Genomic DNA, 52,500 nt, shown 5'->3' on the forward strand with positions numbered 1-52,500 from the left:
GCCCAAGAACATTAATTTGACAAGGCTTTCGTAGGTGTTGTGGGCATTTCCAGGGGTAGTTCTATGACCCTGGTGGTAGTGTGACCCTTCTTCTGTACTGTTAACCTAGAAACACATATTTGACAATGCTTTCGTAGGAGTTGTGGGCATTTCCAGGGGTAGTTCTATGACCCTGGTGTTAGTTTGACCCTTCCTCTGTACCATGAACCTAAGGAAACACTCATTAGAACCCGACTGACCCCCTGTTTGACCTTTAGAAATAGGTGATGTGGGACGCGAGAATGTCTAATAATACCAAACTATACCCTATGCCCCTGTCCACCCAGCAGTGTACCAGGTATTAATCGGGGGTTGTGTCCCGTCTCCTGGGGTCTGTTCCCTTCTCCTATAATTCCTTCCCCTTCTGTCTCTCTCCGGCATATGACCACAGATGTTGCGCCCACTAAACCAAACTTTCCAACTGTTCCCTTCTCCTATAATTCCTTCCCCTTCTGTCTCTCTCTCCGGCATATGACCACAGATGTTGCGCCGACTAAACCAAACTTTCCAACTGTTCCCTTCTCCTATAATTCCTTCCCCTTCTGTCTCTCTCCGGCATATGACCACAGATGTTGCGCCGACTAAACCAAACTTTCCAACTGTTCCCTTCTCCTATAATTCCTTCCCCTTCTGTCTCTCTCCGGCATATGACCACAGATGTTGCGCCGACTAAACCAAACTTTCCAACTGTTCCCTTCTCCTATAATTCCTCCCCCTTCTGTCTCTCTCCGGCATATGACCACAGATGTTGCGCCCACTAAACCAAACTTTCCAACTTTTTAATACCAAACTGATGAGTCCTTTTCCCCCCAGTGAGACAGCGTTCCTGGGTATACAGTCTGTAGAGATTGACTTTCGGTCCAACCAGCTTCACACGCTCCAGGAAACCATCTTCTCTCCCATCATCCAAGACAGCCACTACTTCGTATATTTTCATTTCATGGGTGAGTTTGGTGGCAAGTGTTTGTCCAGTGTACCATATTATTGAGTCATATAGTGGGATTTTTGTTATTATTGTTATTGTTTACTTTTTTGTGCCCTTGAGCTGTCTCCTTTGTTGTAGAAAAAAGATTACACCTGGCTGGTTCATCCTAAAAAAAAAATATACTGATGTTGTTCCACCGATGTGTGTGTGTGTGTGTGTGTGTGTGTGTGTGTGTGTGTGTGTGTGTGTGTGTGTGTGTGTCATTACCCCTTTGGTTCAAGTTGCATCATGCTTCGTGGTGCAGTGGTTAGCACACTCGGCTCACAACCGAGAGAGCCCGGGTTCGATTCCCGGGCGGAGTGGAAAAATTTGGGCGGCTTTTCCGATACCCTACGCCCCTGTCCACCCAGCAGTGTACCAGGTATTAATCGGGGGTTGTGTCCCGTCTCCTGGGGTCTGTTCCCTTCTCCTATAATTCCTTCCCCTTCTGTCTCTCTCCGGCATATGACCACAGATGTTGCGCCGACTAAACCAAACTTTCCAACTGTTCCCTTCTCCTATAATTCCTTCCCCTTCTGTCTCTCTCCGGCATATGACCACAGATGTTGCGCCGACTAAACCAAACTTTCCAACTGTTCCCTTCTCCTATAATTCCTTCCCCTTCTGTCTCTCTCCGGCATATGACCACAGATGTTGCGCCCACTAAACCAAACTTTCCAACTGTTCCCTTCTCCTATAATTCCTTCCCCTTCTGTCTCTCTCCGGCATATGACCACAGATGTTGCGCCCACTAAACCAAACTTTCCAACTGTTACCTTCTCATATCATTCCTTCCCCTTCTGTCTCTCTCCGGCATATGACCACAGATGTTGCGCCCACTAAACCAAACTTTCCAACTGTTCCCTTCTCCTATAATTCCTTCCCCTCCTGTCTCTCTCCGGCATATGACCACAGATGTTGCGCCCACTAAACCAAACTTTCCAACTTTTTTTTCTTCTTCAGATAATCAAATGATCTGCGACTGTGGGCTGATGTGGGTTGTGGCGGACGGGAACAATCTCTTCTGCTTCGACAATTTCCAGTGTACCAATAACAACCAGACTCTCTACACGCTGGAGCCTTCGGACCTCGGCAACTGTTCCGGCCGCGCGCGACTCCTGTAACTATAGTCTGGCATATCTCACTACCACCAACGGACCCAGGTGTGGTTAGTGAAATGACGCAATAGTTGGCACCTTGGGAAGTCTCGTTGAAGCCTTCCACTACCACGAGTTCCTTATCCCCGATCACACGAACACTGCAACCAAGGACTGTATACGATAAGGATAACTCACTAAGCTTTTGTTTTACCCACAATGCACTGCCGATGACGTCACACATGTAAACAAATGGTGCTCGGCGGCAAACTGGTTCACTTCAATGTGTTCTCACCGTAGCGTGCTCAGTGGAAATGGTGACTTCTGGTGTACATGGGTGTTTCAGTGGCTCAACTGCGGAAAATCGTCAAGATGTTAAGTTCTTTATGTTTCCTAGAGACAAACACACCTTGAAGAAGTGGGCTTTGGCCTGCAAACGAAAAGATTAATAGCCTTTTCCATTTAGCGTAACCTGTTTCTGGGTCGCGATCTGTAGAGTCCCTTAATAGATAGAGTCCCGACAACCTGAGATTTGGACGACATTATTGGTCCAGTTGTCCCCGCGAGAGCGTGTGATAGCGTTTGAAAAGCACGGCGAAAACTGGCACAATAATGGCGTCCAAATCTTAGGTAGTCGGGACTCTATAAGGGACGCTACAGATCACGACCCCAAAACAGGTGATTGATTGATTGATTGATAGTTTATTGCTGCAGGTAAACAACAAGGGAGAAGGTTACGCTAAATGAAAGACGGAATTATACAGACAAACTCGGGAAAGGCAAATATATACCTATCTCAGTTCAACTAAGAATACAAAACTTGATTTACAGAAACTAAATGAAATTGATTATAGTGAAGGAAAACAATGGATTCAGTAATTTCAGCTTAAACTTCTGGATTTATAAAAATATGTGGAGTAATTAAAGAAACTGTACTTTCATGGGAAACTTAAATAACTTCTTCACTAACTTCATAGGTCTGCGCGGGTGAGGTCCAAACATTTTCCAAGAAAGTGATTATATTAAAGAAACGCCAATAAAGCTCTAGAGTGAAAGTTTGGTAAGGGTAAATTCACTTAGTTAAAAATTTGCGTAAACATTGTACAATATATATGTATGTATACAAAAAATTACTTTCATTATATATGACAGGATGAGTTACCCCTGAAAATTAAGTCGTAGAAAACTAATGTTACTAAATGTTAAGAAAACGTAAGCATCGATGGTAAACTGAGCAATATTTCTGCAGCTTGTTGACCATATTTATCACATTATTTATACTATTGGATACTATTAACCAACACAACAGCTGCTTAATTTAATGACTTATCCTTAGCGATCAAAAAACTGCAAAACCTGACCATGAATAAGGATAAATAAGGGTTTTCTAGTACATTTTATACCGTGAGAGCAGGCTGAGAGTGAACCAGATGACGCACCGCAGTTATGACGTCATCGATGGCGTTTCAGTGAGCAATCCTTATCGTATATAATCCTTTAATGCAACTACCTACGAGCGAGTGCGGGGAGCGGGGAGCCGTCTGTGTGCCCGGCCATCCAGCCCACGTATGCAGAAGGCGAGGCAACCTGCACACTCCCCGCGACGCCCGCTGCTCTTTGTGTACAGGAATTATTATTAAAAGTTTATAGTAGACGACGGGAGCTGAGCGCTTTGTTGAGCAAGGTTATCAGAATGCCTCTTCGTTAGTAAAGGGTCATTACACACACACACACACACACACACACACACACACACACACACACACACACACACACACAGGGTATATGACAAAAAATATGATGAGGAGGCTACTTAGTATTTAAAATATAGGTAATTAAATGGCGCCTCCGTGGTGTAGTGATTAACTCGCCTAGCTACGAACCCGAGGACCCCAGACCCGGTGTGCAGCCCAACCAGCTGTTCATCATCATTTTCGATAACTTGGTACCTAGATAACCTGAAGAAGGTGAACTGTGGTATCCTGTGGTAAGGAGGCGGTGGCTGAATGGATAGCGTGACGGCGCCGCGTTCAGGACGACGCGAGTTCAATCCCCGCCCGGTCCCACCAAGCTGGGATTTTTCAGCCGCCGCCGAGTGGCTTAAAACTACCCACATGCTGTCCAGAAGACCACCCATCAACCCGGACTCTAGATTCTAGGATTAAAGATGAGCTCCGGGAAGGCAGCATGAGCCAATGCAAGATGGCGCCACTATAAACACTCGCCTGGCCCAGAACGGGCTGGGCCGACCATCAGGCCCCACCAGGAAGAAGCCTTGGGCCGACCATCAAGATCCACCGGGAAGAAGCCTTGGGCCGACCATCAGGATCCACCGGGAAGAAGCCTTGGACCGACCATTTTGATCCACCGGGAAGAAGCCTTGGGCCGACCATCAGGATCCACCGGGAAGAAGCCTTGGGCCGACCATCAGGATCCACCGGGAAGAAGCCTTGGGCCGACCATCAGGATCCACCGGGAAGAAGCCTTGGACCGACCATCAGGATCCACCTGGAAGAAGCCTTGGGCCGACCATCAGGATCCACCGGGAAGAAGCCTTGGGCCGACCATCAGGATCCACCGGGAAGAAGCCTTGGGCCGACCATCAGGATCCACCGGGAAGAAGCCTTGGACCGACCATCAGGATCCACCGGGAAGAAGCCTTGGGCCGACCATCAGGATCCACCGGGAAGAAGCCTTGGGCCGACCATCAGGATCCACCGGGAAGAAGCCTACCATCAGGATTTACCGGGAGAAGCCTTGGGCCGACCATCAGGATCCACCGGGTAATGGATTTTCCCCCCCCACAGGTTCACGGGAAGAAGCCTTGAGACGCAGGATCCACCGGAAAGAGCTACCGGATGTTATATTTTTGTGCCCCCAGGTAATGGATTTTCCCACCCACACACAGGGTTCGGAAGGGCGGAGTTGAACACCGAGGCCACGCGCAGCCATAGCGAATGCCCCCACCTCAGCGTTGTCAAGTTATCGTACTCAAAACATCGCGATTGTCAGTTCCAGGGCCTGAAACTTTCCTACCCACACAGATAACGAGATTCTAGTTAAAGTTATCGTTAAAATCATTGGTGTTGGTTTGCGATAGCTGTACGACATAAACCGGAAAGTACGATGTGCTGAGTGGGTGAGCACGATAATTTGATAACCCTGCTTTAAGGGGCTATCACACTGGGCAAACTCTCCGTGGATCTTCAGTCAAACCACGATTTCCGCTGGCGTGGTTTTCATATTTCCGTGGTTTTCTGACGCGTCCACGATCTTCCAAAGCTACGGTAGATTTCACTGAAGGACGGCGGTATCACTCACCATCATCAGCAGCAATAACAAGAAACAAATGAGAACCACACTAGCGGAAATCGTGGTTTGACTGAAGATCCACGGAAAATTTGCCCAGAGTGAAATAGCCCCTTTTCCTTCCCTTTTTGGTACTGCGAGTGTATGGAAATATAAATACTACCGATATAGCTTCTTGGTTTCTCATTTATACCCTCTAAAGAACAATTTTCTGGCTATGGTGATTATGGGTGAGATGGGTGAGGGTATGGATAGCAACTGTGTGGGGGACAAGAACTGGCGGAAACGAGACAGGGCGCCCAACCTCGAGGAAGCTGATTTACCGAGAGAGGAGATATGTATTTTTTCTGTATTTTTCTGAGCTTTTTTTCCCATTAAAATACGCTTTCTTTTCCCCATTGAGATGTTTCGGTTGCTGTAGAAAACCCTCGAGATTTTGAGTTAGCCCCTTGACTGCGGATTTCCTACAGTCAGACCTCACCAAGCTACAGGAATGGAACAAAAAGTGGCTGCTACAATTCAGTGAAGAAAAATGTAAAGTTCTGCACCTTGGGAGGGGATATCCAGCACACCAATACCACATGGGAAACACTCCACTATCCACCACAGAGGCAGAGAAAGACCTGGGAGTATGTGTTTCCAGACTACCAGTGAAGGGATATCCAGCACACCAATACCACATGGAAAACACTCCACTATCCACCACAGAGGCAGAGAAAGACCTGGGAGTGTATGTTACCAGGCTACCAGTGAAGGGATATCCAGCACACCAATACCACATGGGAAACACTCCACTATCCACCACAGAGGCAGAGAAAGACCTGGGAGTGTATGTTACCAGGCTACCAGTGAAGGGATATCCAGCACACCAATACCACATGGGAAACACTCCACTATCCACCACAGAGGCAGAGAAAGACCTGGGAGTATGTGTTTCCAGACTACCAGTGAAGGGATATCCAGCACACCAATACCACATGGGAAACACTCCACTATCCACCACAGAGGCAGAGAAAGACCTGGGAGTGTATGTTTCCAGACTACCAGTGAAGGCTAAATCCGTGACATTCGCAGCGGACGGGTTAAGGATAAACCGAGAATGTTTAGTGTAGAAGGGGCCAGCTGAGTGTTATCGAAGAATAGGGAATAGGTGTTTGGAAGATTGTGTCCAGCTGACTGATGAACCAGTATCTAAACTCTTTCATCCCTGTTCTGTCCAAATCCCTTATGCGAGAGTTAACCAGTATCTACACTCTTTCATCCCCGTGCTGTCCAAATCCCTTATGCAAGAGTTAACCAGCATCTTCACTCTTTCATCCCTATACTGTTCAAACCCCTTATGCAAGAGTTAACCAGCATCTTCACTCTTTCATCCCTGTGCTGTCCAAACCCCTTATGCAAGAGTTAACCAGTATCTACACTCTTTCATCCCTGTGCTGTCCAAACCCCTTATGCAAGAGTTAACCAGTAGCTACACTCTTTCATCCCTGTGCTGTCCAAATCCCTTATGCAAGAGTTAACCAGTGTCTTCACTCTTTCATCCCTATACTGTCCAAACCCCTTATGCAAGAGTTAACCAGCATCTTCACTCTTTCATCCCTATACTGTCCAAATCCCTTATGCAAGAGTTAACCAGCATCTTCACTCTTTCATCCCTATACTGTCCAAATCCCTTATGCAAGAGTTAACCAGTATCTACACTCTTTCATCCCTGTGCTGTCCAAATCCCTTATGCAAGAGTTAACCAGCATCTTCACTCTTTCATCCCTATACTGTCCAAACCCCTTATGCAAGAGTTAACCAGCATCTTCACTCTTTCATCCTTATACTGTCCAAATCCCTTATGCAAGAGTTAACCAGCATCTTCACTCTTTCATCCCTGTGCTGTCCAAATCCCTTATGCAAGAGGAGAAATTGAGTTTTTGAGGCATTGAAGGACACCAAGTTCCTCCTGCTACTTGGAAAACGATAGCAAGGTCAGAGTTTAGGCTTTCTGTAGTGACAAGCTTTGAGTCCTGTAATTCTTATTCGGAAAGTCTTCTATTGAAAGATGATGAGTATTCCAGAGTCATGATTTTTTTTTTTTACGTGTACGCCTATAACGCCGGTAGGCTTGCACTAGGGGCCTGCATGGTATTCGACCCCAGCCCGTCATGGCGCAGGCAAGTGTTTATAGTGGCGCCATCTTCTCTTGGCTCATGCTGCCCCCCGGAACTCCTCCTTGATTCACTTGGACGGTTTCCTCTAGAGTCCGGGTTGATGGGTGGTCTTCAGGGCAGCATGTGGGTAGTTTTAAGCCACTCGGCGGTGACTGAAAAATCCCAGGTGGTAGCGTGGGGATTCGAACCCACCCGCGTCGTCCATCATCTGGTGAATGTGGGCCCAGCACGCTACCACTCAGCCACCGCATGGAGGGGTTTGTTTTGGAAAGATCGATAATGAACAAGAGAGAGAGAGAGAGAGAGAGAGAGAGAGAGAGAGAGAGAGAGAGAGAGAGAGAGAGAGAGAGAGAGAGAGAGAGAGAGAGAGAGAGAGAGAGAGAGAGAACAAAGCCCTACGGAGAACCACTTTTCATAGGCCTAGGGGCAGAACACGGGACCTTCTTCTGCAGCGGAGATGGATTGGCTGGAAAGGAAACAGGATATGAAAACGATGTCTGAGGCCAGCATAAAAAGACTTCGATTGTATGATTTATTTGCTCCATCCCAGCTATACACCCACCGTGACAGCCACATAACAATTGACTAATATACAGGGGTGTGGAGTCGGAGTCGGAGTCGGTGGAGTCGGCTACATTTGGCCGGAGTCGGAGTCGGAGTCGCAACTTTAAAATTTCTCGGAGTGGGAGTCGGAAAATTATAACTCCGACTCCACACCCCTGCTAATATACTACCACCACATTGACGGGGCACATGTACAGCATTTCTGCATGTGTGACTTCGTGTCCTGCATATCATGAACCAATCGCACATAGCTCATTGTTCCTTAGTTGATGATTTCTGGGATAATTTATGAAAACAGATACACAGACTGGAGGGAACACCTACTCGTCAGCGCTAAGAATTGCCGGTCGGTATAGCTCACGGCTCTCCTTTGGCATGGATGTTGTCACCAAAGTCTATATATACCGAGTCATGTCACGCGCAGGAGGCGGTTTTGGGGTGGAGCATTAGGATGACGTCACTTGGAGCCCAAAAGAAATACCCGTCAGTTCAGGGGTGACTAAAGTTGGGGCCGTGTGTGCACTCTGGATGTACATTCTCGCCTTCTTTCACAGCGCGTTCAGGCAAGCCACTGACGGAAAAATATGTCTTTTTATTGTGCTATTGCGTGACTGTAATTCCAATGCCTACAAACGGCGGTGTGGGGTGTGAGGGAGGGCATGTTGAAGTGATTGATTCAAATTAGTCCGCCTTTCCTCGTTTTCTCTAAATCCCTGTTTCTACATTCTCTAGTTTGGCTCCAAGCAACGTCACGCATAAACCACGCCTCCTCGGCCGTGTCTCCTCCCACAAACCTGCGCGTGGCTTGACTTGGTGTATATAGATTAAGGTGTTGTCTTTCACTGTACGAGGGTTACAGTAAGAGACAAGGCCGGTCATTGTTAATCTTTCTGACTAAACACTCCTCCCCTCTCCACTTAACATGCTTTCCCGCATCGGTACATTGGCGTCAAACATACTGCAATACTCTCTCTCTCTCTCTCTCTCTCTCTCTCTCTCTCTCTCTCTACCACTACTACTTTTTTTATATATATTTTTTATTTTACGTGTACGCCTATAGCGCCCGTAGGCTCTCTTGAAAGGCTTGGATGGTAGTCGGCCCCAGCTCGTCATGGCGCAGGCAAGTTTTTATAGTGGCGCCATCTCCTCTTCTACTACTACTACTACTACTACTACTACTACTACTACTACTACTACTACTGCTAAAACTACTATTTAGCCTAAGATGAGAATGCGTCAGAGTAGAAGCCCCGTCTGCTGTTCTTCAACCGAGTACCTGAAGACAGATTTTGGCCCAGCCTCCCTCGGATCACCTGTCCACCAATTAGCAGCACCAGAGAGCCGCAATGCCCTTCCTTCACCCGGTAGCAGCGACGGGCCAAATTTGTGGCTTTACCGTGTAGCAGCGACGGGCCAAATTTGTGGCTTTACCGTGTAGCAGCGATGGGCCAAATTTGTGCCATGATTTAAACCCCCCAAAACAGATGATACTTAACTGATCACAAATGCTTTGATATATATTATGAAATGGTTTGTGTGAGGGGTGATTTTTTCTCATTTTTCTCGCTTGGAGGGACCATTAAGAAACACGATCCCCCTGATACCGGGTTCAGCACCAACGGGAGGAGGTATTTCCCTGACGTGTTCTAACCTTGGGCTGAACAGACAAGACAACAGGTCACTTCACTATACGAGGAGCAAACGGTGGTGGTGGTGGTGGTGGTGGCTAGAGAATGATAGCCCGGCAGTTTGAGCAGCGCCTCCTCCTCATCATGAAGCAGCATATGAGGCCGAGGGGGAAGAAGCAGATGGCCAGGCAGATTCCACACATGGTGAACTCCTCATGGACGAACCCCATTTGCTGTAGGGGGAAGCAATATATAGTCCTTATATTGACATTGGGGGGAGAGGCTGTTAATACCGATGACTATATGTACACGAAGAAGAAGAAGAGGAAGAAGAAGAAGAAGAAGAAGAAAAAGAAGAAGGAGAAGCAGAAGAAGAAGCAGATGAAGGAAGATTGTCCCAGTGTTTACCAGCGTGAGGGATGAAAGAGTGAAGATGCTGGTTAACTCTTGCATAAGGGGTTTGGACAGTATAGGGATGAAAGAGTGAAGATGCTGGTTAACTCTTGCATAAGGGGTTTGGACAGTATAGGGATGAAAGAGTGAAGATGCTGGTTAACTCTTGCATAAGGGGTTTGGACAGTATAGGGATGAAAGAGTGAAGATGCTGGTTAACTCTTGCATAAGGGGTTTGGACAGTATAGGGATGAAAGAGTGAAGATGCTGGTTAACTCTTGCATAAGGGGTTTGGACAGTATAGGGCTGAGCATGAGTAGAAAGTCGCGTGCTGCGGGGTGTTTGAGGTGTCTTGACGCTCCTCTCCTGCAAGTATTAGCTACACCTGCACCGACTTGTCATACCTTACAGGCTGGGCAGGACCATGTCGACTGGACCAGAACCACTTGAGTTGGGGGAGGCGGAGCGCTCACGACGGTGGTAGTGGTGACGGTCGCCTGTGGGCTGGACACCTGGAAGCCCACTGGAGGGGGCGGTGTTGAGAGTCCCGGGGCCCCTGACTCTGGGCTGTACGGCGGGGGCTTGGACGGGGCATCTGGGTGTGTGAAGCAACGTTTGTGCATGGTATCAGTGAAGGAACGTTTGTGCATGGTATCAGTGAAGCAACGTTTGTGCATGGTATCAGTGAAGGAACGTTTGTGCATGATATCAGTGAAGGAACGTTTGTACATGATATCAGAGTCTCAATTTCAGACGTTTTTATATACAGTCACTGGAGTTGGTCCAAAATTAGGGTAGGCGGTGGCTGAGTGGTAGCGTGCTGGGCCCACATTCACCGCGTGATGGACGACGCGGGTTCGAATCCCCACGCTACCACCCCGGAAGAAGAAGAAGAAGGAGGAGGAGGAGGAGGAGGAGGAGGGAACAACGAGAGAGAGAGAGAGAGAGAGAATTAAATATAATTACATAGATAACCAGACCAAACAGGCCCTAAGACCCAAACTAGGTGGTCTGAGAGAGAGAGAGAGAGAGAGAGAGAGAGAGAGAGAGAGAGAGAGAGAGAGAGAGAAACACCTCAACAGTCCAATCTATCCCCTAACCAAACACTGCCTTACCGAACCAACCAAAACACACTCACCACTGTAGGGGGGCGGCGAGGTGTCCATGGCAAACAGAGACACGATTCCTCTCAGCGGGGGAGGACTGAATCAACACGGTGGAGACAGCTCTGATGACGGTCACTCTTCCCCGTCCTTACACACGGACTTATGGCTGAAGTTCTCCACACAACGCCCTTAAAGCAATGACTGGTCGGTAACTGGGTCGCCTCACTGTTCACGGGAAGGGTCATCGTTAAGGGAGCAAGGCATTCGCGTCACAGAGAACAACAAAGGAATCTCCGGTTAACTTTTTTATGAATGTCTCAGAGAAGAGGAAGAGGAAGATAAGGAAGAAGATAAGGAAGAAGAAGAAGAAGAAGGAAAAATGCCCAACTATCTTCCTGGAATGCCAAAATCAGCCTTCAGACACAACCCAAATACATTACCATTCCTTATATATGGACCAGGATGTCTCTGTGCTGAACCAACTAGAAAAACTATCGATACCACTCAGCCTCTTGCAGTTTCCCTATGATCTTATGTACTTATAAATGCGACGTTCACATATACCGGAAATCTGTAAGCTGAGAAATAAGCTGTGGGTTATCGATAGTGCCTGCAATATCTACACTCATCATCGGGTTCTACATAATAACATCAGGCGGTTAGCACGAAGAACAGGCTGGCTCCCCCTTCACCTCCACCCCTTCCGTTTGTGTGGGATAGACTGTGGCTGGAGCCTTGATAATATAGACTATACTACTGTTTCTGCCACTACTTCTACTACTACTACTACTACTACTACTACTATTATTGCATTATATTAGAATTGTATACGTAGATAGGATTGACAGTGTAATCTTTTTTAAACTTATATATATTTATCTCTTATATACTATAGCAAACACTAGTCAAATTCTCTATACGAACAAAACATTATTATTATTATTATTATTATTATTATTATCATTATTACTACTGCAATGTCATCACTCGCAGTAATAACAGAAAACCCACATCATCAACTGCATTATCGAACCCGTCCTCGTCTTCCTCAACCTCCTCAGCAACAACACAAGCGCAGCGTCCACAACACAGTGTCACCGGGGTCTAGGCGAGTGAAGGGCACACAAAGCTTGAAACACAGGCTACACTTAAGGGGCTATCACACTGGGCAAAGTTTCCGTGGATCTTCAGTCAAACCACGATTTCCGCTGGCGTGGTTTTCTGACAGGTCCACGATCTTCCAAAGCTACGGTAGATTTCACTGAAGGATGACGGTATTACTCATCATCATCAACAGCAATAACAAGATACAAATGAGAGTCGCTATCAATCGTGGTTTGACTGAAGATCCACGGAAAATTTGCCCAGTGTATTAGCCCCTTAAATTACCTACCTGTATGAGTGCTGGGAGGCAAGCGTCTGGGTGCACGGCGAATAGGCGAGGGAGGAAGGCCGGCCCACATAGAGCGATACTTCCTGATAGCGTTTGCCCCTTATCGCTTGTCAGCCATCAGGAAGAGTGCGCCAATCTAATCAGTCCCCGAGTGTGAGTTGAGAGACTAAGTTTTCTTCGTCATCGTTTCTGGGTTCTGTGTTCTGGGTTCCACAAAGGTACACCCAAGTCTATATATACCAAGTCAAGTCACGCGCAGGAGGCGGTTTTGGGGCGGAGCAGCGGGATGACGTCACTTGGAGCCAAAAAATAAAAAATACCCGGCAGTTCAGGGGTGACTAAAGTTGGGGCCGTGTGTGCACTCTGGATGTACATTCTCGCCTTCTTTCACAGCGCGTTCAGGCAAGCCACTGACGAGAAAATATGTCTTTTTATTGTGCTATTGCGTGACTGTAATTCCAATGACTACAAACGGCGGTGTGGGGTGTGAGGGAGGGCATGTTGAAGTGATTGATTTAAATTAGTCCGCCTTTCCTCGTTTTCTCTACATCCCTGTTTCTACATTCTCTAGTTTGGCTCCAAGCAACGTCACGCATAAACCACGCCTCCTCGGCCGTGTCTCCTCCCACAAACCTGCGCGTGACATGACTTGGTGTACATAGACTTTGGGTACACTACAAGGAGACTACCAAACGCCAGATCGCCTACATATGGTAACTTCTGAGACATGATAAAACAACTATGAATACAAGACCAAATATAGACGAAAGTATATATATAAAAAAGTAATCTATTATTTATTTTATTTAGCAGTAGAAGTAGTAGTAATAGTAATAGTAATAGTAGTAGTAGTAGTAGTAGTAGTAGTAGTAGTAGTAGTAGTAGTAGTAGTAGTAGTAGGGGTTATTCATCAAGCTCCCTCCCCGCCCATCAATACATCAATATACATCATGTTTGCCTCGAGTACACACCTGGTCAGTTTGTTTCGCTAATTCACTCTCATGTTCGTGAACCCGCTCTTCTCTCTATCCCTTCCTGGACCAAAATTTATTCAACATATACCCGTGGCTGCGCTTTCTTATACCAGGATTTTTCTTTCATATATACAAGTACTTCATCTAAAATTAACAACGGCCGCTTACAGTCATTTTGCTCGTTTTAATCGTTCCCAATGGCTGTTATCGTCGCTGTAGTATTCCCACGTAAAACTGGGCGATGGGGTGTGAGGGCTGCGGGGTTAGCCAAGCCCCGCACCTTGCCACACGCCCTCAACACACCTCGCTTCCTCTGCAGCCGCCACGACCCCATAGGACAGTTTCACGTGGGAAACTATACCGTCGATCAGAGCCTTTGGTAACGATCAAAACAAACAAGGTAACTGTGAAACCGGCCCCCAAATCGTACTTTTTAAGGGGATCGTCTGCAGGAAATATTTTTTTTTGACATACTTAAAACTATCGACAGAAGACAGAAGGGGAAGGAATTTTAGGAGAAGGGAACAGTTGGAAAGTTTGGTTTAGTCGGCGCAACATCTGTGGTCATATGCCGGAGAGAGACAGAAGGGGAAGGAATTATAGGAGAAGGGAACAGTTGGAAAGTTTGGTTTAGTCGGCGCAACATCTGTGGTCATATGCCGGAGAGAGACAGAAGGGGAAGGAATTATAGGAGAAGGAACAGTTTGGTCATATGCCGAAGAGAGACAGAAGGGGAAGAATAGGAGGAAGAGACCCCAGGAGACGGGACACAACCCCCGATTAATACCTGGTACCCATTCACTGCTGGGTGGACAGGGGCGTAGGGTATCGGAAAAGCCGCCCAAATTTTTCCACTCCGCCCGGGAATCGAACCCGGGCTCTCTCGATTGTGAGCCGAGTGTGCTAACCACTGCACCACGAAGCCCCCGACCAAAACAAGACTATCGTAATATATATGCATGTATCAGGGAAGCACAAATTATAATATTAAATTCGGCCCTAATTACACCTAGTTACCAGTATTGTTACGTAAAAATTCATCTCAATGTAACTATTATTCTAAGGGGCTTCTTCCTCCTCCTCCTCCTCCTCCTCCTCCTCCTCTGCTGTTGTTTGTTCTTCCCTTGTGTTCCTTTGTTCCGCTTCCTGTGTGCTAACTTATCGTGGCAGGAAGCGAGCCTTACAGGACAGAGGTTTCTATGACGCTACGCAGGAGAGATGGATTTCCTAAGTCATTTTATCAACGGAAATCCACGTTCGTCTGGAAAATGCACATATGAGCACATGATATTTTTTTTTTATGGTGAAACTCATGTATTACGCAGCAAGACTAAGGGTACACGAGAAAGGCAGGAATGGGAGGGGCCGTGAGAAATGCATATATTATGGAAGCACATATAAATAAAAAAGAAAGAAAACGTTGCTTCTCTTTTCGGGCAAACTTTTATATGTACTCCATATTCCGAACAGCCTGACGTCACACTAGCTCCGCCCCATTTACAGAAATCGGCGCGTGGGTGGACCTAGTATTCCTTCGACCTTGCCTCTCTCTACTTGCGGTTTTCATGAGGCCAAAAGCTCGTAAACGCCGCCTTGCCCTCCATATTCCCCTGAGTCTATATACAGCAAGTCTTCTGGACAGCATGTGGGTAGTTACCCCCCTTAATGCTTTTCCTAAGGGCGGATGAGGGCTGGGGAGAAGATGAGTGAGCATGAGGTGGCAACACTGACCCCCACTCGTGCAGCGTTGCCAGATTGTCGTACTCTGCCTCTTCCATCAACCAAATAACTGCCTTCATATACGGTTAGCGTTTAAATGGTTAATCACCGGTGCTTCTTGGCAACACTTATGGGCCAGAAACCAGTAAATAAGACGGTCTGAGTGTACGATAATCTTGTGCTTCGTGAGTCGTGACCTTCCTCAGTCCCCGTCAGCGCTCACGGAACATGCATTTCGACACAGCTGCTTCCTGTCATCCACTGACGTTATCTTGGTGTAACAGACATTTATTTTCATCCCAATATCACCTCTTGCATCATGTTATAAATCACAGCTGTCGTAAATCACCGAGATACCGAGATTACATTATACTTATCGTGGTTCAAAAAAAGAGGATTTTCACCCTAATTTTAAGGGGCTATCACACTGGGGAGATTTTCCGTGGGTGCCTTCAGTCAAACCACGATTTCCGCTGGCGTGGTTCTCAGATTTCCGTGGTTTTCTGACGCGTCCACGATCTTCCAAAGCTACGGTAGAGTTCACTGAAGGACGGGGGTATCACTCACCATCATCATCATCAGCAATAACAAGAAACATATGAGAACTACGCAAGCGGGAATCGTGGTTTGACTGAAGATCACGGAAACTTTGCCCAGTGTAATAGTCCCTTAACGTGTCCACGATCTTCCAAAGCTACGGTAGAGTTCACTTAAGGACGGGGGTATCACTCACCATCATCATCATCAGCAATAACAAGAAATATATGAGAACTACGCTAGCGGGAATCGTGGTTTGACTGAAGATCCACGGAAACTTTGCCCAGTGTAACAGGCCGGTATTTTCAGACGCCTCCGCCTCCCACAACAGCTATCTCCAAAGACCTAATAGCGTTGTGATTTATGTTATTTCCACGTTCATGTTACAGAGGCCTTGTCACGCTACCACCAGGGTCAAAGAACTACCCCTGGAAATGCCCGAACTACCCGTGAGAGCGTTGTCAAAGCTGTGTTCTTGGGCCTTGAAATGTTTGAAAGTACGGCCCATAGCCCCCTTAACGGTATCGCTTGCACCAATCTATGAATCTCAAGACCTCGGTAACTCAGTGATTTCCTACTGCGGTAAGTGTCTGTCTGGTAAGAGGTGACGTCACAGGAAGAGGAAGAACACTATTTGATCATTTTACATGGGCATTGGGCCTCTACACACACGTAACTTGCCCCCCTCCTATAGTGGAACCAAATTGTCGAGTCGAGCCCTCTGCTCTGCCACATATTCCCAACACCTATTTTGTCCTCTCCTATGTTCCCGGGCGGAGTGGAGAAATTTGTGCGGCTTTTCCGATACCCTACGCCCCTGTCCACCCAGCAGTGTACCAGGTATTAATCGGGGGTTGTGTCCCGTCTCCTGGGGTCTGTTCCCTTCTCCTATAATTCCTTCCCCTTCTGTCTCTCTCCGGCATATGACCACAGATGTTGTGCCGACTAAACCAAACTTTCCAACTTTTCCCAGCAGTGAATGGGTACCAGGTATTAATCGGGGGTTGTGTCCCGTCTCCTGGGGTCTGTTCCCTTCTCCTATAATTCCTTCCTCCTCCTGTGTCTCTCCGGCATATGACCACAGATGTTGCGCCGACTAAACAAAACTTTCCAACTTTCGGTGGGCGGACGACAGAGGAGGACGGGGAGCGGGGTAAAGCGGTGGTGGGCTAGGGGGTAGGATGAATAGGGATGAGATAGTGCAATTGATAAGGCGATAAGCAGAGGCCATGACGCAGTTTGCTATTGAAACCTCTCGCGTGGCCTCCTGACATTAATACTTCCTCTGATAGTGAGAGTCTACGTAGATACAGTGGTTCTCAAACGCTTAGTTAGTCTACCACCTCAAGTCTTAGAAAATACCACATTCCCCAAAGCAAGGACATCAATGCAGTCTGATTTTGAAACCTCTCGCGTGGCCTCCTGATATTAAGACTTCCTCTGATTGTGAGATTCTACGTAGATGCAAATAGGGGATCTCAAACGCTTAGTTAGTCTACCACCTCAAGTCTTTTAGAAAATATCACGTTCCCCAAAGCAAGGACACTAATTCAAGAAGGGTAGAGTTGAAGGATACAGGAATTTGTTTTAGTCTGTCATAAATTGCTCGAGAATAAATACTCTTGGGGTCGTATTTTGAAACATATCTCCGCCCAAGTTCACATATTTGACAAGGCTTTCGTAGGAGTTGTGGGCATTTCCAGGGGTAGTTTTATGACCCTGGTGGTAGTCTGACCCTTCCTCTGTACCAGGAACCTAGAAACACATATTTGACAAGGCTTTCGTAGGAGTTGTGGGCATTTCCAGGGGTAGTTTCATGACCCTGGTGGTAGTGTGACCCTTCTTCTGTACCGTGAACCTAGAAACACCTATTTGACAAGGCTTTCGTAGGAGTTGTGGGCATTTCCAAGGGTAATTTCATGACCCTGGTGGTAGTCTGACCCTTCTTCTGTGCCATGAACCTAGAAACACATATTTGACAAGGCTTTCGTAGGAGTTGTGGGCATTTCCAGGGGTAGTTTCATGACCCTGGTGGTAGTCTGACCCTTCCTCTGTGCCATGAACCTAGAAACACATATTTGACAAGGCTTTCGTAGGAGTTGTGGGCATTTCCAGGGGTAGTTTCATGACCCTGGTGGTAGTCTGTCCCTTCCTCTGTACCGTGAACCTAGAAACACATATTTGACAAGGCTTTCGTAGGAGTTGTGGGCATTTCCAAGGGTAGTTTCATGACCCTGGTGGTAGTCTGACCCTTCCTCTGTACCATGAGCCTAAAGAAACACTCATTAGAACCTGACTGACCCGCTCTTTGACCTTTAGAAATAGCTGATGTGGGAACCGAGAGAGTCATGTGATACCGGCCTTAAAGCCTGTTCTGACTTTTCCAAGCACTGTGTTTTGTGTATATAAAAAAAGACTATTGCATTAACCTGGTAGCCGCGGGGATAATGTTTCTTAATACTGGAACAATACTGGAATCGATATGTTTGGGAAGCATCCAAGTCGGGGAACTTTTAAATGCGTCAACGCTGGTATCCTCAAACGCTTCTGCCCTTCACAATAACTATTTTTGAGGGCCGAAAAGGGAGATTAGTCTAGTTTTCTTGTATTTTTTCTCACGTTCAAGGTACAGAAGTAGAGTCAGACTACCACCAGGGTCATTAAACTACCCAAGGAAATGCCCACAACTCCTACGAAAGCCTTGTCAAATAAGTGTTTCTAGGTTCATGGTACAGAGGAAGGGTCAGACTACCACCAGGGTCATTAAACTACCCATGGAAATGCCCACAACGCCTACCAAAGCCTTGTTGAATATGTGTTCTTCGGCGTCGCGCGGTTTAAAAATACGGACCTTGGACTTGCGCGAGAGAGAGTGTGTGTGTGTGTGTGTGTGTGTGTGTGTGAGAGAGAGAGAGTGTGTGAGAGAGAGAGAGAGAGAGTGTGTGTGTGTGTGTGTGTGTGTGTGTGTGTGAGAGAGAGAGAGAGAGAGAGAGAGAGAGAGAGAGAGAGAGAGAGACGGGGTGGAGGTCAAAGATCTTTCTGTGATTTGACTAACTAGAATTCTGAGTCATAGAAGCATTGTGCAATAAAATATGGCGCCCCAACTTTTGCCTTGCTGGAAATACCAAAAACCACTATGAGGCAGATACTAGTCCACCACGATAAGATAGCGATTAGATAACCCCTCCCTCACCTGACTGCTCCTGGCTACACGACCATTACCTGTCCACCGACATACACCTGACCTCCTGTTTGTCCATTTCGCCCAGACGTGAGAAGGTAGGTCTGACACACAAGCCCAAGGACCTCAGCCAGTGGGGTCGGTACAGTGAAGGGTGTATGGAGGGGGGGTTTGAATCTATACAATATAACTAAACACTCCTATATCGACCCCAATCTGTGCTTTCTCAACTAACCTTCACTTCTTGCTACGCTCTTGATGCAATATAAAAGAAAGCCAGACTCCTCATTAGCGGATTGGGGTGTTTGGAGGGGGTTTGAACCAATACAATATAACTATACACTTCTATATCCCCCCCCCTCTCTCCCCTGTACCTTCTCCACTGACCTACTCCCTCACAATATAGAAGAAAAGTCAGACTCTTCATTAGTGGATTGGGGTGTTTGGAGGGGGTTTGAACCTATACAATATAACTATACACTTCTATATCCCCCCCCTCTCTCTCCTGTACCTTCTCCACTGACCTACTCCCTCTCAATATAGAAGAAAAGTCAGACTCTTCATTAGTGGATTGGGGTGTGTGGAAGGGGTGTTTGAACCTATACAATATAACTATACACTTCTATATCCCCCCCCTCTCTCCACTGTACCTTCTCCACTGACCTACTCCCTCACAATATAGAAGAAAAGTCAGACTCTTCATTAGTGGATTGGGGTGTTTGGAGGGGGTTTGAACCAATACAATATAACTATACACTTCTATATCCCCCCCCACCTCTCCCCTGTACCTTCTCCACTGACCTACTCCCTCACAATATAAAAGAAAGCCAGACTCTTCATTAGTGGATTGGGGTGTGTGGAGGGGGTTTGAACCTATACAATATAACTATACACTTCTATATCCCCCCCCTCTCTCTCCTGTACCTGCTCCACTGACCTACTCCTCTCAATATAAAATAAAGCCAGACTCTTCATTAGTGGATTGGGGTGTGTGTAGGGGGTTTGAACCTATACAATATAACTATACACTTCTATATCCCCCCCCCCTCTCTCTCCTGTACCTTCTCCACTGACCTACTCCCTCTCAATATAAAAGAAAGCCAGACTCTTCATTAGTGGATTGGGGTGTGTGGAAGGGAGTTTGAACCTATACAATATAACTAAACACTTCTATATCCCCCCCCTCTCTCTCCTGTACCTTCTCCACTGACCTACTCCCTCACAATATAGAAGAAAAGTCAGACTCCTCATTAGCGGATTGGGGTGTTTGGAGGGGGTTTGAACCTATACAATATAACTATACACTTCTATATCCCCCACCTCTCTCCCCTGTACCTTCTCCACTGACCTATTCCCTCTCAGTATAGAAGAAAAGTCAGACTCCTCATTAGTGGACTGGGGTGTGTGGAGGGGGCAACGGAACCTACCCCATACAGTTACAGACTTCTACTGTTTTTCCTTCCCCCCCCAACACCTACCTTCTCCACTGACCTACTCCCTCACAATATAGAAGAAAAGTCAGACTCCTCATTAGTGGATTGGGGTGTGTGTAGGGGGCGTTGGACCGTACCCCATACAGCTAAACACTCCTAACCTAACCTAACCTAACCTAACCTAACCTAACCCTAGGGCTGTATTTTAAGATACCATCGCTTCTCATATCAACAATTTCTAAAGGTTAAAGAGGGGATCAATTTGGTTTTCACGAGTGTTTTTTAAGGTTCATGGCACAGAAGAAGGGTCACACTACCACCAGGGTCATAAAACTACCCCTGGAAAGGCTTACAGCTCCTACGAAAGCCTTGTCAAATATGTGTTTCTAGGTTCACAGTACAGGAGAAGGATCAGACTATCACCAGGGTCATAAAACTACCCCTGGAAATGCCCCAAATTCCTACGAAAACCTTGTCAAATATGTGTTTCTAGGTTCACAGTACAGGAGAAGGGTCAGACTACCACCAGGGTCATAAAACTACCCCTGGAAATGCCCCAAACTCCTACGAAAACCTTGTCAAATATGTGTTTCTAGGCTCACAGTACAGGAGAAGGGTCAGACTACCACCAGGGTCATAAAACTACCCCTGGAAAGGCTTACAGCTCCTACGAAAGCCTTGTCAAATATGTGTTTCTAGGTTCACAGTACAGGAGAAGGGTCACACTACCACCAGGGTCATAAAACTACCCCTGGAAAGGCTTACAGCTCCTACGAAAGCCTTGTCAAATATGTGTTTCTAGGTTCACAGTACAGGAGAAGGGTCACACTACCACCAGGGTCATAAAACTACCCCTGGAAATGCCCCAAACTCCTACGAAAGCCTAGACAAATATGTGTTTCTAGGCTCACAGTACAGGAGAAGGGTCAGACTACCACTAGGGTCATAAAACTACCCCTGGAAATGCCCACAACTCCTACGAAAGCCTTGTCAAATATGTGTTTCTAGGTTCACAGTACAGGAGAAGGGTCAGACTACCACCAGGGTCATACAACTACCCTCGGACAGGCCTACAGCTCCTACGAAAGCCTTGTCAAATATGTGAACTTGGGGGACGATATGTTTTAAAATACAACCCTTACTGTCTCCCCCCCACCCCCACCCCCCCACCCCCCACTTCCTTGCCTTAAAATATTTCCTTGATTAATAAAAGTCTTCGCAGCGAGGGATCAATATTCACTGAAGGCTCCGTAATAACACAAGTAAAAATGTGTTGTTTGTGTGTTGTGTTGCTGCTTGTTGCCATACCAATGTTATTACGATGCACCACCGACGTGAATGGTGCAACGGAGGATGACTATTGATTCGGCGTGGTACGGTGAGGGGGTACACACAGGGGTACACACATCACACAGGGGTACCCCATAAGTTATCGAGCGGCCTAGATCCTATCAACCAGACTCTCACGCCCCTTCCCTTCCCTCCCTTCCCCTCCCCCATAAGACTATCGATATGGATCTAAGTATCTGAGTGTGTGTGTGTGTGTGTGTGTGTGTGTGTGTGTGTGTGTGTGTGTTTACAGTATATAAGTAGGTTTTACCATATATCGAGTACATGTGTGTCTGTCTACCTGTGTGTGTGTGTGTGTGTGTGTGTGTGTGTGTGTGTGTGTGTGAGCCCTTCCCCTAACCATTCACTCCTCCTCCTCCTTACAGTCTCATCCAATATGGCGGACAAGTACAACGAATATTCGCCGCCCCCTCAAGGTGAGCACGCGTGGCGGCACTGGGCCTCCTCAACGGCAGAGGCTCCATTGTAGCTGGTGCCGCGGCCCCTGACACAGTGTTCCAACAAGGGTAGCCGACACTGGAGCAGCCTGAGTTTATCCCCAGTGACGGCGACAGGTTTTTGCATTGTATAGTAACTGTTATTCCGCTAAGTGTTTTACAGCTTGAAGTCTCATCAAACTTATTTTCACTAATTTCATTTTCATACCAACATTAGATAAGGCTTTTGCAGAGGTCGTGGGCACCGTTGCCAGATTGTCGTACTCAGACCATAGTATTTACCGGTTTCTGACGCCTAACTATTGCCAAGAAACATCAGGAATTAACTATTTTAACGATAATTATAAGTGAATCTCCTTATTGGGGTTCACGAGACAGTTTTGGGGTCGGAAGTCGGTAAATATAAGAGGCTGAGTAAGACAGTCTGGCAACGTTGGTCGTGGGTATTGTCATGGGTAGTTTTAAGAGCCTAGTAACACTTTGGCAAGACTGCAGTACCATGAAAGTGGCTGAGTGGTTAGCGTGCTGGGCCCACATTCACCACGCCATGGACAACGTGGGTTCGAATCCCCACGCTACCACCTGGGGTTTTTCAGTCACCGCCGAGTGGCTTAAAACTACCCACATGCTGTCCTGAAGACCACCCATCAACCCGGACTCTAGCGGAAACCGTCCAAGTGAATCAAGGAGGAGTTCCGGGGGGCAGCATGAGCCTATAAAAAAGACTGCCTGCGCCATGATGGGCTTGGGCCTACCATCTGGCCCCTGAAGAAGGCCTACCGGCGCTATAGGCGGGGATGTAAAAAAAAAAAAAAAACCGACTAATTTCCTTTGTAGACTTTGTTAGTATTTGTTGTGAGAAACGAAAAGGACTGAGAACGAGCCTCAGTTTAGGTGCGCACCCCTGGATCGCTCTCTGGTGCCGGGAGCAATCCTGTTACCGTAACTGATGACCATATAGCAGTTTTTAATTCCATAATATCATTAACCCGTCCGCTGCGATTGGCACGGATGTTGCTTTCACTGGTAGCCTGGTAACATACACTCCCAGGTCTTTCTCTGCCTCTGTGGTGGATAGTGGAGTGTTTCCCATGTGGTATTGGTGTGCTGGATATCCCTTCACTGGTAGCCTGGTCACATACACTCCATGGTCTTTCTCTGCCTATGTGGTGGATAGTGGAGTGTTTCCCATGTGGTATTGGTGTGCTGGATATCCTTCACTGGTAGCCTGGTAACATACACTCCCAGGTCTTTCTCTGCCTCTGTGGTGGATAGTGGAGTGTTTCCCATGTGGTATTGGTGTGCTGGATATCCCTTCACTGGTAGCCTGGTAACATACACTCCCAGGTCTTTCTCTGCCTCTGTGGTGGATAGTGGAGTGTTTCCCATGTGGTATTGGTGTGCTGGATATCCCTTCACTGGTAGCCTGGTAACATACACTCCAAGGTCTTTCTCTGCCTCTGTGGTGGATAGTGGAGTGTTTCCCATGTGGTATTGGTGTGCTGGATATCCCTTCACTGGTAGCCTGGTCACATACACTCCCAGGTCTTTCTCTGCCTCTGTGGTGGATAGTGGAGTGTTTCCCATGTGGTATTGGTGTGCTGGATATCCCTTCACTGGTAGCCTGGTAACATACACTCCCAGGTCTTTCTCTGCCTCTGTGGTGGATAGTGGAGTGTTTCCCATGTGGTATTGGTGTGCTGGATATCCCTTCACTGGTAGCCTGGTAACATACACTTCAGGTCTTTCTCTGCCTCTGTGGTGGATAGTGGAGTGTTTCCCATGTGGTATTGGTGTGCTGGATATCCCTTCACTGGTAGCCTGGTAACATACACTCCTAGGTCTTTCTCTGCCTCTGTGGTGGATAGTGGAGTGTTTCCCATGTGGTATTGGTGTGCTGGATATCCCTTCACTGGTAGCCTGGTAACATACACTCCCAGGTCTTTCTCTGCCTCTGTGGTGGATAGTGGAGTGTTTCCCATGTGGTATTGGTGTGCTGGATATCCCTTCACTGGTAGCCTGGTCTTTCTCTGCCTCTGTGGTGGATAGTGGAGTGTTTCCCATGTGGTATTGGTGTGCTGGATATCCCTTCACTGGTAGCCTGGTCCTTCTCTGCCTCTGTGGTGGATAGTGTAGTGTTTCCCATGTGGTATTGGTGTGCTGGATATCCCTATTACACTCGCAGGTCTTGCTTTGCCTCTTTGGTGGATAGTGGAGTGTTTCCCATGTGGTATTGGGGTGCTGGATATCCCTTCACTGGTAGCCTGGTCTTTCTCTGCCTCTGTGGTGGATAGTGGAGTGTTTCCCATGTGGTATTAGTGTGCTGGATATCCCTTCACTGGTAGCCTGGTAACATACACTCCCAGGTCTTTCTCTGCCTCTGTGGTGGATAGTGGAGTGTTTCCCATGTGGTATTGGTGTGCTGGATATCCCTTCACTGGTAGCCTGGTAACACACACTCCCAGGTCTTTCTCTGCCTCTGTGGTGGATAGTGGAGTGTTTCCCATGTGGTATTGGTGTGCTGGATATCCCTTCACTGGTAGCCTGGTAACACACACTCCCAGGTCTTTCTCTGCCTCTGTGGTGGATAGTGGAGTGTTTCCCATGTGGTATTGGTGTGCTGGATATCCCTTCACTGGTAGCCTGGTAACATACACTCCCAGGTCTTTCTCTGCCTCTGTGGTGGATAGTGGAGTGTTTCCCATGTGGTATTGGTGTGCTGGATATCCCTTCACTGGTAGCCTGGTAACATACACTCCCAGGTCTTTCTCTGCCTCTGTGATGGATAGTGGAGTGTTTCCCATGTGGTATTGGTGTGCTGGATATCTCCCCCGGCTACCTGCGGATTAAGTGCCCCCGGGAGACGAAACTCATCCGTCAAGAACATTCGATTTTTCACTCACTTGTAGAGCAGTTATGAGTCGACCCGATAACACACTTGCCAGAACATTACCCGAATCATAGTTTTTGCTCATACTAAGTTTCAACAAAGTCCTTCCTTACGACTTAAGAGTTCCCATGTCAGCTGTACGGGGTTGAATCACCTCTCGAGAACCTCTGCAAAAGTACTGATATAGTGTTGGTGGTAGCGAGTGTTCTAAGTGCTAATCGGTTCACGGATAGAGAAAGTCATATCCGCCAGGGTTGCTTTATTGGACAAAACTTACAGAGCTCATCACGACAAGGACAACACATATGATAGGTGTTTGTTTGTGTATGCGTTTGTGTGAATGTTGTTTGTGTAGGTTAACATTTAAGTGTTGGTGTATGTGTGGAACAATGTGTAACGGTGGACGACAAGAGAACGTGGACGGACAGTCAAAGGTAAACGAATACAAGGAAAGTTAACGATGAAGACGCGACAAGACAGACTGGCAGACACAGTGACGATGGACATTACATGAAAACACTGAGAATCTTAGTCTCTCTTTGCAGCACCCCATTTTCTTGTCACTGAGGGGAAGGAACACGGAATTTGAGCGGTGACTGCTACAATAGTGCGTCGGCAAACAACTACTGCCTTGCTCGCTAATGGCACCCTTTCCACAGGCCCTCCACCACCGTACAACCAGCAGCCGGCCCCCGCAGGGTTCTCGCAACAAGTGATGTACCCCCATCCGGCCTCCACCAGCAGCACCACTGTGGTCACCAGCCAGCCGATGGTCGCAGCCCAGCCCGTGATCATCGTGGCTGGGGCAAACTGTCCAGCCTGTAGGGTAAGTCATGTAACATTAGGTGTGTGTGTGTGTGTGTGTGTGTGTGTGTGTGTGTGTGTGTGTGTGTGTGTGTGTGTGTGTGTGTGTTTACAGCAAAGGAGACAGTTCAAAGGCGTAAAGAAAAATATTAAAAAAAAGCCCGCTACTCACTGCTCCTGAATAGAAGTCCAAGGAGTGTCCAAAAAGAGAGGTCAATTTCGGGAGGAGAGGTGTCCTGATACCCTCCTCTTGAAAGAGTTCAAGTCGTAGGCAGGAGGAAATGCAGATGAAGGAAGATTGTTCCAGAGTTTACCAGCGTGAGGGATGAAAGAGTGAAGATGCTGGTTAACTCTTGCATAAGGGGTTTGGACAGTATAGGGATGAAAGAGTGAAGATGCTGGTTAACTCTTGCATAAGGGGTTTGGACAGTATAGGGATGAAAGAGTGAAGATGCTGGTTAACTCTTGCATAAGGGGTTTGGTCAGTATAGGGATCAAAGAGTGATGATGCTGGTTAACTCTTGCATAAGGGGTTTGGACAGTGTAGGGATGAAAGAGTGAAGATACTGGTTAACTCTTGCATAAGGGGTTTAGACAGTATAGGGATGAAAGAGTGAAGATGCTGGTTAACTCTTGCATAAGGGGTTTGGACAGTATAGGGATGAAAGAGTGAAGATGCTGGTTAACTCTTGCATAAGGGGTTTGGACAGTATAGGGATGAAAGAGTGAAGATGCTGGTTAACTCTTGCATAAGGGGTTTGGACAGTATAGGGATGAGCATGAGTAGAAAGTCGTGTGCAGCGGGGCCGCGGGAGGGGAGGAGGCATGCAGTTAGCAAGTTCAGAAGAGCAGTCAGCGTGAAAATAGCGATAGAAGATAGAAAGAGAGGCAACATGGCGGCGGAATTCAAGAGGTAGAAGACTATCAGTAAGAGGAGAGCTGATGAGACGAAGAGCCTTAGACTCCACTCTGTCAAGGAGAGCTGTGTGAGTGGAGCCCCCCCACACATGAGATGCATACTCCATACGAGGGCGGACAAGGCCCCTGTAAATGGACAGCAACTGTGCGGGGGAGAAGAACTGGCGGAGACGGTACAGAACGCCCAGCCTCGAGGAAGCTGATTTAATAATAGAAGAGATATGAAGTTTCCAGTTGAGATTTTGAGTTAAGGATAGACCGAGGATGTTTAGTGTTGAAGAAGGTGATAGCTGAGTGTTGTCGAAGAATAGGGGATAGATGTTTGGAAGATTGTGTCGAGTGGATAGGTGGAGAAACTGTGTTTTTGAGGCGTTGAAGAACACCAGGTTCCTCTTGCCCCAATCGGAAATAATATTAAGGGCTGAGGCTAAGCGTTCTGTTGCCTCCAGCCTTGAATCGTTAAGTTCCTGTGGAGTGGGTCTTCTATTAAAAGAAGTTGAGTAATGCAGAGTGGAGTCATCGGCGTAAGAATGAACAGGACAGTTCGTTTTGGAAAGAAGATCATCAATGAACAACAGAAAGAGAGTGGGAGATAGAACAGAACCCTGTGGGACACCACTGTTAATAGGTTTAGCGGAAGAACAGTGACCGTCCACCACAGCAGAAATAGAACGGTCAGAAAGGAAACTGGAGATAAAAGTACAGAGAGAAGGATAGAAACCGTAGGAGGGTAGTTTGGAAAGCAACGATTTGTGCCAGACCCTATCAAAAGCTTTTGATATGTCCAGCGCAATAGCAAAGGTTTCACCGAAACGGCTAAGAGAGGATGACCAAGAGTCAGTTAAGAAGGCTAGGAGATCACCAGTAGAACGCCCCTTGCGGAACCCATACTGGCGATCAGATAGAAGGTCAGAAGTGGAAAGGTGCTTTTGAATCTTCCGGTTAAGGATTGATTCAAAAGCTTTAGATACCCAGGAGAGTGAAGCTATAGAGCGGTAGTTTAAGGGATTGGAACGGTCACCCTTCTTAGGCACAGGCTGTACAAAGGCATACTTCCAGCAGGAAGGAAAGGTAGATGTTGACAGGCAGAGGCGAAAGAGTTTGACCAGGCAGGGTGTCAGCACGGAAGCACAGTTTTTAAGGACAATAGAAGGCACTCCATCAGGTCCATAAGCCTTCTGAGGATTGAGGCCAGAGAGGGCATAGAAAACATCATTTGGAAGAATCTATATAACAGGCATAAAAGAGTCAGAGGGGGGATGAGTAGGAGGAACATGCCCAGAATCGTCCAGAGTGGAGTTTTTAGAAAAAAGTTTGAGAGAAGAGTTCAGCCTTAGAGATAGATGAGACGGCAGTGTTGCCGTCAGGACTGAGGAGTGGAGGGAAAGATGAAGAAGTGAAGTTGGAGGAGATGTTTTTGGCTAGATGCCAGAAGTCACGGGAAGAGTTAGAGAAAGCAAGTGTGTGTGTGTGTGTGTGTGTGTGTGTGTGTGTGTGTGTGTGTGTGTGTGTGTGTGTGTGTGTATTCAGTTACTTATTTATAGCTCTTCATTTCTCCATATTCTTCCTTCATTGATGTATGAATGCATTTCGTTCACACATTCCTATTTTTGTTTCCAAGAGCACACACACTTTATATCGGCTCAGCCTTTAACGCCTGGCCTGCGAGGCTGCTTCCTCCATGCCCGGCTCACTGTGAGGCAACAGCACCATTGTCCTTTACTAAGTCTCCCGAACGATAGACAGAACTTTGATGCAGCAACGAGGGTTTCCTGACTCCCCGTGTGACTGTGTAGCACAACTCTACTTTATCTTAATGTAGACCGTAGGCTTCCAGTGCAACACCTGCTATTGACTTTGACTTATCAGCTTTTAGTGCGGACTCTTATATTTGTTATAAGAACACAAGAACGTAGGAGTCTGCAGGAGGCCGGTAGGTCTGTACAAGGCAGCTCCTTTGAACCTAAGCTCCCGTGTATCTAACCCCACCTAATATCGCTGTCCATGAATTTATCTATTTTTGAATGTGACAATTGTATTGGCACTCACCACATGACTGCTAAGCCTGTTCCACTCATCCACCACTCTGTTAGTAAACCAATTTTTGCCTATGTCCCTGTTGAATCTGAAGTTATCCAGTTTAAACCCATTACTTCGTGTCCTACCCGGTTCTCTTACCAACAAAACCTTGTGAATATCTCCCTTATTAAAGCCCTTCATCCATTTATAAACCTCGATCATGTCTCCACGCACCCTTCGCCTTGCTAGAGAATGCAAGTTTAACTGTTTGAGTCTTTCCTCGTATGGCAAGTTTCTCAACCCCTGAATCATCTTAGTCATCCTCCTCTGCACCGATTCTAACACTCTGATATCCATTCTATAGTAAGGTGACCAGAACTGAACCGCATAGTCAAGATGAGGTTTAAGTAATGCTAAATATAGTTTGAGGAAGACTTCGGGGCTTCTGTTGCTTACGCTCCTTGAAATAAATCCCAGTACCCTGTTAGCTCGATTTCTAGCTTGAATGCATTGTGCCCTTGGACGGAGATCAGAGCTCACTAAGACCCCTAAATCCCTCTCGCACCCAGACCTGCTTATGAGAGTGTCACTTAAGCAATAGTTATGTGAGGGGTTGTTCCTACCTACACTCAGAATACTGCACTTCCCTACATTGAACTCCATCTGCCATTTATCCGCCCAGTCATACAATCTGTTTATGAAGAATACTTTGTTAAAAGGAAGAGAAAGAGAAAAAGGGCTGACATTGCACATCGCCCAATCATTGAAGGAGTTTGAGGGAGTGATTAGTGCATGGGTCGCCACTAGCGTGTATATCTTTGGCTATCTTGCATGGTGACGCGTCTGTTCTCCTCCTCTCAGAGCGGGATGCTTACCAGCGAGTTTACCTGCTGCGGGATATTCCTGGGAATCTGTTGCTTCCCGCTGGGCCTCATCTGCTGCTTCATGATGAGGGAACGCCGCTGCACGAACTGTCGCCTCTCGTACGGGAGCGCGTAGACACCTGAAGTCATGCCCAAAGATGGTCGCCTCGAGAAAAGGTTAAGCCTCCTGTGAGCGACTTTGAGGAACACCACAACGGCGGAACACTGAGATCAACGCGTCAGAAGATGAGAGTGACACCCTTGAATTAGTGATCGATTAGCAGTAATGGCTATTCACAAAGGTTACGAGAAAAGGTTAAGCCTCTTGAGAGCGACTTTAAAGAACACCACAACGGCAGAACACTGAGATCAACGCGTCAGAAGATGAGAGTGACACCCTTGAATTAGTGAACGATTAGCAGTAATGGATAGTCACAAAACTTCCCAGAAAACACGGAGAGCCATGCATCAGGGTCCCCTCACTCGGCTTTCCTTAGTGACGGGGCGCCAGGCCGTCAGCGCTGTTCCCTGGCGCCGAAGAGATCTGTCACTTTTGTCCAGAAACAGCGATTTAGGCTGTGACGGAAGGAACACCAAGGAAGACACCGCGTCACTTCAGCTGGTCAAACATCGAAGCCTTGCCTAACGCTCCTTCTCTTTTGCCAAATGATTCGCGGCCACCTCTGAAATCCACGCGTGTTCCTGGCGCCATGATTATATACTGGCCTGCACGCTTCTATATTGGTCTCAGAAACACGGACACATTCACCGACAGGACTAAATTTGACTGTCTTCTGCCGCCTAAAGTTACTCTTCCCAAAGTGAAATCATAAAGCAAAGCGCAGACTGCCTTCAAGTAGGTTCACTAAGATAGTTCCTTGCTTATTAATATGACGATGTGACGCTCGATAAAAAAAATTGAAAACATTGTATATAATTTTCATGTATATCTAAATACATATAAATTGCAAAAAACTATTTACTACTCATTATGAAGCTTTCAGTGTAAAATGTTGTATTTCTGGGTAAAAGGAACCTTAGCGATTTTAATCTTAGCTATCTTTTTTAGTGTGTTCAAGTACTGTATGAGGTTACCAGACTTAGTTACGCTTTACCCGAGTTAACAGCCACTGATGCTGAAATACACTGATCCTGACCAATATGAATTTTAATTACTGAAGATCCATCTGGAGATATTGATAAAAAAATATACTATATACTTTACTTGTTGTTTTCCTTTGCATAACAATACTTTGATGGTAGAAGTGAGAACGGGGTATGGAACACGGTTTGGTTATGTGGTTTTCGGCCAATGCTTCTAAAGAAAACTGTATTTTTCGTGAGATGTTATCATTTTCGAATAGTATGAACCTCAGAACACACAGACATTCTCACGCCCTCGCTCTATCATGTCTTCGTAAGTTGTTCCCATCTTCTGATTCTGAAAACATTACATTATTCCTTCCCAAGACCTCAGAACACACACACATTCTCACGTCCTAACTCTATCGTGTCTTCATAAGTTGTTCCTATCTTCTGAATCTGAAAACATTACATTATTCCTTCCCAAGACCTCAGAACGCACACACATTCTCACGTCCTAACTCTATCGTGTCTTCATAAGTTGTTCCTATCTTCTGAATCTGAAAACATAACATTATTCCTTCCCAAGACCTCAGAACACACACACATTCTCACGCCCTCGCTCTATCGTGCTGTCTTCATAAGTTCTCCCATCTTCTGAGTCTGAAAACATTACATTATTCCTTCCCAAGACCTCAGAACACACACACATTCTCACGTCCTCGCTCTATCGTGCTGTCTTCATAAGTTCTCCCATCTTCTGATTCTGAAAACATTACATTATTCCTTCCCAAGACCTCAGAACACACACACATTCTCACGCCCTCGCTCTATCGTGCTGTCTTCAAAAGTTCTCCCATCTTCTGAGTCTGAAAACATTACATTATTCCTTCCCAAGACCTCAGAACACACACACATTCTCACGCCCTCGCTCTATCGTGTCTTCATAAGTTCTTCCCATCTTCTGAGTCTGAAAACATAACATTATTCCTTCCCAAGACCTCAGAACACACACACATTCTCACGCCCTCGCTCTATCATGTCGTCTTCATAAGTTCTCCCATCTTCTGAGTCTGAAAACATTACATTATTCCTTCCCAAGACCTCAGAACACACAGACATTCTCACGTCCTAACTCTATCGTGTCTTCATAAGTTCTCCCATCTTCTGAATCTGAAAACATTACATTATTCCTTCCCAAGACCTCAGAACACACACACATTCTCACGTCCTAACTCTATCGTGTCGTCTTCATAAGTTCTCCCATCTTCTGAGTCTGAAAACATTACATTATTCCTTCCCAAGACCTCACAACACACACACATTCTCACGCCCTAACTCTATCGTGCTGTCTTCATAAGTTCTCCCATCTTCTGATTCTGAAAACATTACATTATTCCTTCCCAAGACCTCAGAACACACATACATTCTCACGTCCTCGCTCTATCGTGTCTTCATAAGTTCTCCCATCTTCTGAGTCTGAAAACATTACATTATTCCTTCCCAAGACCTCAGAACACACAGACATTCTCACGCCCTAACTCTATCGTGTCTTCATAAGTTCTCCCATCTTCTGAGTCTGAAAACATTACATTATTCCTTCCCAAGACCTCAGAACACACACACATTCTCACGGGGTCACTCTACCATGTCGTCTTCATAAGTTCTCCCATCTTCTGAATCTGAAAACATTACATTATTCCTTCCCAAGACGTGTATGTGTCGATGGTGCTGTTGCAGTGATGCAGAACACACACACATTCTCACGGGGTCACTCTACCATGTCGTCATTCATAAGTTCTCCCATCTTCTGAGTCTGAAAACATTACATTATTCCTTCCCAAGACGTGTATGTGTCGATGGTGCTGTTGCAATGATGCATTTGGCCCGTCGCTGGTACACGGTAAAGCCACAAATTTGGCCCGTCGCTGCTACACGGTAAAGCCACAAATTTGGCCCGTCGCTGCTACACGGTAAAGCCACAAATTTGGCCCGTCGCTGCTACACGGTAAAGCCACAAATTTGGCCCGTCGCTGCTACACGGTAAAGCCACAAATTTGGCCCGTCGCTGCTACACGGTAAAGCCACAAATTTGGCCCGTCGTTGCTACACGGTAAAGCCACAAATTTGGCCCGTCGCTGCTACACGGTAAAGCCACAAATTTGGCCCGTCGCTGCTACACGGTAAAGCCACAAATTTGGCCCGTCGCTGCTACCTCAGATAAACTAGTCTTTTCATTACGAAGCATATATACCTTCCAAATACTTCCGAGTCTAGATTACTTCACAAGACCTAAATGATAACAAAAAACAAAGCCTTGGTTATGGGAAGAAAGTAAAGATTGCAGAGAAAACTTTGCCTCAAAACTCAATTTCTCCACCCGTCAACTCGACACAATCTTCCAAACACCTATCCGCTACTCTTCGATAACACTCAGCCGTCACCTACTTCCACAATAAACATTTTCGGTCTATTCTTAAATCAAAATATTAACTGGTAACTTCATATCTCCTCTCTCGCTAAATCAGCTTCCTGGAGATTGGGCGCCTGTTCTTTTTCCCTACGCAGATGCTATCCATATACAGGGGCCTTGTCCGCCCTCATATGGAGTAAGCATCTCTTATGTGGGGGAGCTTAACACACAGAGCTCAATAGATCTTCGTCTCATCAACTCCTCTCTTCTTACTGACAGACTTCTATAGATTCCGCTGCAATGTTGCCTCTCTTTCTATCTTCTCTCAATATTTTCATGTTGACTGCTCGTCTGAACTTGCTAACTGCATCTCCCTCCCCCACCTCCCTCCCACGGACCCGCTGCACACGACTTCATACTCAAGCTCATTTCTGTTCTATCCAAATCCCTTATGCAAGAGTTTACCAGTGTCTTCATTCTTTCATCCCTATACTGTCCAAACCCCTTATGCAAGAGTTAACCAGCATCTTCACTCTTTCATCCCTATACTGTCCAAACCCCTTATGCAAGAGTTAACCAGCATCTTCACTCTTTCATCCCTATACTGTCCAAACCCCTTATGCAAGAGTTGACCAGTATCTTCATTCTTTCATCCCTATACTGTCCAAACCCCTTATGCAAGAGTTAACCAGCATCTTCACTCTTTCATCCCTATACTGTCCAAACCCCTTATGCAAGAGTTAACCAGCATCTTCACTCTTTCATCCCTATACTGTCCAAACCCCTTATGCATGAGTTAACCAGCATCTTCATTCTTTCATCCCTATACTGTCCAAACCCCTTATGCAAGAGTTAACCAGTATCTTCACTCTTTCATCCCTATACTGTCCAAACCCCTTATGCAAGAGTTAACCAGCATCTTCACTCTTTCATCCCTATACTGTCCAAACCCCTTATGCAAGAGTTAACCAGCATCTTCACTCTTTCATCCCTATACTGTCCAAACCCCTTATGCAAGAGTTAACCAGCATCTTCACTCTTTCATCCCTATACTGTCCAAACCCCTTATGCAAGAGTTAACCAGCATCTTCACTCTTTCATCCCTATACTGTCCAAACCCCTTATGCAAGAGTTAACCAGCATCTTCACTCTTTCATCCCTATACTGTCCAAACCCCTTATGCAAGAGTTAACCAGCATCTTCACTCTTTCATCCCTATACTGTCCAAACCCCTTATGCAAGAGTTAACCAGCATCTTCACTCTTTCATCCCTATACTGTCCAAACCCCTTATGCAAGAGTTAACCAGCATCTTCACTCTTTCATCCCTATACTGTCCAAACCCCTTATGCAAGAGTTAACCAGCATCTTCACTCTTTCATCCCTATACTGTCCAAACCCCTTATGCAAGAGTTAACCAGCATCTTCACTCTTTCATCCCTATACTGCCCAAACCCCTTATGCAAGAGTTAACCAGCATCTTCACTCTTTCATCCCTATACTGTCCAAACCCCTTATGCAAGAGTTGACCAGTATCTTCACTCTTTCATCCCTATACTGTCCAAACCCCTTATGCAAGAGTTAACCAGCATCTTCACTCTTTCATCCCTATACTGTCCAAACCCCTTATGCAAGAGTTGACCAGTATCTTCACTCTTTCATCCCTTCCGCTGGTAAACTCACGAAACAGCCTTCCCTCGTATGTGTTTCCTCCTGCCTACGACTTTAACTCTTTCAAGAGGAGAGTATCGAGGCACGCGGAGGAGGAGGAGGAGGAGGAGGAGGAGGAGGAGGAGGAAGAGGGAGTATATAAAGGAGGAAGAAAATGAAGGAAGGAAAATGGAGGTGGAGGAAGAGGAAGAAGAGAGAAAGATGAATAAGTAAAGGAGGAAAAAGAAGAGGAGAAGGAGGAGGAGGAGGAGGAGGAGGAGGAAGAGGAGGAAGAGGAGGAGGAGGAGGAGGAAACAGGAGGAGGGGGAGGAGGAGGAGGAGGAAACAGGAGGAGGGGGAGGAGGAGGAAGAGGAGGGGGAAACAGGAAGAGGAGGAAGAGGAGGAGGAGGAAGAGGAGGAGGAGGCGGAAACAGGAGGAGGAGGAGGAGGAAACAGGAGGAGGAGGAGGAGGAGGAGGAGAGGAGGAGGAGGAGGAGGAGGAGGAGGCAGATGTGTTTCCCAGCATCCACAGACTAAACTCGCAGGATACAGAAACTCAGAGGAAAGAGTAATCTGCTAACGCTGACCTCCCCGCCCGAAGCTGACCGCTCTTTTGACCTCTCCTGTTGAGCGTGTGTGAGTAACTTATAGCGCGCTCTTTCCTTAATGCTTTGATCTCTGCCTTTGATCTGCAGCCCTTGCGGTAAGATAAACAAACAAAAACAACAACAACCTCTCATCAAATCCTTTTTTCGAGGTGGTAGATGTAATACAGTTGTTGGAAAAAGTGCTCCCATTGCGTCATTTTTTTATTTTTTTTTGTTTTTCGTGAACGCCTATATCGCCAGTAGGCTTGCTTAAGGGGCCTGGGTGGTAGTCGGCCCCACTCCGTCATGGCGCAGGCAAGTGTTTATAGTGGCGCCATCTTCTCTTGGCTCATGCTGCCCCCCGGAACCCCTTCTTGATTCACTTGAGTCCGGGTTGATGGGCGGTCTTCAGGACAGCATGTGGGTAGTTTTAAGCCACTCGGCGGTGACTGAAAAATCCCAGGTGGTAGCGTGGGGATTCGAACCCGCGTCGTCCATCACGCGGTGAATGTGGGCCCAGCACGCTACCACTCAGCCACCGCTATCCTCCTTCTGCAATACATGGGCACGAAGGGATATACTAAATTATGATGACCACAGAACCCAGAGCCACAGCACGCTACACGACACAGGACCAATACTAAGATAAACAGTTTTCCTTTGCGTCCTAAACCCACATTCGCAGGGAGGGGAGGAAAGGGGGCGAGGGGGGTAGAGTCGGAATCGGAATCGGAGTCGTAACCTTAAAATATCCTGGAATCGGAATCGGAGTCGAATTTTTTAATATCCGATTCCACACCCTTGGTTATATGATTGTATAGTATCTGAAAAATGTTGATTGATGAACTAACTCTTACTAAACAGAATCAATCAATCAATCAAGGTTGTATTGACCCTTAACTCTTCCTCCATGGCCTCGCGTAGACCGGCATCCTGAGGAATGACTTCACCACATGCGGCATTGTGATGGGCATCTGCTTCTTCCCAATCGGTCTCTTGTGCTGCTTCCTAATGATGGAGCGGCGTTGTTCCTACTGCGGGCTCACCTTTGCCTAACCTGACGCTACGAACGGGGAAGCGGTCGGCTGCCTCGAGGGACGGCCACACAGGACACCGGACGACGGCATATAGGTGTGGGCAGCGATGACCGGCCGGCACATGAGCTTCGTCTAATGTGGATTTGCATTTGTTATTTTACTCTCATGATTCGAATAGGGGAAGTTAAGAGCCTATCCTTCGTCCATGGCATTTCACTTTGCTACCTCCTAAGTCTGTATATACCAAGTCAAGTCACTCTGCTTCAAAACGGCGACCGGTACGCGCAGGAGGCGGGGTTTGGGGGCGGAGCAGCGGGATGACGTCACTTGGAGCCAAAAGAAAATATACCCGCCAGTTCAGGGGTGACTAAAGTTGGGGCCGTGTGTGCACTCTGGATGTGCATGCTTGCTTTGTTTCACAGCGCGTTCAGGCAAAACACTGACGAAAAAATATGTCTTTTTATTGTGCTATTGCGTGACTGTAATTCCAATGCCTACAAACGGCGGTGTGGGGTGTGAGGGAGGGCATGTTGAAGTGATTGATTTAAATTAGTCCGCCTTTCCTCGTTTTCTCTAAATCCCTGTTTCTACATTCTCTAGTTTGGCTCCAAGCAACGTCACGCATAAGCCACGCCTCGGCCGTGTCTCCTCCCACAAACCTGCGCGTGACATGACTTGGTATATATAGACTTTGGCTACCTCAATGTATCAGAGTCCCGGGCTGACACCTGATTAGCTAGTCTGTTTGAGCGAATGATTGACTAGAATCTACATTGTCTGTGGTGAATTTTGGGGTGACTAAATTATCTCAAGGACAACTCTTATTTTCCTTCTTTTGTTTTGTTTTTTCTTTTATATTTATTTCTTCTTCTTCTTCTTCTTCTTTTTCATCTTTTACTTCTTCTGCTTCTTCTTCTTCTTCTTCTTTTATCAGCTATTATTATTATTATTATTATTATTATTATTATTATTATTATTATTATTATTATTATTATTATTATTGTGAACCCTACCACCAATACTGTTACAAACATCATTATCATCACTGCCAATATCGTTACTGCTATCCTTGCAACTCTTCTTCCCGTCCGCTGCGATTGGCACGGATTTGGCCTTCACTGGTAGCCTGGTAACATACACTCCCAGGTCTTTCTCTGCCTCTGTGATGGATAGTGGAGTGTTTCCCATGTGGTATTGGTGTGCTGGATATCCCTTCACTGGTAGCCTGGTAACATACACTCCCAGGTCTTTCTCTTCCTCTGTGGTGGATAGTGGAGTGTTTCCCATGGGGTATTGGTGTGCTGGATATCCCTTCACTGTAGCCTGGTAACATACACTCCCAGGTCTTTCTCTGCCTCTGTGGTGGATAGTGGAGTGTTTCCCATGTGGTATTGGTGTGCTGGATATCCCTTCACTGGTAGCCTGGTAACATACACTCCCAGGTCTTTCTCTGCCTCTGTGGTGGATAGTGGAGTGTTTCCCATGTGGTATTGGTGTGCTGGATATCCCTTCACTGGTAGCCTGGTAACATACACTCCCAGGTCTTTCTCTGCCTCTGTGGTGGATAGTGGAGTGTTTCCCATGTGGTATTGGTGTGCTGGATATCCCTTCACTGGTAGCCTGGTAACATACACTCCCAGGTCTTTCTCTGCCTCTGTGGTGGATAGTGGAGTGTTTCCCATGTGGTATTGGTGTGCTGGATATCCCTTCACTGGTAGCCTGGTAACATACACTCCCAGGTCTTTCTCTGCCTCTGTGGTGGATAGTGGAGTGTTTCCCATGTGGTATTGGTGTGCTGGATATCCCTTCACTGGTAGCCTGGTAACATACACTCCCAGGTCTTTCTCTGCCTCTGTGGTGGATAGTGGAGTGTTTCCCATGTGGTATTGGTGTGCTGGATATCCCTTCACTGGTAGCCTGTAACATACACTCCCAGGTCTTTCTCTGCCTCTGTGGTGGATAGTGGAGTGTTTCCCATGTGGTATTGGTGTGGATATCCCTTCACTGGTAGCCTGGTAACATACACTCCCAGGTCTTTCTCTGCCTCTGTGGTGGATAGTGTGTGGTTCCCATGTGGTATTGGTGTGCTGGATATCCCTTCACTGGTAGCCTGTTAACATACCTCCCAGGTCTTTCTCTGCCTCTGTGGTGGATAGTGGTTTCCCATGTGGTATTGGTGTGCTGGATATCCCTTCACTGGTAGCCTGGTAACATACACTCCCAGGTCTTTCTCTGCCTCTGTGGTGGATAGTGGAGTGTTTCCCATGTGGTATTGGTGTGCTGGATATCCCTTCACTGGTAGCCTGGTAACATACACTCCCAGGTCTTTCTCTGCCTCTGTGGTGGATAGTGGAGTGTTTCCCATGTGGTATTGGTGTGCTGGATATCCCTTCACTGGTAGCCTGGTAACATACTCCCAGGCCTTTCTCTGCCTCTGTGGTGGATAGTGGAGTGCTTCCTATATGGTATTGGTGCTGGATATCCCTTCACTGGTAGCCTGGTAACATACACTCCCAGGTCTTTCTCTGCCTCTGTGGTGGATAGTGGAGTGTTTCCCATGTGGTATTGGTGTGCTGGATATCCCTTCACTGGTAGCCTGGTAACATACACTCCCAGGTCTTTCTCTGCCTCTGTGGTGGATAGTGGAGTGTTTCCATGTGGTATTGGTGTGCTGGATATCCCTTCACTGGTAGCCTGGTAACATACACTCCCAGGTCTTTCTCTGCCTCTGTGGTGGATAGTGGAGTGTTTCCCATGTGGTATTGGTGTGCTGGATATCCCTTCACTGGTAGCCTGGTAACATACACTCCCAGGTCTTTCTCTGCCTCTGTGGTGGATAGTGGAGTGTTTCCCATGTGGTATTGGTGTGCTGGATATCCCTTCACTGGTAGCCTGGTAACATACACTCCCAGGTCTTTCTCTGCCTCTGTGGTGGATAGTGGAGTGTTTCCCATGTGGTATTGGTGTGCTGGATATCCCTTCACTGGTAGCCTGGTAACATACACTCCCAGGTCTTTCTCTGCCTCTGTGGTGGATAGTGGAGTGTTTCCCATGTGGTATTGGTGTGCTGGATATCCCCTCCCAAGGTACAGGACTTCACATTTCTCTTCATTGAATTGTAGCAGTCACTTTTTGTTCCATTCCTGTAGCTTGGTGAGGTCTTCTGGTAGGAAATCCGCAGTCAAGGAGTTAAACTGATCAATATTCGAGTGTTATCTTCAGTAAGGTCATTCAGCTCCTATGGTCAGACCCTCCGTCATCGCCTTCCTCGACACTCCATTACACCAAAGATGTATTTTTTTCAATAGCTTTTTTTTTTTTCCTTCTTTTTTTTTCAGAATATGTGGGTCAAATGTTTTAGTCAGACTACGATTCCTACATTCTCTATTTATCTTTCAATAACAAATGGTAAAAGGAAAATTTGAAAGGGACGCGTATTCCAACCTGGGCCTATGTACTGTAGACAATCCAGGCCTATGTAAACAACCAGGGCCTATGAGTAGACAACCAAGGCCTATTTAGACAACCAGAACCTATGTAAACAACCAGGGCCTATGTAGACAAGCAAGGCCTATGTATTCGACCAGGGCCTATGTAGACAACCAGGGCCTATGTATTCAACCAGGACCTATGTATTCAACCAGGACCTATGTATTCAACCAGGACCTATGAGCAGACAACCAAGGCCTATTTAGACAACCAGAACCTATGTAGACAACCAGGGCCTATGAGTAGACAACCAAGGCCTATTTAGACAACCAGAACCTATGTAGACAACCAGGGCCTATGTAAACAACCAGGGCCTATGTATTCAAACAGGACCGATGTAAACAAGCAGGGCCTATGTAAACAAGGTAGGCCTATGTATACACTCCTGCATTTCAGATCTTAGCCCTACATGACCTCACACACACAATGGTTCTCATGGAAACTGTAACAGGGCAAAAAATAAATACAAACATTATACTTTTCAATAACGGATAGGGACACTTTTAATCATGCATATTTACTGCCCTCTCTCTCTCTCTCTCTCTCTCTCTCTCTCTCTCTCTCTCTCTCTCTCTCTCTCTCTCTCTCTCTCTCTCTCTCTCTCTCTCTCTCTCTCTCTCTTCTTTTTATATCAACGCAAAAAACTAGGAATTTGCAAGGAATTTTATCGTGTTTTGTGCTTGGTTAGGGAGCTTACGAATTTCCTGTATTGTAAGACATTTTCGTTTCTCACATCAGCTGTTTCTAAAGGTCAAAGAAGGGGTCAGGCCGATTATAATGAGTGTTTCTTCAGGTTCAGGGTACAGAGGAAGGGTCAGACTACCACCAGGGTCATAAAACTACTCCTGGAAATGCCCACAACTCCTATGAAAGCCTTGTCAAATATGTGTTTCTAGGTTCACGGTACAGAAGAAGGGTCACACTACCACCAGGGTCATAAAACTACTCCTGGAAATGCCCACAACTCCTACGAAAGCCTTGTCAAATATGTGTTTCTAGGTTCACGGTACAGAAGAAGGGTCAGACTACCACCAGGGTCATAAAACTACTCCTGGAAATGCCCACAACTCCTATGAAAGCCTTGTCAAATATGTGTTTCTAGGTTCACGGTACAGAAGAAGGGTCAGACTACCACCAGGGTCATAAAACTACCCCTGGAAATGCCCACAACTCCTATGAAAGCCTTGTCAAATATGTGTTTCTAGGTTCACGGCACAGAAGAAGGGTTACACTACCACCAGGGTCATAAAACTACTCCTGGAAATGCCCACAACTCCTATGAAAGCCTTGTCAAATATGTGTTTCTAGGTTCATGGTACAGAGGAAGGGTCACACTACCACCAGGGTCATAAAACTACTCCTGGAAATGCCCACAACTCCTACGAAAGCCTTGTCAAATATGTGTTTCTAGGTTCACGGTACAGAAGAAGGGTCACACTACCACCAGAGTCATAAAACTACCCCTGGAAATGCCCACAACTCCTATGAAAGCCTTGTCAAATATGTGTTTCTAGGTTCACGGTACAGAAGAAGGTTTAGACCACCACCAGGGTCATAGAACTACTCCTGGAAATGCCCACAACTCCTTCGAAAGCCTTGTCAAATATGTGTTTCTATGTTCAGGGTACAGAAGACGGGTCACACTACCACCAGGGTCATAAAACTACCCCTGGAAATGCCCACAACTCCTATGAGAGCCTTGTCAAATAGGTGTTCTTGGTCTACGAAAAGTCTCATGATACAACCTTATAAGTGTTTGCTGTTGGAAGTTCGCTCTGGGTGAATCGCTTAATACTGGCGGCGGGTCAAGCTAAATGGGTGGTTTTCTTAATTCGTGACAATGGAAACTGTTCTCTTAGATCATAATAATACTTGCTGTTAATACATAGGCCCTCAAACTGTCTCCAAATAGGGCAACCATAACTGCTAAATTCTGTTTCAGTGGTCCATTAAATTCTGATAATCCCACACCTTTTTTCCATAGCTGTTGATACTCAAGGATAATGATTGTATGACAGTAATCTTGGTGTCAAATTAAAACTGTCTATTATGCTGTTGAAATATATTATTTTTCCATATTGTTTTGTTTATTCCACTGAATGTGTGTCATACTGCTTAGTGTGTCAGTGTTTCCCATGTGGTATTGGTGTGCTGGATATCCCTTCACTGGTAGTCTGGTAACATACACTCCCAGGTCTTTCTCTGCCTCTGTGGTGGATAGTGGAGTGTTTCCCATGTGGTATTGGTGTGCTGGATATCCCTTCACTGGTACCCTGGTAACATACACTCCCAGGTCTTTCTCTGTGGTGGATAGTGGAGTGTTTCCCATGTGGTATTGGTGTGCTGGATATCCCTTCACTGGTAGCCTGGTCACATACACTCCCAGGTCTTTCTCTGCCTCTGTGGTGGATAGTGGAGTGTTTCCCATGTGGTATTGGTGTGCTGGATATCCCTTCACTGGTAGCCTGGTAACATACACTCCCAGGTCTTTCTCTGCCTCTGTGGTGGATAGTGGAGTGTTTCCCATGTGGTATTGGTGTGCTGGATATCCCTTCACTGGTAGCCTGGTAACATACACTCCCAGGTCTTTCTCTGCCTCTGTGGTGGATAGTGGAGTGTTTCCCATGTGGTATTGGTGTGCTGGATATCCCTTCACTGGTAGCCTGGTAACATACACTCCCAGGTCTTTCTCTGCCTCTGTGGTGGATAGTGGAGTGTTTCCCATGTGGTATTGTGTGCTGGATATCCCTTCACTGGTAGCCTGGTAACATACACTCCAGGTCTTTCTCTGCCTCTGTGGTGGATAGTGGAGTGTTTCCCATGTGGTATTGGTGTGCTGGATATCCCTTCACTGGTAGCCTGGTAATACACTCCCAGCTCTTTCTCTGCCTCTGTGGTGTTTAGTGGAGTGTTTCCCATGTGGTATTGGTGTGCTGGATATCCCTTCACTGGTAGCCTGGTAACATACACTCCCAGGTCTTTCTCTGCCTCTGTGGTGGATAGTGGAGTGTTTCCCATGTAGTATTGGCGTGCTGGATTTCCCCTCCCAAGATGCATGACCTCAAATTTTTCTTCACTAAATTGTACCAGCCACCTTTTGCTCCACTCCCGAAGCTTGGTGACATGAAGAATCTTTGACAGAAGTTCTCTTGTGCCAATGAATATATTACAGTGAGTCTTGGCAGTCAACGGTGAACTATTTGCACGAACCATTTGCATGACAGTCCAGTTTTGCTTTCCTTACAGTCTCTCCACTCCTACGATGCAAGCCTGAGACATCATCTACGAATACGACCAGTGTGAATGTGTGGGTGAACTCTGCATCTCGTAAGACCTCATGAAACGCGAATGACATGAATTGAAAATATAATATACCCGACTTTGCATGGTCTGAAAACAATGATAATATTAACAATAGCAACACCTGTAAGAGAAGAACAAAGAAAAACAATACACGCAACACAAAACCAGCCTGTAGGAAAGAAAAAACACATTGGCGGAGAAGCAACACAATAATACATGATAATAACAAGCGGATGAATGGGAACAAAAGAATGAAAACAAAACGATCATAAGAGGAATGACCACATGAAAAACAATAGTAGTAGTAGTAGTAGTAGTAGTAGTAGTAGTAGTAGTAGTAGTAGTAGTAGTAGTAGGAACATATCAACAAGTACTTACTATTCGTCGTCTTCGTGGTGATGATAATGGTGGTGGTGATGGTGGTGACCCGCAACACACACACCACTCAGGAAGCTCGTGAGGAGAATTCTGAACGCCCTCACACACACACACACACACACACACACACACACACACACACACACACACACACACACACACACACACACACACACACACACACACACCTGATAATCTTAATAATACTTGTAATATTAACAGTACTACTACTACTACTACTACTACTACTACTACTTCTACTACTACTACTACTACTACTAATAATAATAATAATAATAATAATAATAATAATAATAATAATAATAATATACACTCAACAAAACACAAACACAAAACCGCTCTTACAATTTTTCAGTCGTTCGATTTTCCTGTTAATTAAATGCAAAATAAATAAATTAATTAATAAATAAATATCAATCTCTATCCATAACTCACAATCGCTAAAATCACCGTCGCTATTCAAACCAATTCCATTACCACAACTTCTACGAAAGTCAAATATGTGTTTCTAGGTTCACGGTACAGAGGAAGGGTCAGACTACCACCAGGGTCATAGAACTACCCCTGGAAATGCCCACAACTCCTACGAAAGCCTTGTCCAATAGGTGTTTCTAGGTTCACGGTACAGAAGAAGGGTCACACTACCACCAGGGCCATAAAACTACCCCTGGAAATGCCCACAACTCCTACGAAAGCCTCGTCAAATATGTGTTTCTAGGTTCACGGTACAGAGGAAGGGTCACACTACCACCAGGGTCATAAAACTACCCCTGGAAATGCCCACAACTCCTACGAAAGCCTTGTTAAATATGTGTTTCTAGGTTCACAGTACAGAGGAAGGGTCACACTACCACCAGGGTCATAAAACTACTCCTGGAAATGCCCACAACTCCTACGAAAGCCTTGTCCAATAGGTGTTTCTAGGTTCACGGTACAGAGGAAGGGTCAGACTACCACCAGGGTCATACAACTACCCCTGGAAATGCCCACAACTCCTATGAAAGCCTTGTCAAATAGGTGTTTCTAGGTTCACGGTACAGAGGAAGGGTCACACTACCACCAGGGTCATACAACTACCCCTGGAAATGCCCACAACTCCTACGAAAGCCTTGTCAAATATGTGTTTCTAGGTTCACGGTACAGAGGAAGGGTCACACTACCACCAGGGTCATAAAACTACCCCTGGAAATGCCCACAACTCCTACGAAAGCCTTGTCAAATAGGTGTTTCTAGGTTCACAGTACAGAAGAAGGGTCACACTACCACCAGGGTCATAGAACTACCCATGGAAATGCCCACAACTCCTACGAAAGCCTTGTCAAATATGTTTCTAGGTTCACGGTACAGAGGAAGGCTCACACTACCACCAGGGTCATAAAACTACCCCTGGAAATGCCCACAACTCCTACGAAAGCCTTGTCAAATAGGTGTTTCTAGGTTCGCGGTACAGAGAAAGGGTCACACTACCACCAGGGTCATAAAACTACCCCTGGAAATGCCTACAACTCCTATGAAAACCTTGTCAAATATGTGTTTCTAGGTTCACGGTACACAGGAAGGGTCACACTACCACCAGGGTCATAAAACTACCCCTGGAAATGCCCACAACTCCTACGAAAGCCTTGTCAAATATGTGTTTCTAGGTTCACGGTACAGAGGAAGGGTCACACTACCACCAGGGTCATAAAACTACCCCTGGAAATGCCCACAACTCCTACGAAAGCCTTGTCAAATAGGTGTTTCTAGGTTCACGGTACAGAGGAAGGGTCACACTACCACCAGGGTCATAAAACTACTCCTGGAAATGCCCACAACTCCTACGAAAGCCTTGTCAAATAGGTGTTTCTAGGTTCACTGTACAGAGGAAGGGTCAGACTACCACCAGGGTCATAAAACTACTCCTGGAAATGCCCACAACTCCTACGAAAGCCTTGTCAAATAGGTGTTTCTAGGTTCACTGTACAGAGGAAGGGTCACACTACCACCAGGGTCATAAAACTACTCCTGGAAATGCCCACAACTCCTACGAAAGCCTTGTCAAATATGTGTTTCTAGGTTCACGGTACAGAAGAAGGGTCACACTACCACCAGGGTCTTTAAACTACCCTGGAAATGCCCACAACTTCTACAGCCTTGTCAAATATGTGTTTCTAGGTTCACAGTACAGAAGAAGGGTCACACTACCACCAGGGTCATAAAACTACCCCTGGAAATGCCCACAACTCCTACGAAAGCCTTGTCAAATATGTGTTTCTAGGTTCACAGTACAGAAGAAGGGTCACACTACCACCAGGGTCATAAAACTACCCCTGGAAATGCCCACAACTCCTACGAAAGCCTTGTCAAATATGTGTTTCTAGGTTCACAGTACAGAGGAAGGGTTACACTACCACCAGGGTAATAGAACTACCCCTGGAAATGCTCACAGCTCCTACGAAAGCCTTGTCAAATATGTGTTTCTAGGTTCACGGTACAGAAGAAGGGTCACACTACCACCAGGGTCATAAAACTACCCCTGGAAATGCCCACAACTCCTACGAAAGCCTTGTCAAATACGTGTTTCTAGGTTCACGGTACAGAAGAAGGGTCACACTACCAACAGGGTCATACAACTACCCCTGGAAATGCCCACAACTCCTACGAAAGCCTTGTCAAATAGGTGTTTCTAGGTTCACGGTACAGAGGAAGGGTCAGACTACCTCCAGGGTCATAAAACTACCCCTGGAAATGCCCACAACTCCTACGAAAGCCTTGTCAAATATGTGTTTCTAGGTTCACTGTACAGAGGAAGGGTCACATTACCTCCAGGGTCATACAACTACCCCTGGAAATGCCCACAACTCCTACGAAAGCCTTGTCCAATAGGTGTTTCTAGGTTCACGGTACAGAGGAAGGGTCAGACTACCACCAGGGTCATAAAACTACCCCTGGGAATGCCCACAACTCCTACGAAAGCCTTGTCAAATAGGTGTTTCTAGGTTCACGGTACAGAGGAAGGCTCACACTACCACCAGGGTCATAAAACTACCCCTGGAAATGTCCACAACTCCTACGAAAGCCTTGTCAAATAGGTGTTTCTAGGTTCACGGTACAGAGGAAGGGTCACACTACCACCAGGGTCATAAAACTACCCCTGGAAATGCCCACAACTCCTACGAAAGCCTTGTCAAATACGTGTTCTTGGGCGGCGAGATGTCTCATAAAACGACGCTATATCGTCACCATACTGTTAAAACCCTACCTCCACTACCATCATCATACTCATTCATATATACTTTCCTTCACTATACTCCATAACAACCATCATCGTCACCATATCCTCACCATCACTGCCCTCCTCCTCCTTGTCAGCGTCACCATCCTCCCTACACATCACCATTCCGGCGTCACAATCATCACCTCACGCTCCGTCATCACAATCCCGCGGTGGTGTGCGCGAGGGCTTGACACAGACCGCACGCTCCATCCGGGGTGTTGCGTGTGTTGCGGGCGGGCTACGATATACCATACTGACCGTCACCGTAGTGTTGCTCCGACTCCTCTCTCTCCCTCTCCTCTTCCTCCTCTTCCTCCTCTTCCTCTTCTTTGTTCTTCTGTTCTTCCCGGTTCACTGTTCTTCAGAGTTTCTGTTTCCCGCGTAATCATTCTCGTCATTTCACTGTTTTTTTTTCATGTCATTTTCAATCCAGTTATTTATCTATTCATTTTCCTTCACTGTTTTTCATGTTTTTCTCGTTTATTAACTCCCGGCACAGCGTTTATCTATCGGGGCGTCAACTCGTCTATCTATCGACACATCAGCCAGTGACGTGTGCCGCCCACCACCTCGATGGCGCCCATAGACAACACTTCTCTGGGATTTTGTTTTCCAAGGACTGAGGGACACTGCTCTCTCTCTCTCTCTCTCTCTCTCTCTCTCTCTCTCTCTCTCTCTCTCTCTCTCACGAAAAGACCCAGCTGATATTCTCTCTCTCTCTCTCTCTCTCTCTCTCTCTCTCTCTCACGAAAAGCCCCAGCTGATATTCTCTCTCTCTCTCTCTCTCTCTCTCTCTCTCTCTCTCTCTCTCTCTCTCACAGTCACCGTTTTCCCGCCCTCTTCACTGTAATCGTTCACCGCCTTCCCTGTTGTGGTGTGTCCGAGGCGCTGTCCATCACTGTTCCAAACCTCCGCTTCGCCTGAACGTTCACGCGCCATCTTGTGACCCCCGGCGGCCACACGGCACATGTCTTCTCATATACTGCGTTTTCTACCCATTCTTGCACTGCCGGCACCGCGCACCACCTTCTGCACTGTCTGGGTTGTGGCAAAGCTCGCCTCTCTGACCCCACCGACGCCTGGCCGAGCTCACGTGTTGTTGTGGGTCAAACGTTTGCCCCCGTCTGCCCAGTCATGAACGTTGCCAGATTATCGTACTCAGAAGCTTATATATACCGATTTAGACCCAAAACACTGTCTCCTGGACCCCATTAAGGAGATTCACTTATAATTATCGTTAAAATAGTTAGTTCCTGATGTTTCTTGGCGATAGTTAGGCGTCAGAAACCGGGAAATACTATGCTCTGAGTACGACAATCTGGCAATTACGCAACGTTGCCAGATGTCGTACTCAGAATCTTATATATACCGATTTCAGAGCCAAAACACTGTCTCCTGGACCCCACTAAGGAGATTCACTTATAATTATCGTTAAAATAGTTGATTCCTTATGTTTCTTGGCAATAGTTAGGCGTCAGAAACCGGGAAATACTATGCTCTGAGTACGACAATCTGGCAATCAAGCAAAGTTGCCAGATGTCTTACTCAGAATCTTATATATACCGACTTCAGAGCCAAAACACTGTCTCCTGGACCCCACTAAGGAGATTCACTTATAATTATCGTTAAAATAGTTAGTTCCTGATGTTTCTTGGCAATAGTTAGGCGTCAGAGACCGAGAAATACTATGCTCTGAGTACGACAATCTGGCATCGGTGGCCCAGTGTTTACCCACACGTATGCTACAGCGTTATCGTACTCACTCTCATATATTTAGTTTTTTAACGATTTACAACCAAAAACTGTCATCCTCACCCGATAATGACATTCGTTTATAGTTATCGTTAAAACCGGCTATTACTGGTGTTTGTTTGCAATGGTCAAGAGTCAGAAACTAGAAAATACGAGGGTCTGGGTACGACAATCTGGCACGCTGGTATGATGGCTTATGATTGGCTGAAAATGGACGTGTCCGATACCGTTGGCTGAGTGTGATAAATAACGAGAATTATAAGTGAATCTCCTTAATGGGGTCCACGAGACAGTTTTTGGGTCGAAAGTCGGGAAATATAATCGGCTGAGTACGACAATCTGGCACCGTTGCGTGATGCCAGATTATCGTACTCAGAGCATAGTATTTCCCGGTTTCTGACGCCTAACTATCGCCAAGAAACATCAGGAATTAACTATTTTAACGAGAATTATAAGTTAATCTCCTTAATGGGGTCCTGGAGATAGTTTTTGGATCTACGGTATATATAAGCTTCTGAGTACGACATCTGGCAACGTTGCGTGACTGCCAGATTGTCGTACTCAGAGCATAGTATTTCCCGGTTTCTGACGCCTAACTATCGCCAAGAAACATCAGGAATTAACTATTTTAACGAGAATTATAAGTTAATCTCCTTAATGTCCAGGACTGACGCCTAACTATCGCCAAGAAACATCAGGAATTAACTATTTTAACGAGAATTATAAGTTAATCTCCTTAATGGGGTCCAGGAGACAGTTTTTGGCTCTGAAATCGGTATATATAAGATTCTGAGTACGATAATCTGGCAACGTTCGAGACTGGGCAGACGGGGGCAAACGTTTGACCCACAACAACACGAGCGCTCGGCCAGGCGTCGGTGGGGTCAGAGGGGCGAGCTTTGCCACAACCCAGACAGTGCAGAAGGTGGTGCGCGGTGCCGGCAGTGCAAGAATGGGTAGAAAACGCAGTAAATGAGAAGACATGTGTATGCTGGGGGTCACAAGATGGCGCGTGAACGTTCAGGCGAAGCGGAGGTTTGGAACAGTGATGGACAGCGCCTCGGACACACCACAACAGGGAAGGCGGTGAACGATTACAGTGAAGAGGGCGGGAAAACGGTGACTGTGAGAGAGAGAGAGAGAGAGAGAGAGAGAGAGAGATTTAAAACGTTGATTTACAGGATTTGTTGCGCAAGGAAGGTCTAGCAATATCCTTTGCATGGTGGGGAGACCAAAACTGTACCGCATATTCCATGTGGGGTCTGACTAAACTGTTGTAGAGCGGAGTATTACATCTTTATTCTTTCGTCAGTGAGAACCGAGTTACCAATCTTTGTGTCGTCGTCGTTGATGTAAATAAGAGCACTGGGAGGACCGAGAGAGGACGCCACTAGTGACAGGCGCCCACTCTTTTCTGGAAATCAGAGAGAGAGAGAGAGAGAGAGAGAGAGAGAGAGAGAGAGAGAGAGAGAGAGAGAGAGAGAATATCAGCTGGGTGTTTTTGTGAGAGAGAGAGAGAGAGAGAGAGAGAGAGAGAGAGAGAGAATCATCTGGGTCTTTTCGAGAGAGAGAGAGAGAGAGAGAGACAATATCAGCTGGGTCTTTTCGTGAGAGAGAGAGAGAGAGAGAGAGAGAGAGAGAGAGAGAGAGAGAGAGAGAGAGAGAGAGAGAGAGAGAGAAAAACATGTGTGTGTGAGAGAGAGAGAGAGAGAGAGAGAGAGAGAGAGAGAGAGAGAGAGAGAGAGAGAGAGAGAGAGAGAGAGAGAGAGAGAGAGAGAGAGAGAGAGAGAGAGAGAGAGAGAGAGAGAGAGAGCGCTGTGTCCCTAAGTCCTTGGAAAACAAAATCCCAGAGAAGTGTTGTCTGTGGGCGCCATCGAGGTGGTGGGCGGCACACGTCACTGGCTGATGTGTCGATAGATAGACGAGTTGACGCCCGATAGATAAACGCTGTGCCGGGAGTTAATAAACGAGAAAAACATGAAAAACAGTGAAGGAAAATGAATAGATAAATAACTGAATTGAAAATGACATGAAAAAAAAACAGTGAAATGACGAGAATGATTACGCGGGAAACAGAAACTCTGAAGAACAGTGAACCGGGAAGAACAGAAGAACAAAGAAGAGGAAGAGGAGGAAGAGGAGGAAGAGGAGAGGGAGAGAGAGGAGGCAGAGCAACACTACGGTGACGGTCAGTATGGTATATCGTAGCCCGCCCGCAACACACACAACACCCAGGATGGAGCGTGCGGTCTGTCTCAAGCCCTCGCGCACCACCACCGAGGGATTGTGATGAGGGAGCGTGAGGGGATGACTGTGACGCCGGAATGGTGATGTGTAGGGAGGATGGTGACGCTGACAAGGAGGAGGAGGGCAGTGATGGTGAGGATATGGTGGCGATGATGGTTGTTATGGAGTATAGTGAAGGAAAGTATATATGAATGATTATGATGATGATTGTGGAGGTAGGGTTTTAACAGTATGGTGAATATATAGGGTCGTTTTATGAGACATCTCGCCGCCCAAGAACACGTATCTGACAAGGCTTTCGTAGGAGTTGTGGGCATTTCCAGGGGTAGTTCTATGACCCTGGTGGTAGTGTGAGCCTTCCTCTGTACAGTGAACCTAGAAACACCTATTTGACAAGGCTTTCGTAGGAGTTGTGGGCATTTCCAGGGGTAGTTGTATGACCCTGGTGGTGGTCTAACCCTTCTTCTGTACCGTGAACCTAGAAACACCTATTTGACAAGGCTTTCGTAGGAGTTGTGGGCATTTCCAGGGGTAGTTGTATGACCCTGGTGGTAGTGTGATCCTTCCTCTGTACCATGAACCTAGAAACACATATTTGACAAGGCTTTCGTAGGAGTTGTGGGCATTTCCAGGGGTAGTTTTATGACCCTGGTGGTAGTCTGACCCTTCCTCTGTACAGTGAACCTAGAAACACGTATCTGACAAGGCTTTCGTAGGAGTTGTGGGCATTTCCAGGGGTAGTTCTATGACCCTGGTGGTAGTGTGAGCCTTCCTCTGTACAGTGAACCTAGAAACACCTATTTGACAAGGCTTTCGTAGGAGTTGTGGGCATTTCCAGGGGTAGTTTTATGACCCTGGTGGTAGTGTGACCCTTCCTCTGTACCGTGAACCTAAAAAAACATATTTGACAAGGCTTTCGTGGGAGTTCTGAGCATTTCCAGGGGTAGTTTTATGACCCTGGTGGTAGTGTGACCCTTCCTCTGTACCGTGAACCTAGAAACACCTATTTGACAAGGCTTTCGTAGGAGTTGTGGGCATTTCCAGGGGTAGTTTTATGACCCTGGTGGTAGTGTGACCCTTCCTCTGTACAGTGAACCTAGAAACACCTATTTGACAAGGCTTTCGTAGGAGTTGTGGGCATTTCCAGGGGTAGTTTTATGACCCTGGTGGTAGTGTGACCCTTCTTCTGTACAGTGAACCTAGAAACACATATTTGACAAGGCTTTCGTAGGAGTTGTGGGCATTTCCAGGGGTAGTTTTATGACCCTGGTGGTAGTCTGACCCTTCCTCTGTACCGTGAACCTAGAAACACCTATTTGACAAGGCTTTCGTAGGAGTTGTGGGCATTTCCATGGGTAGTTTTATGACCCTGGTGGTAGTCTGACCCTTCCTCTGTACCGTGAACCTAGAAACACCTATTTGACAAGGCTTTAGAAGTTGTGGGCATTTCAGGGTAGTTCTATGACCTGGTGGTAGTGTGAGCCTTCCTCTGTACCTTGAACCTAGA

At 46.5% G+C, this 52,500-nt stretch overlaps 4 protein-coding genes and 4 long non-coding RNA genes across 14 annotated transcripts in view; 5 read left to right on the plus strand and 3 right to left on the minus strand.

The window, feature by feature from the left end:
• The first annotated feature begins 217 nt into the window (after positions 1 to 217).
• On the plus strand, positions 218 to 3,873 carry LOC126993410 (uncharacterized). The gene is made up of 2 exons (XR_007747794.1): positions 218 to 983; positions 1,967 to 3,873. It is a non-coding gene; the product is annotated as an uncharacterized LOC126993410 (long non-coding RNA).
• Positions 3,819 to 4,828, minus strand: LOC126993409 (uncharacterized). The gene is made up of 2 exons (XR_007747793.1): positions 4,644 to 4,828; positions 3,819 to 4,608 (listed from the first exon to the last, which is right to left on the minus strand). It is a non-coding gene; the product is annotated as an uncharacterized LOC126993409 (long non-coding RNA).
• A 3,258-nt stretch (positions 4,829 to 8,086) lies between these two features.
• LOC126993405 (brain protein I3-like) lies at positions 8,087 to 12,820 on the minus strand. 2 transcript variants are annotated; one of them, XM_050852469.1, is made up of 4 exons: positions 12,653 to 12,820; positions 11,292 to 11,484; positions 10,558 to 10,748; positions 8,087 to 9,993 (listed from the first exon to the last, which is right to left on the minus strand). In XM_050852469.1, the coding sequence occupies exons 2-4, from the start codon at positions 11,317 to 11,319 to the stop codon at positions 9,859 to 9,861; spliced, it is 354 nt and encodes a 117-aa protein (XP_050708426.1). In that variant the 5' UTR covers positions 11,320 to 11,484; positions 12,653 to 12,820; the 3' UTR covers positions 8,087 to 9,858. The 2 variants fall into 2 exon arrangements, with proteins under 2 accessions (XP_050708426.1, XP_050708427.1); XM_050852470.1 differs by having other exon boundaries at positions 11,292 to 11,447; positions 12,653 to 12,812.
• A 6,204-nt stretch (positions 12,821 to 19,024) lies between these two features.
• LOC126993407 (brain protein I3-like) lies at positions 19,025 to 37,792 on the plus strand. Of its 2 annotated transcripts, none has more exons than XM_050852472.1 (4): positions 19,025 to 19,161; positions 22,212 to 22,262; positions 25,833 to 25,999; positions 36,435 to 37,792. In XM_050852472.1, the coding sequence occupies exons 2-4, from the start codon at positions 22,223 to 22,225 to the stop codon at positions 36,564 to 36,566; spliced, it is 339 nt and encodes a 112-aa protein (XP_050708429.1). In that variant the 5' UTR covers positions 19,025 to 19,161; positions 22,212 to 22,222; the 3' UTR covers positions 36,567 to 37,792. The 2 variants fall into 2 exon arrangements, with proteins under 2 accessions (XP_050708429.1, XP_050708428.1); XM_050852471.1 differs by lacking the exon at positions 36,435 to 37,792 and adding an exon at positions 29,776 to 30,937 and having other exon boundaries at positions 19,045 to 19,161.
• On the plus strand, positions 22,270 to 25,826 carry LOC126993401 (uncharacterized). The gene is made up of 5 exons (XM_050852464.1): positions 22,270 to 23,334; positions 23,532 to 23,630; positions 23,730 to 23,927; positions 24,026 to 24,223; positions 24,650 to 25,826. Exons 2-5 carry the CDS (start codon positions 23,572 to 23,574, stop codon positions 25,131 to 25,133), a joined length of 939 nt encoding a protein of 312 aa, XP_050708421.1. The 5' UTR covers positions 22,270 to 23,334; positions 23,532 to 23,571; the 3' UTR covers positions 25,134 to 25,826.
• On the plus strand, positions 24,549 to 42,804 carry LOC126993402 (uncharacterized). The gene is made up of 3 exons (XM_050852465.1): positions 24,549 to 24,649; positions 37,990 to 38,385; positions 42,231 to 42,804. The coding sequence occupies exons 2-3, from the start codon at positions 38,030 to 38,032 to the stop codon at positions 42,802 to 42,804; spliced, it is 930 nt and encodes a 309-aa protein (XP_050708422.1). The 5' UTR covers positions 24,549 to 24,649; positions 37,990 to 38,029.
• Positions 42,805 to 44,749: 1,945 nt separating this feature from the next.
• On the plus strand, positions 44,750 to 46,736 carry LOC126993411 (uncharacterized). Its single transcript, XR_007747795.1, has 5 exons — positions 44,750 to 44,765; positions 45,382 to 45,793; positions 45,893 to 46,098; positions 46,202 to 46,397; positions 46,604 to 46,736. It is a non-coding gene; the product is annotated as an uncharacterized LOC126993411 (long non-coding RNA).
• Positions 46,737 to 51,444: 4,708 nt separating this feature from the next.
• LOC126993412 (uncharacterized) overlaps positions 51,445 to 52,500 on the minus strand; it is a 1,429-nt gene continuing 373 nt past the window's right edge. The window contains exons 2-4 of one of the 5 annotated variants that reach the window (XR_007747799.1): positions 51,987 to 52,398; positions 51,781 to 51,883; positions 51,445 to 51,471 (exon numbers count right to left, since the gene is read on the minus strand). This is a non-coding gene — a long non-coding RNA (uncharacterized LOC126993412). Of the gene's footprint in view, positions 51,678 to 51,780; positions 51,884 to 51,986; positions 52,399 to 52,500 lie in introns of all 5 variants that reach the window. The other 4 variants (XR_007747797.1, XR_007747801.1, XR_007747798.1 and 1 more) reach the window with 4 other exon arrangements.

Source organism: Eriocheir sinensis, unplaced genomic scaffold (genome assembly GCF_024679095.1).
Source record: "Eriocheir sinensis breed Jianghai 21 unplaced genomic scaffold, ASM2467909v1 Scaffold611, whole genome shotgun sequence".
Taxonomy (NCBI): Eukaryota; Metazoa; Arthropoda; class Malacostraca; order Decapoda; family Varunidae; genus Eriocheir; species Eriocheir sinensis.

Coding starts and splice junctions, on each gene's coding strand:
- LOC126993402 (XM_050852465.1), top strand. CDS start 38,030: ATGTGGTATTGGTGTGCTGGATATCCCTTCACTGGTAGCCTGGTAACA. Junction 38,386..42,230: donor CTGGTAACATACACTCCCAG/GTCTTTCTCTGC, acceptor ATACACTCCCAG/GTCTTTCTCTGCCTCTGTGG.
- LOC126993401 (XM_050852464.1), top strand. CDS start 23,572: ATGTGGTATTGGTGTGCTGGATATCCCTTCACTGGTAGCCTGGTAACA. Junction 23,631..23,729: donor CTGGTAACATACACTCCCAG/GTCTTTCTCTGC, acceptor ATACACTCCAAG/GTCTTTCTCTGCCTCTGTGG. Junction 24,224..24,649: donor CTGGTAACATACACTCCCAG/GTCTTTCTCTGC, acceptor ATACACTCCCAG/GTCTTTCTCTGCCTCTGTGG.
- LOC126993405 (XM_050852469.1), bottom strand. CDS start 11,319: ATGGACACCTCGCCGCCCCCCTACAGTG. Junction 10,749..11,291: donor CTCGCCGCCCCCCTACAGTG/GTGAGTGTGTTT, acceptor TCACACACCCAG/ATGCCCCGTCCAAGCCCCCG. Junction 9,994..10,557: donor GGTCCTGCCCAGCCTGTAAG/GTATGACAAGTC, acceptor TTCCCCCTACAG/CAAATGGGGTTCGTCCATGA.
- LOC126993407 (XM_050852471.1), top strand. CDS start 22,223: ATGGCGGACAAGTACAACGAATATTCGCCGCCCCCTCAAG. Junction 22,263..25,832: donor ATATTCGCCGCCCCCTCAAG/GTGAGCACGCGT, acceptor CCCTTTCCACAG/GCCCTCCACCACCGTACAAC. Junction 26,000..29,775: donor CAAACTGTCCAGCCTGTAGG/GTAAGTCATGTA, acceptor TCCTCCTCTCAG/AGCGGGATGCTTACCAGCGA.